The sequence below is a fragment of the Cucumis sativus genome, chromosome 4 (assembly GCF_000004075.3).
Source record: "Cucumis sativus cultivar 9930 chromosome 4, Cucumber_9930_V3, whole genome shotgun sequence".
NCBI lineage: Eukaryota > Viridiplantae > Streptophyta > Magnoliopsida > Cucurbitales > Cucurbitaceae > Cucumis > Cucumis sativus.
In genome coordinates, this window is record NC_026658.2 from 8,693,757 (window position 1) to 8,765,192 (window position 71,436).

Sequence of the window (71,436 nt, forward strand, 5' to 3'; positions counted from 1 at the left end):
GTCTTTTTCTACTCTTTTATTATTCTTGACGTTTTTATGTTACTTGACAGTTTTTATTAGATCATTCAAGTATTTAAATAAAAAACAAAAAAATTGTCTTTTTCTACTCTTTTATTATTCTTGACGTTTTTATGTTACTTGACAGTTTTTATTAGAAGCGTCAAGTATTTCAAATCTACAACCGTCAAGTTTTGCCAATTTTGTAGTAGTCTTAATGGTATGTTTAGTTTCTTTGTTTGTGATAACTAATATACTTTACCAAGTATAAAATAATTAGTTAATTTGTTTTCTTTTAAAAATTTTGATATGATTTTGATGACATGTATATTATATTTTACATGGTATATTGATTGTACAATAGATATATATTCCCAATGAGGGAAAATGTGTCGCAAACCTCTCTTTGCCCAACAAAAATAATCTACAAACTTGAATCCTACTACTACCGTAAAGATATAGCAATAGTGGTAAGTTTGGGGCCGAATCATTAGAAGAAGTTGACAATTATGCTAAATTGAGTTGTTATAGACGTATTTAAATAATATGTATAATTAAAGTGTGGATTATGTATGTGAATTAATAGTTTAGCACGTTAGGTTATTTATTAATTGGGTCTATTATGTGATCTATTTAGTTAATGCACAAGATTCCTAATTGAGTATGTACTAAATGGATAGAAGTTTATTCCTAGATTGATTAGAATTTAGTGAGAATCTTAATTGAACTAGTATATAAAAAGACTTAAGGTTGTTGTTCCCAAAAATATACCAAAACAATAATAAGCACTCAGACTTTCTTGTATCTCATCAAGAGAAAGACTTTCTTGTATCTCATCAAGAGAAAGATTCCACTAGAAAGATCTCACTAAAGGTATTCAAAGTTTTGGTTAAGAAAGACAAATAGTCATTTTATAGTCATCATCAATTACTCAGAGATGGAATCTGGTATATAACTTTATTCTTGACAATTTGATATGAATGATGTTGAGCTAATTTATTATATATTTAAGCTCTATATTTACTATTTATAAGGTCTTTATAAAAAGATCTCAAAAATAGTAAATATGATTTGAAAAAAATTCCCGTAAACAATCTCTACCATAAGGACTATTCATGAGTCTTTTATCAAATTCTAATTATACGTTATAAAAACTAAATTTTAATAACTAGTACGACGACATTTATAATTTAACAAAAGAAATTAATTTATTTTTGTTTAATTAAATGAAAATAAAATAAAAGGTAGATTAACTTAAGCTTTTAATCTTGCTTCATTGATGGAAGAAAATTAGAGTAGGACAAAGGCAAACTACTCCTTCAAACAAATTCATAAATATTATCAAATTTGATCTATTCTTCAAATTCATAGCCTTAAAAGTAATATATATATTCACTCTACTTTAATATATTTTTTAATCGATATAATTGCATGATTGGATTGCATTCATATAATAAAATAGACAGATTGATTGTTCCAAAATGAGGCAATTGAAAAATGGAAGCAAGTAGTGGGTATGGTCCACACTGATTGGGAGTTGAAGTATGAATTAATGACACTCCAAGATTGACCATTTTGGTCATTTTCAATGTTTATTCAACGAAAACCAAAGTACATACATTAAGCATATTTAGAGGGTTTTTTATCTTATCATTTTTCAATTCACTCATTTATTATTTTAATTATTTTCTTAATTTATTCATTTGGGTTCAATCATTTTTTAAAAGAGAGATGATCAATCTACATCTTATCCAGAAACTAGCTTATGTCATAACCTTGTATTTTTCTGTTCATTATCTTTATTTTCTTTATTAAATTACAATTTTCATTTTTATATCAACTTATTTCTTCTTCTAATTTTATATCAACTTATTTCATCTTCTAATCTTATGGCAGATACGTTTTACTCTAACTGCAACTAAACAAATTTAGTAATCAACATGTATAACAATCCTAATTGAAACAAAGATATGGTTAAAAGAAAAACTCACATTTGATGCTTTTCTCTTCTTGTAATCTCCTCACGAAACCGAAGCCGGTACTACCACTAGTGTAGACCCGCTATTCTCCGGACTTGGAATCGAGTTGTGGGACTCGAATGGTGGATGAAAAAAAAGATAGAGATAATACCCTTTCTTTTTGGAGGAATCTAACCTTTTGATTTTTTTTTTCTTTTTGTTGAGAGTAAAAAAATACTTTGATTATTTTGTAATTCACATTTCAAAATAAAAAGTTCTTTCATCTTTGCAAAAAAAATCATTTTACAAGCGAACTACATGCAAGAGCTTCCTTATCTCACCACTTGACATTATTAGTGGGATAGATGTCTTGCATGCAATAAGCGACTTGCATATGATATGGAAGTGATAAACTTGTCAAATCCCAACAAGTGTTATTATTTAAATCAAATTCAAAGTTTTGACTTTTTAAAGTTCAAAGTCAACATTTTGACTTTTTACCACTTTGCCTGTTTTGACTAATTTTGACCTCCCGAGCATGAATATGCATTTATTTTTTTGAAATTCAAATCACATTTGAATATAAATTCGGTCAGAGTTTGACTTTTCAAAGTCAAAAGTCAACATTTTGACTTTTCACAACTTTGATCATTTCCATCAATTACGAGCTTCCAAATATGAATTCATATTCATATTTTTAATATTGAAAATCACATTTAAACATAAAGCTATATCTTAAGCTTATAACTGACGACTACATCAAATATATTTGTTGGTTTCTCTCTTTTTACCTAGTTCGAGCAATTCGATTTGTTCCATCATAATGTTCTAAGTTGATTCCTTGTGAGCTAGTGAGGGAACCTAATAGACCTATAGATCATAGGCTCCAACGATATGAGATTAACTAGCTAAGATCTTTTAGACCGAGTTAATCAACATTCGTTAACTAACGGGTCATTCCACCAAAGTCCCTACTTGCACTCCTCTCACTATAGATATATTTGTGTCCATGTGATATAACCATAATAAGTAAGTTAATCATTCACATGTTGTTTATAACCTTAGTTGGGTCAAAGTATCGTTTTACCCCTAAGACCACATCTTGCTCCTTAAGTCACACTGATCCACTATTGAACAATTTGGTTTAAGATCCAACCTATAAATTGAATCACTCTCAGGCCAATGAGAAGGTGGGGCCCCTTGTTCAAGACTTGGATTCAACCCTTAAGGGAGAAACCTATCTACTATTCCTAAAACGGGTAGAAGTGAATTATGTCTTGCACCCTATGTCTCTACATCAACGATCCAGTCTTATGTAAATTTTTTACATAGGAAGCCCCCACTTCCATGTCTCTACACCAACAATTCAGGATCACATTATTTGTACTAACTATATACTCGAACTTGATCCATGTTTATGTCTCTACATAAAGTTCAAGTTTACTCAATAATAGCCTCATGTCCTTAGTTTATTGGCTTTAAGATTATAATATCAATAACGATTTTATTGAATAGAATATGATTACAAACTATGATTTTTATGACATAAATTCTAACAAAAAATTCATACTTAGAAGATCAAGTTACCTAGTAGTGGGGTTGATGCCCTAAATTTTGTGGTTTTGTAGTTTGTAATTGTATTATACAAACATTTTATTTATCTAATATTTTATTTTATTTGACATTTAGTTGCATTAACCCACAAAACCAATAAACTAGCATTCAAGGTTATCTTCTATAACCTAAACATGTATGAGGAGACATACAAGTGGATCATGTTTAAGTGATAATCAACGTTGGATATCTTATCCTAGTGACACTATGGATATGGCGTGCTTTGTAGTTGTTACAATTGTTCTAAAGTGCTACAAATGATTTGGTCCTAATCATTCATGTCGAGACATTAGAGTCGGGGTATTCTATACAAAGATTTTGTATAAGACTGAACCATGAAATGGATAGTCTCTTTTATTAAAACTACATTTCACCAGGATGACCATAGGCGACTTGACCTGAATCCTGAGTGAGTTGTGAACTCTTACCTATGAAGGCAGTCATTTGATTTGCATGAGTGAGAGTGGCATATGTTGTCGACTTAATATGTTTACCATTTTGAGGTTTCATCTGATTAAGGAGATGGGAACACAACTACACAAGAAGAAATTCACTCCATTCTCCATAAATAGAGTAAGTAGAGAAATTGCTCTTTTAAGGACTAATTCCAGGACTTGAACAATGTGGTGTCACACCCTTTCTTGGCCAGAGAGGATTTCAATTATAGTAGAACTATAACTTATTGTACATTAGAAGAATCAATGGTACTTAAGGAGTTAAATTTAACTACAAGGGCAAAACGGTAATTTTGGCCTAGTTGTACTTACGAGTAATTTGTGAAGGGTCATTGCAGTGTTGATTGATTATCTCTAATGGACAAAAAAATATATTTACAGTAAGAAGAGTGCAACTGTTATTCTTTAGTGGAATGACTAATAGTTAATGAATAGAGATTAATTTAATTAAATATTTTAATATCATTAGAGTTTCAATCTGTAGGTCCATAAAGTCTCATTGTTAGCTCAATAAGGATAAATGAAAATTAAATTTATTTTTGTTTAATTTAAATTGTTCAAGTTAATTAAAGGGAATAAATTGTATATGATACAATTAATATAATGTATTTGATACATTATAATATAAAGTTTTCAGGGGAAGTTAATATTTGAATATGATTCAAATAATAATAATAATAATAATGTGAATAAAATTCATAAGTAAACTATAGATTAAAATTAATATAGATTCAATTCATTTTAGAACTATAAGTCATATGAGAAATCTAAACTATTAGTGATATTATATAGTTTAAATTTATATTAATTTAATTTAATTTTAATTAATAGAATAACAAGAGGGAGTTATTTGATAACTTCCCCCTCCATCTCTCTTAATAAAAATGGTTAAGATACTATCTTCTTCCTCCATCTCTCTTAATAAAAATGGTTAAGATACTATCTTGTTCGTGCATAATTATCACGATCTTTCTATTCTAAAATAAGTTTTCAAAAGTTTTACCTTCATCAAACCAAATCACAGAAGCTCATAACTCTTTGTTGATTTTTACTTGACATTAACGAGGAAGACTTCGTGGTGTTTTTGAGAAATCCTACTAGTGTTCTTTAGATCTTTTACAAATATTAGATTTTTTTTTTCTTTACATTAACGAGGAAGACTTCGTGGTGTTTTTGAGAAATCCTACTAGTGTTCTTTAGATCTTTTACAAATATTAGATTTTTTTTTTCTTTACATTAACGAGGAAGACTTCGTGGTGTTTTTGAGAAATCCTACTAGTGTTCTTTAGATCTTTTACAAATATTAGATTTTTTTTTCTTTTTCTCCTTAGAAGCATTCTAAGTTTTTACTTTTGTTTTCTCTGTTTTTTTTTTCAAATTGAATTTCATTTGCACGATGCTCATTTGCTTCTGCTATGGAAATTTCATTACTTCAATCAGAACAAGGTATAACATAGACAAATTGATTTAATTGTAAGCCAAAGTGAATGTTATGTATGATTTATGTAAATTGAAAATACATTTTCTGTGATTTACTATACAAGTTTAAGAACGATGTTCATTCTTGGTCAAACGTGCAATTAGAATTTAGAAATTTATGTTATCACAAAAATATTATGTAAACTTGTGATGGAATTTATGCATATATATTTAGAATCATTTAGAATTTGGAATTTATGCATATTTATGTTAGTTATGATTTATTTAGAATTTAAAATTTAGTATGTAGAATAATAAAAAATACATATTTATGTATATTTAGAATCACAGCCTCTAACATCGTTTAACATTACGATACTTACTTTCTTTGGAATTTAGCATCACAAAAAAAGAAAAAGGAAGAAGAGGTCCAACATTTCTCATTACAATATCTTTCCTTCAGGTTGAGTCGGTTTTGAAAAAAAACGACTTGACCCGACCCAATTACACCCCTAGTTTCGAAAACTTGGTGCTAGTTAGATTTCGGTAGCGTAACCAGAACACTTGCCATCACAAACGATTCGAAAAGCAAAAGAGCATAAAAGAAAATGTTAAAATAAAAAGAGTACTATTTAAATTATGATTTAGGTTGGTTTTGAAAATGTAGAAGAGGGATGAGGGTGGAATTGAGCATTGATTGTAAGTTGTAACATATGAAATGAGTTGCTTTCTTCTTGAGTGGGGTTGGCCATGCAATTTTGTATGGATTGGAAACTTTGTGTTTGGAAGGCTAAAGCAATTGTGATTGTCCATTCCATAATTCTCAAATATCGACTTTTCATAATGGTGGGACATATGTATATATCCCTATGCCAAGAGGGGTGTCCTTAAAAAAGATAAAGAGTGAGATGTAATAGATTCATCCCTACCTTCTCTTTTCTTTTTGCTTCTTTTTTGTGTGAAAATATTATCTAACGACTAAATTTGATAAATACCTACTTTTTCCAAACGTGCATTACTTACTTTTAAGAACGATGGGTCTATAGAGACTCTAGTACTATTATTAATTTCAGATAATATAAAATTGTTTCACTTCTTAGATATTTATTTTTATTTTTTTTTAAGAAAAATGGGTATTTCACGTATTTTTAAATTGATTGAGTTTAATAAATGTGCCTTTGACGTATTATTGGATTTTTTTGAATTTCTCTGATTAGTTTACGCATTATTAATGCAACAAATTTTATTAAATCTTAAACACTAATTTCTACACTATATACCAAATTGTTATATTTTAAAGTGTATGGACTAAAGTGTTACTCCTACTTAGGGATTAAATTGTTACATAATTGAAAGTATAGTAACTACATTATTACATCTACATCGACAAAATGGTCACTTTTGTAAAAATTCATTGAGTAAGTTTTTAATCAAAATTAATATGTATGTATTATAAATGAAATATTACAAAATAATAATATACTAAAAAGATAACATGTTTATAAACTAATTAATTGATAATTTATAGTCAACTAGTTATAATTATTATTTTTATTTATAAATACAATATATCAAGCACATTCTCTTTCGTAAAAATTGAAAGTAGAATTTGAAAACAAAATCGGTTGATCTTCTATACATATATATGTTAGTTGAACTAAGCTCTTGTCAGAAATATCATATTTAAAATTCGAGTTTAAGTTAGAATCTCACCTACCATTTCTAAATTGCTATATATATATATATTTAAAAAAAGTAGGATACACTTTTTTTCGAAAAAGTTTTGTTTTTAAACTCTTGTTTTTAAAACATACAAGTGCTAATTGAGCTAAATTTTTGTTGTTAGGTGCAACTTGACAAAATTTTTATGTATTTTAGTCCGCACATTAATAACACCCTTCCCTTTTTATAGATCACAATGAATTGATCTAACTATTTTCACCCATTCATACTCCAAATATATGTAAAATAAATGTTGATGCTAAACGCTTTTGCTTTCCTCTTTTAATTAAAAATAATAATTCCTTGCAACTCTTACATTTACTATTTGAATTGAGGAAATCAAACACCTTATATATGAGGGTGAGAGTTGAATTACATATAATTAATCATACAAAATTTTGAATTTTAATATTCACAAATGTACAATTTACATTTATAAAAGATAAATTTTTTGACAACAGTTGTATTTCATGTTATAAAATAAATCATGTTGGATTCTTTCATTTTTTGGATTGCCTTTCTTGTCAAGATTTCATGTTCGTGTTTTTAGGTTAAGTCACTCTTTTGTGTTGTTATGTCCAATTTGACCGTGAACATTGAAGTTAATCATTCAATTCATCATAAGAACATTGAAGTTACGCGAGCCTAATGTGTTTGCATGTGAAAAATTATGTATTCTTCAAATATTATCTAATTAAGAGTGTTTTTGTTTGTACATGTAGAACACTTTTCATATATTAGTAATCATCTCTTTCACCGTAGTTTTTGGAAAGGTAGAACATAAATTTTGGAAATTAGAGGAGTCGAAAACAAATCGAAAATGAAATTGTAGAAGACAAAAACGGTGAAAAAGAGAGTTAAATTATTATTAAAAATTGAACTCGAAATATTCAATCCAATATGAATTTTTGTTGCATTGCAAACTCAATCCATTAAACATTTCCAAATAGTAAAATCCGGACTAAAATATGTTAAGGGGTAAATAGGAAGGGGAAAAAAAAAAAGGAATAAATACAAAATTGTAATTGAAACCTAAGGGAAAACAAAAATTCAAAAAACTTTTTTAATTTTCATCCTCCGTCACACTCGTTTGCTTCTTCAAACTCTTAAGCAATTTGGGCCTAGGATTCATGGGCTTCAAAAACCCAGCTTGTAACCTAACCATTTCCCTCAAAACCCCAATCAATTTCTCCTCAACCGCCGCCCCATCCAACTCCATCACTCTCAAACACCTCGCCACCGCCTCCATCGTACTAACACATCCGCCGTGCGGTTCCTTCCTCAGAATCAACTCCGAATCAAATATGCTTCCGCCTTCAACACTCTCATCGATGTCCAAACAAACTCTCCTCGCAAACCTCGACAGATACTCCTCGCTCGATCGCACCATCTCCTTCGCATGTTTCCACGTTCCGTCGAACGCTATTAGGACCAGATCTTCAGTTATGTTTAGATCCGAGATGTTGATGGGCGGCGAGGAGTGAGGTGTAGGCGGGAAAAGGAAGACAGCGTGAGGGGATTGGTCGAGGAGTTTGGAGAGACCGGGCTTGAGGCGGCGATTGACGATGGTGGTTGCGTTGAGGAGGCATTTGGTGAGGATTGGTGTAGTGGAGAGCTTGTGTTGTGATTCGTGAGGATGTTGTAGTATGATGATTTTTGTTTTTGTTGCGATTGGTGGAGATGGAAGGAATTTGCAGAGGCAGACTGGTTGTGGACGGTTGCAATTAGAGCAAATTGACCGCCGAGGTGGCGTGGACGACGACGAATATCCGGCGGCTAAGTCGTGGTTGTTTCTTGACTCCATGCCTTTGGAGAAAACGATGTCGTTTGAATGATGCTTCCACTAGGATCCTTTTAGGGTAAGGCATGATAGGATCTAAGGGGTGTTTGCTGTTAAGTTCCGTTGAAAAATGAAAAACAATCTAATTTGAAATCTTATTATACAATCAAAACTCTTATATATATATAAATATTATAATTGAAATCCTTTATGAACATTGTACATAAATAATTCTACAAAGTTTTAAACATATATTAAATTAATTCCTATAAAGTTACTAAAATAGAAGTCTTGCAAATAGAGACATAGAAGTTTTAAAATCAATAAAAAATAATTGATACAAACATGGAAGTTTCAAAATCCACCTAACATAAATAAGTCTTATAATTATACAAACTTCTTTAGTGCATTCGTTTTTCTCCTTCTCGTTCATCTCTTTGTTTTTTGTCTATATACTGATTCTCGTTCATCTCCTTGTTTTTTGTCTATATACTCATTCTCGTTCATCTCCTTGTTTTTTGTCTATATACTCGCATTGAAGTCTAAATAATCTTATTACTAACATATTAATGATATCAATATATTTGAATTTTGAAGTATGCAAATTAATTATAAATAATGCTCTACAGATACGAACCTTCTTCAACCGTAATTTTTTAAGATCAACGAATACGTAGCCAATTTTGTGCACATAAAAGTGCCTCAACTGGGGTTGGAGCTAAAGCGGAACGAAACGGATCAATCACTATGCCAACGCAGACTGAGAATTGCTTAAATATTTCTTGCGATTTGACTAAGAACCTTATACCTTGAAGAATTTTCCTTCTACCATTCTAAGATATCAAAGTTCGCCTCACGTGGAATACAATGCTCCAATAAGTAAATATCAACTTCTGTATCCACAGTTAGAACATTCTCTTCATCCATATCTTCAAAAGGGATACGAAGAACGTCTGAAGCAGAAGAAAAAGTTCGAGATGTAGTGGAAGAAGGAGTTCTACTACTACTACAAACTAAAGGTTGACTCATACCTGTACAATCCTTAAACACTTAGTTGAGATGATTCATGTCTATGATACTTTAAAGAATATTCACTAAACAATCTTCTCAAAACAGACTTCACCTTGTTCTCTACTTCTTTTGTTGTATCCATGTCAAATAATTGAGTCAAAGAATACATGATAGATTTCATCTTGTAACGTAGATCCAAAACAAAAGCAACATACAAAAAGAAATTTGTTTTTGCGGTCTTCCCCCCAATACTTATGGTACCTTTCTTGCATTTTCAATGTCATGTCATGCAATAACTCATTATCAGGACCGCTTAAACTTGCATATTTTTTTATGCAATTATGAACTATACCAATCTCATGGAAGATAGTGTTGGAAGTAACATAAAGAGACCCTGAAAGCTTAATAGTTACTTCATAGAAATCAAACAAAAATTTGGTAAACATTCTTGCAATTTTTCAATCTCTAGAAGTTGGTTTACACTCATCATTCATGTAGATCATATCGTAGTCTTCTAACCACTCATATGCCTTTTCAAACTTTTCAGCTGCATCAAGAATTAAGTATGTGGAATTCCATGTAGTTTGAACATCAAGGCACAACATACTCTTGCAAGATATGTTTTCCTCCTCAATGCACTTCTTAAATTTAGCAAGTCTAGCAGGAGAAGATCTAACAAACCTAACAGCATTTCGAATTCGAATCAATGTATCATTCACATCTTTCAAACCATCACACACAATTAAATTCAATATATGTGAACAACACCTAACATACATAAAATCCTCATCCAACACAAATGCATGTTTGAAACGTTTCTTTAGTTAAGCAATAGTTGTATCATTTGATGAAACATTATCAACGGTTACAGTCAAAACCATATCAATACCCTAATATTTCAAACATTTTTTTACTTCTTTTCCTATTGTTTTCGCTTTATGATTTTCAATATGAGAGAAATTAATTATTCTCTTATGAAGCTTCCAATTTCTATCAACAAAGTGTGCAGTCAAAACCATATAATTAACATTTTGAATTGATGTCCAAGTATCAGTCATAAGTGAGACTCTATATCCTTCATTCACAAAAATATCTCTCAACTGTTCTCCCAAGTTAGTATATATTCCTAAAATATCTGTAGCAATTGTAGTTCGAGAATGAATAACAAATATTGGTTCTACTAACATCAAAGTTCCTTCCACAAAACTCCTAAATCCCTCATTCTCCACAAATCTAAAAGACAACTCGTCAATTATGATCATCTCACCAATTAGTCATCGAGCACTTTCAATGGTAAATATCTTATAATTAACTTTTTTATTGTCCCCATCATTGTCTTTATTCTGAAATACTAACTTTATTTGAGTCATATTTACTTTATTGCCTTTAAATCGATAAGGATTATTTTTACAGTAATGTTCAAGATGCATTCTCATAGTTGAATTTCCATTTCTTCTTGGATGGCATGCATACACCGCGTCACAATAATTACATTTAGCATGTGGATCATCATCACTATATTTAGAGCATTTAGTAAAATGATCCCATACCATAAACGTGTTTTTCCTCTTCTTTCGAGATGGTTGGAGTTCTGGTGGTGGCATGATAACCTCAACGACATCATTTTCGTTCACACTAGACCAATTATTGATCTTGCTACTTGTATCTGATTTCGTGTTACCTTCGTTATTGGTCAAACTGGTCGACATTCTGCGTAGTGCCTACTACCTATCATAGCGATAAAAAATGTCTTCAATTAGCATGAAAATGATAATGAACAAACAATACAAGAGTCACATTTTCTTTCGTTTGACATTTACATTTGTGGTAATATATCAAGTTACTTCCAACCAACCAACGCGTCAACTAGAGTTTATGTCGACTACCTAGTGTTTATCAATCATATGGAACTTTGCTAATCGTCAACTTCAACTTCAATCAAGGTTTACGTTCAACTAACGTTTCAAGCCAGAGGAGCGTCTGCATCTTTGTTCAACAACTAATGTTTGTGGCTGGAGGAGCGTTTGTGTTTGCTTTCAAACCGTTGGAGGAGTCAAGCGTGATAGCGTCTTAGTCTGCGTTCACGTCGTCGGAGCCTCGAAGGGATTGCCTCAACTAGCATCGCTGGAGGAATCAGTCGGAGGAGCGTTTTCGTTCGTTCTACGTTTTCGTTCGTTCTTCCTTGCCTTCTGCGTAACTTTGCGTCTCCATTTGCGTCTGTTTGTGTCTCCTTCTGTGTCTATTTGTAGTTCCAACTTCCAAAAACCAAACTTGTGTAACGTAAACGCTAAGTTAACTTATGTGTTATAAATTTATTTATTTATTATATAAATATATTTATTTTATAACTAAAGCGGTTGGATTCAGTTTTAGTTCGATTTTAACATCTTAAACTGAACCGAACCGGATAAAAAATGGTTTTTTAAACATTAAAATCGAATCAAACTGCATGCATTCAGTTTCGGTTCGGTTTTGGTTCGATTATTCATTCCGTTTGGTTTTCAACTTTATTTTGAACACCCCTAATAGGATGTTCGTCGGTTGGGGTCATTTTTTAAACCGTTTTTTCTTTAAAAAGGTGAAAATATATAGCTAATATTTTGTGAATCTCTCTCTCTCTCTCTGTATATTTTGTCAATTTCACTCAAATTTATGTAATTTTCCATTAAATGAAGGTGTGTCCGGGAGTTCTCTTCTCGAGATCATTTTGGGACATAGTATAGATACTTAATATCTAGGATTTGCAGAATCAACGTTGTTTCATGGGTATAATTCAATAAAATTAATTAATTACTCAACTAAACGACAGACATCAATTAAATTTAAGAGGTTTTTTCATATAATATTTACACTATACGAATCAATTTTCACGTGCCTACCATAGAAAATATCAACAAAATTGACAAAATTAATAGACCACACGTGATTAATCGACCATACGTCCCCTCAAATTTAAATGATTATGCACGATCTTTAGTTATTCAAACTGATAAATTTATTTTTCAATATGTGCATGCCTCAAGGTTGTTAACTCATAACATGCATCATGCATGGTAAGTTAACTAATAAATAATATTTGAATATAAATATAAATAATTAAGAATAAAATAGATAAAAAGAGAAAATAACTTTAAAATAGGTCGGAAAAAATAGAAAATAATAAAATATTAAACCCATATGATGTATGTATATAATTTATTGTGAGAAATCAAACATTTAAAGAAAAAAATACTGAGACACGATTCGTCACTTTTTTCTTTTTTCTTTTTTTGCGATTTCTTTATCTCCTCTTTCTAGATTTTTCATCTTCTATTTCTAAACGATTTATTTATGTGTTTAAATCTCCTATTTCATCTTCAATCATTTTTGACAAGATGCTTCTAACTATTTTTCTTTCATTTTTGGCAATACAACCTTGAATATTGCTTTAATTTATGTTTAAAACCCATTTTAGCCAAGATACAAAATTTGAATTCTCAAGATTCTCATGCATGTCTTGCAACATAGCCACGTCATCCTTACTAATTTCAAATGCTTATTATAGTCAAGGTCGTCTCTACAAACCAACACAAGTTCTTTCGACATACTTTTTCCTCACTCATATGCACCTTAGAAAATTCCCAAAACGCTACCTAACATAGAATAGTTTTATATTAAGCATACTTAACTTTGAAGTTCCTATGATCCAACCACCGAAAAGGAAAGTGCACCTTGTTGGAATATGTAGTAACTTTTAATTCTTTTACATCTTTCTTAACCTTACTTCCACGTCCTCAAAACTTCTCTCATTTAGATATGATATCGGTTCATTCACACTCCCATCCTAAACACCGGACGTTATAGCATATTACATTTTTGAATTTGGTAAGTACATTTTTAGGGAACCAACGCATACAAACTTGAGAATCAGCGTGGAAATAATTAAGTCCAACATTGATTTTTGTCTTTGTTACTCAAGTACATTGCTTAGCATGGCACATACTTTTTGGGGCCCCACTCTAAAAGAAAACTTGAAAATGGGGGGTTGTTAAGAGTATACAACCTAGATGGTATACATAGAATCTATGTGCACCATTCATATCTTTCTTTGTTAACTGGATTTACATGCCAAATTTGAGAGTTTATTGGATAAACAAAGGCATAAATCTATCTGTCACCTAAATTGGGAACTCTCTCTGAATTGGAAGGTTAGTATTGGAAGCCCCACTTGTAGAAAATTGCAATAAGCTTCCTACTTTGAACTTTTAATTTTTTCAATAACACTTTTTTTATGACCTGCTAATTATATATATAATTGTATAACCATGAATAATCTTTTTAAAAGAAGTTCGTTCTTGTACGAATGAACAAATGAAAGCGCTCAATTTTACTTAATCATACATATAATCTCGAACATTTTTTGTGAAAAATAATTTAAGGAAACTCTTTTCATCAAAATAACATGACCATCGTTACAACAACTACCCTTTCTCCCGTTTTTCATGGTTATTGTCAACAATCTCATTTTTTTTTTCAACCAAACAGTAAATAGAGAAATTGCATAAAATTTTAAAGTTTATTTTAAAAATGGAATAGAAGAAAAAAATGTAATTAGAAGAATTTATTGTTCAAGATTAAAAACATTATCCAATAGAAATTATGTTCAAATCAGAATTATAATTACGTTAAATTACAATTTTCGTCATCTTTAGTTAAGCTTCAATTTTTTTTATATAGATTTCGAAGGGTCTATTTAGTATCTATTTCTTTCTTTTTCGCTTTTAATTTTTTAAAATTAAACATATTAAATTTTTTCTACATTTTTTTACCATGATTTATATAAAGCTTAAACTTTTAGCCAAATTCCAATTACTACCAATTATATATAATTGCCATGTTATTATTATTATTATTGTTATTTGAAATTTTACAGAAAAGGAAAGTTAATTAGTTTTACTAAATTTGTACTATTTATAATTTCAAACGCCAATAGGAAGTTTACACATTAACCAAAACACTAAAATTCAAACTTTTTATTCTATGACCAAAATCAAAGTCCTTCCAAAACCCCCCTCTCTCATTTCACTATAAAACTGCCCACAAATAATCTATCTCACTCCCAACTCCACACAAACCTAAAACCCAAATCTCTATTCTCCCATCTAACCTTTTGCAAAACCCAATCCTAAAGTGCACTATGAAGTTTCAAAACATTTCTACCCTCCTAATTGTTTGTGTTGTTTTTGGAATTGTCTTTAGCCATACAGGCGTAGTTGATGCAACTCGAGTGCTCTTAGGGTCTGGACCAAGTCCAGGCGGTCCAGGACATGGTACAAAACCTCCAGTTGATCCATATACGTTCAAAGCAAAGGAAAGCGTCAAACCATGGCTTGAAAACTTAGGTTCTGGACCAAGTCCAGGCGGTCCAGGACATGGTACAAAACCTCCAGTTGATCCATATACGTTCAAAGCAAAGGAAAGCGTCAAACCATGGCTTGAAAACTTAGGTTCTGGACCAAGTCCAGGCGGTCCAGGACATGGTACAAAACCTCCAGTTGATCCATATACGTTCAAAGCAAAGGAAAGCGTCAAACCATGGCTTGAAAACTTAGGTTCTGGACCAAGTCCAGGCGGTCCAGGACATGGTACAAAACCTCCAGTTGATCCATATACGTTCAAAGCAAAGGAAAGCGTCAAACCATGGCTTGAAAACTTAGGTTCTGGACCAAGTCCAGGCGGTCCAGGACATGGTACAAAACCTCCAGTTGATCCATATACGTTCAAAGCAAAGGAAAGCGTCAAACCATGGCTTGAAAACTTAGGTTCTGGACCAAGTCCAGGCGGTCCAGGACATGGTACAAAACCTCCAGTTGATCCATATACGTTCAAAGCAAAGGAAAGCATCAAACCATGGCTTGAAAACTTAGGTTCTGGACCAAGTCCAGGCGGTCCAGGACATGGTACAAAACCTCCAGTTGATCCATATACGTTCAAAGCAAAGGAAAGCGTCAAACCATGGCTTGAAAACTTAGGTTCTGGACCAAGTCCAGGCGGTCGCAGGACATGGTACAAAACCTCCAGTTGATCCATATACGTTCAGTAAAGCAAAGAAAAGCGTCAAACCATGGCTTGAAAACTTAGGTTCTGGACCAAGTCCAGGCGGTCCAGGACACGGCACAAAACCTCCAGCACACGTCGCCTAGATGGTGCCATCTCTGGGTTTCGTAGATTAACTATAAGTGAAGTAATTATGAATGAAGTGTAATTATTGAATCAGCTAAGAATGAAGTTAGGATAAAATGTAATACCAAGCTGATTCAATATAATCATAATAAATGAAACCCTTCTTTATTTTTGTTCACCAATACATATTTTAAGTTATCGTTTGTTGTCAAATATTTCTACAACTAACTTTCGACTTAATCACAATAAATCAAATCCTTCGTCAATTTTTATGTGGCCAATTTATATTCGAATTATCTTTTAATATAAAATTTTATTTTATCTTACTAATTTTCAATTTTTTCAATTTTATTAGTTATTAAATGAAGCTAAATCATTTTTTTTTCATTGTCTTACGCATATTCTTGTAAAATTAATTTTATTTATATTCAAACTTTGATAAATGTACTTTTCAATCTGTGCATGCAATATAAATATAAATAATTAATAATATTTGAATATAAATATAAATAATTAAGAATAAAATAGATAAAAACAGGAAACAACTTTAAAATAGATAAGAAAAAATAGAAAATAATAAAATACTAACCCAATATGATGTAATATGCAGATAATGAATTGTGAGAGAAAAAAAATCAAAGAAAAATAAAAACAAAGATTTTTCATTATCGAGTTCCAAGTTAATTGTATTAATACGGCATTTTTGGGAAAAAAAATAGTAAAAAGGACTCATTACTTTTTAAAAATGGATAATTTACGTCAATCTAACAAATTCAAAAAATATTTACTGCTTTCTAACAAAAAAAAAAAAAAAAAAGTTATTAAAGCCACCATTTGTATTAGAGATAATTGGTCATTTCTTTTTCTTTTTATTTTTCTTCTTGATGATTTATTTATCTCCTCTTTTCATATTTTTCAATAACACTTTTTTTCAACGTTTTTTTAAGAGTTGTCTACAAAAGTACATGCATGCTAATTATATATATAATTGTATAATGATGAATAATTTTTTAAAATAGAAATTCTTTGTTCCAATAGGAATATACAAATGAAAGCCCTCCATTTGATTATTGATACATATAATCTCAACCATCTTTCAGTGAATAATTTAAGAAAACTCTTTTCACGAGAATCAAACAACCGTTATTACAACTACATATTCTTCCCTTTTTCATGGTTACTGTCAACCATCTCGTTGTTATTTCAAATTTTAAAAAATCAACTAGAGAAATGGTTGTAAAGGATAGAATTTATGTAGATATTTTCATATATAGCAAAATGACAAAAGTACTCTAAAGTGAAAACATCTTAGTAGTATTTTACGATATTCACTACTACAAAACTGACAATACTTGACAGTTGCAGTTTGATATTCTCAATAGTTTTAATAAAAACTGTCAAGAAAAACAAAAAGTCAAAAATAACCTACAGTAAAAAAATGCATTATATATTTTTTATTTTAAATACTTTGATTGATTAAGAGGGTGATGACTAATTTTATTTACTTGTTGCTTGCGTGAAAGCTCTCATTGTTGCTTGCGTGAAAGCCCTCGTGTCCCTTGAATCTACGTCGTCATCGGCCTCTGCGTGAAAACCCTCTGATGAACATTTGACTGCTTGATTTCCAACGCTGCCCACTGATTTGACGTCTACAACTCCATTTGAAAAACCATTATGTGAGTTACCTGCCGTCGTTGGCTCATATACGTGAAAACCCTCCGACGAATTGAAGCTTCAATTCTCTTTCTCCCTTCGATGAATGGAACTCGCTCTATTCGATCTTGTATATGGGGATAAGGTTAGCAATGGAAATCCCTTAGTTACAGAAGTTAGCTTTACAAAAGATGAATTCTATTTGTTTTCTCTTGCTACTTTGGGTTGCAGTCAACAAATATGTAGTTGGAAGAACATTTGCCTTTTCTCTAATGGTTTTTTTTCTTTTCTTTTCATTGTTCTTGAATTAATTTGTTACATCGAATTGTTCTTTATGGCCTTCCCGTTGTAAAACTCACATCTGAATTCCAAGTTGAGAAAAATATGTTTGTCATATTTTATTATGGAGACAGCAAAGGAAAAAATTCAGAAAATATGTGAAGCTTTGGGTGCAAATCATTACCCATTCACCGATGACTTGGGCAAACAATTTCAGATGATCACAGTCCACAGAGGTAATCGTGTTTGTTACTGTATTTTATTCCCTTTATAATTTCTTTTATCTCTTTCTCTCTATCCCCACTCTCAGGTTGGTAGTGCTAGTAGGTCGATTTTGAAGTGGTGGATGATGTATAAAATTGAGGGTGCAAGATGGTGTATTTTCTGGAACATCGAGATGAAGAGGCTATAACTTTACTCGTTTTTTAGGACTTTTCGCAGTCTATTTTGTGGAACATTAAACTCAAACCCATTGTAGATTTTAGTTGCTTCTATCATTAGTGCACTAGAGTTATCGTCCAAATTTGAGCTACCCTTAGGCCACACCTGATACCTAGCTACTTAGAGTATTACAAATCTAACAACGCCACATTTAACAATTGATGTGCATAGTTAGAATTTAGTTAAAAAAAGAAATTTGTGAGAACTAATGAATGTTAATTAATCAAGAACTAATGTTTGTTACTCGTCTTTGGTGTTTCATGTTTATGTTATCATTAGCTTTTTAAAGCTATTTGTGGTGCTTTTGCATTTGTAACTGTTGTGGATTTTATTTTAATAGATTATTTTTGTTGCAAACAATAAGAATCATCAAACTGGAAGGACGAATGAGACATTATTTGCTTAATACCCATTTTAATAATGGAATTGATTTTTTAGGTTTAACTAAATTTACATGCATATGTATGTAACTAAATTTACATACATATATATGTTACATATGTACTTAGGTTGCAGGTCTTGAAGAAATAATATATGGCTTAGAATCGGGTTACTGTTCTTGTTTGTACTCTTTTACTTGATGGATTACATTTCCAGGTCCAATAATATATAAATTTTACTTGATGGATTACATTTCCAGGTCCAATGCACGTTAGCAAAATTTATGCTTCTATCAATTTTTAGTTTAACTGTTAATCACCATTCCTTATTTCATTCACTTTTCTTGTATGTGGTTTTCTAATATATCAAGTGTATGTAAAGATGATATTATTCCTCAATGGTAACTTAGGAGAGTCAAATTTCTTGATGGTCTTCAACTAGTTTCTAAAAGTTTAATGAGAAAAACTTTAACAACAATTTAGTAAACAATGTATTGTGAAGTGAATTGTTGATATATGTGTTTACTAAAAGTTGCTTGGAGTTGATTGTGTGACTTTATGTTTGTATATTGGTGTAATTTATGCAAACATAAATGTTAGTAATGCTATAAAGTTATCACATTTTGAAGTGAAAGATTTATGTGAGATTAAATGTGATGCACTGAGTATTATTCATAATGTTTTGATTTATGTCAATCACACGTTGAATGCTATTAAAAAGATTTTATATTTTAATGATGCTCTATAAGAACATCTTATGATGCTAGTATGAGCCTTAAGGAAAATAAACGAGATAGTGTTTCTCAATCTGAATATGCAAAGATTATAAAAAGTACTATGTTTTGATAAACTGTACAAGATGTGTTATTGCATATGTTGTAAGAAGATTGAGTACATGTATACACACAATCCTGATTAAGATCATTTTACTGCTCTTCGTCATTTATTAAGATATCTTAAGGTTTTACAGTAGATTTTGGTTTGCATTTTAATTATTGTCTACCATACTTATAGAGGTAATGTATGCAAACCAGGTAACTTAGAAAGACGAAGTAAGCCTTACTAATGGATACGTGTTCTTAATGAAAAATGTACCATTGTATGGGGACATGAGTATGAATGATATATAGAAGTCTAATGAGAGATGTCTCATTGTGGGGGGCTTTATACTAGTATTATTTTATTGAGATTCATACCCTATTATAAAGATTGCTAAGAATAATATGTTATGGCAATAAAAGACGTATTCCTTTGAATATGAAGTTGTGAAATTATAGTTGAATGGAAGAATTATCTTCTCGAACTATGTAAGGTATAAGGAACTTTGTATATCATCTCTCCAAAGGCCTAACAAGAAGAGTAATTCTAGGATTTTGAACAAGTATGAAATTCAAACATTTGATGGTCCATAGCCCGTTATTTGGGTGGTCTATTGCGATAGACTTGATGGTCTATAGCCCCTTATTTGGGTGGTCTACTGTGGTAAGCTTGATGATCCATAGACCTTTTGTGGGTGGTCTACTACGATAGACTTGATGGTCCATAGCCACGTGTGGGCAATCCTTAAATGGATTTGATTGATGAAATTAAAACCTTTAAAAATTCCATAGCCCTTCTTTGGGTGGTTCTAGTATGGACTTGATGGATAATTGAAAAATCTTCATAGCTCAGTTTTAAATGGTTTGTCTTTGACAGATTTGATGAAGCTCAGTTTTAAATGGTTTGTCTTTGACAGATTTGATGAAGTTGGTCTTGATATGGATTAGATCTAAAGCCTTCATAACTCATTTTTGAGTGGTCTATTGTGATAGACTTGATGGAGCAATAAATGTGATTGTGAAGGTGTGGTTACATTCTATGAAAAAGTTAAGGACTTTTTTTTCTAGAGATTTCACATTGACCCGAGGTTCTATGTGCATGACCTTAAATAGCACAATTTTGAGTGGTGTATTGTGATAGATTTTATTGCGGAATCAATGAAAATTTAAGAAGTAAAACGTGTTGTGGGGGTCTCAACCATTGTTATTGAAAGTTCAAAAGACAATTAATTTACTTTCGATGATTTGGATTATTGCCCCACCTCACTACGCATCAATTCAAATAAAAAGATATTGATGTTTAAGTTTATATTACTTCTTTCTTTGCTCAAAGGAACTTTTTTTCTTACTTAACTAGAATGCAATAATAGTCATTCGTGGGGGATTATTGGAAATGACTATCATTGTACTGTTTTCTAATGAATATTTCAATTAGAAATTGATAATTATTATGTTTTATTTTATTTTATAATTATAATTATTATATATATATATATATTAAGAAAATAATTTTTGATAGGGTTGATTTATTCTTTTTGGAAAACCCTCTCCTGTGAGCCATCCTTTCTTTTTTATTCCCTTCTCAACTCAAGCAAGTGCATGCATAAGTTGGAAATTTTTTGAACGATTTAGCACCGACACAACTAAGATGAACATTTGTTTTTCCTACGAAACATACTAATGAAAACTTAAACACAGTTGTAAATACAAATGAGAAAAAATTAAGAAATAAGAAGTAACGAGAACTGTAAAGAAGGATAAAAAGAAGGAAAGAAGAAGTGAATGCATGATCACCGATGATATTGAACAAATTATTGCCGGTGATGAAAACGCCGATGATGTACAAAGTAGCTGTCAAGAAGCGTAAAGAAAAATGAGAAAAAGAAGGGAAAATAAAGGAATACATGATTGCCGATGGTGAAGAAGAAGTTGTCGCCGGTGATGAAAATGCGGATGATCTAGCAGTATTACCGCCAGTGATTAAAACATCAATGGTTATTGATGAAGAAGACGGCCGGGGGATGAACTATGAAGAAATAGCCGAAGAAGGTAAGTAAGGAGCGGGTGAAGATTTGAATGTATTCAAGAAGAGTATTTTTGGAAAATTGAAAAATGAAAAAGAGGCGTGTCCTAAGCCCTCCCTATGTTTCTTTTTCAGATTTATGTAAATGATCCTGAAATTAAGGCAGTTAATTGAGTAATTCTAGGTTAAGTGTGAGTGGTAAAAGAAAAATTGTGAATCTTCAGTTTTGCTACACGAACGCTGCGGGAATACATCCCCCACCTCGCCACTCCCTCTCTCTCACGCCAACTCTCCCTCCTCGCCTTCCGCTGCTCGCAGCCACTCTTCCTCCGCCCCTCGCCACCGAAGCCCCGCCGCCTCCACCCGCTGTCGACCGCCGGTGAGAGAGCTTCTCTATCGTCTCTCTCTCAGAACTTTTCTTTGCACAGTTTCGCCAACGTTGCATCGCCAACAGCCGAGCGCCACCGCTCCGACCTATATGGAATGACCTTTTTTTCCCTTTTTCAAATCATAACTGGTTTGCAATTTATGTAAACAGATAACAGTACAAACAATGGGACTGCCAAATGCTGCTTCTGGGGACTTGTCGTCGCAAATGGAAGTCGATGCTTTTAGACGACTCTTTCCAATTCAGTTTTATGAGCGCCATCTTACTGAATCAATACGTCCTGATGGAAGATCACTGGGAAAAGCTAGAGACACAACCATTGCTCTTGGTTAGTTCAGGTTTTGATTTTCAATGATTTGTCATTTCTTACCATTTCCAGCTTTTGTTTATCATTTCGGGTTTGCTTCATCGATTTTGACACTTTAAACTGAATTTGGATATCGACTATTCATCCAGGACCAGTATCTTCTGCAAACGGGTCAGCCCTGGCTAAGATTGGTTCGACGGTGAGTACCTCCACACTTGACCTTATCATATGTGCTAGGGTTTTGTGACGGTTTGTTCTTAATTTGATATAGTGCAGACAATGTTGGCTGCTATCAAAATGGAAGTAATGACACCTTCTGTTGAGTCACCCGATGAGGGTTGCATAGGTTGGCCACTGTCAATTGCTAAAGATTTTTCGTCATTGTTCATCATAATCTTTATGATAACATCCTATACATCTTGGTGATTTGGAGTCTATCTTTTCCAGCTCTTGATTTCCACATGCCTCCAGTATGCTCTCCAATTGTTAGGCCTGGGAGACCGGCGGAAGCAGCACCTGTGATTTCAAAGCAGTTATCTGACACTATTTCGAGGTACCATTTCACATTTTTTTGCAATTTTGCTTTGACATATTGCAATTTGCAGCTGATATTCTTCGAGCAAATGTGGATGCCAATCAAGCGTTAAACAATATTTTGAATGCCAGTGAAGTGTTTGAGATGGCTTTCTCATAGAGAAAAGAGAGTTTTCATATGAACCCTCACAATAATCACTTTTAAACACTTGCAAATGATAACTAAATAAGAGGTTGCCACCTACCTGGGAGTTTATTTTCTATGTGTTTCCTCGACACCCAAATGTTCTAATGTCGGGTGGGTTGTCCTATGAGACTAATCGAGGTGCGTGCAAGCTGGCCTGGACACTCACTGTTATTAAAAAAGGAGATAAACATGCTAGGCCCCTATTACGTTTTACATATAGTAGGAGAAATAAAAATATTAATGCCACACGTGGGAATGTTGGAGGAAACGGAAAAATAAAAATATTGATGCCACACGTGGGAGTGATGGAGGAAACGGAAGAGAAGAGGACCACGCTGGTGGGGCCCATTAGTTTGTTAGAAAAACAGAATAAAAAGAAAAGAAAGAGGAGTGAGGAGGCATTGAATATTTTGGGAAGAAGAAGAAGTGAGGCTGCATTCCCTCTTCACAGAGAAGGAGTAGATGGTCCAGGTTCCTTATTGTTCTTGTTTTCTTTAATCTCGAATTAGTGTTGGAGTTGACTGTGAAGTCTGTTCTTAGTTGATAGTGAATATTATTAGATCGTAATTCTGTTGAGTTTGTATTCGTGATTCCATTGTCTTAGAATCACGATTGTTATTTCTTCTATATTTGATCTCTTATAATATAATACACAAGATACTCCTGTGGTATCTTTACCGAAAACCTACAATTTGTGGATGATAATCAGTTTGTGCCACCCTTTGGGTGTTGTGAGATGAGAGGAATCAAAGGGTTTTTAGGGGTGTGGAGCGGGAGAGCGGTGAAATCTGGTCTGTTATTCATTTTCACGTTTCTCATTGGGCTTCAATTTTGAAGAGTTTTTGTAATTATCCTTTTGACATGATTTTGTGTAGTTAGATTCCCCTTGTCTTTTGTTGGTTTGGTTTTTTTATTTTTTGTATGCCCAAGTATTCCTTCATTTTTCTCAATGAAAGTTATTATTGTCAAAGTAAGAAAACATAATCACTTTTAAACACAACAACAAGGTTTATATCCAAAGAATCTTGGCAAATCTTGAGGGAACTTCGAACATGATCTGCACTACAAGATTCATGTGAGTGGGCAGATTATAACAGAACAACTAACCCTAATAACCCAGAAAATTATTAAATAATTAAATAAATATAAAGCACAAAGCTGGGGGATGAAACACTGTTGTTATAGTTGATTGAATGATGCCATCTGATGGCATGATGTTTGATCTAATGAAGCTAGTGTAACATGACCATTTGAGGGTAAGATTCTAACATTCTCTATGAAGTGGGCTCTCTTGGCCCAAACTTGGAAATAACTTGGGGCAAATCCTACTTTTAATGGGTGTTTAGGGTAAGGAGTGGAATAATGAGGACTAAGGAGTTATGAAGTCTAGGAAGCAGTGAACTTTTGGGAACCACAATCTAGTGAGTTGTTAAGATATAAAATTGATGTTTCTAGTAGTGGGACCTACCAACTCCTTGGGCCAAACCAAGATTGGAGTTCACAACTAATTCTACTCCACGACTCCTTTGGGGCTGTTTGGAGAGATGGAATGTATCAGGATTTATGGGAATTGAGGAGTGTTGGAAATCAAGAGTAAAAAAAGACGAAAAGGAAATGAGATCGTGGAGTATGAAAACAATGAGAAAGAGTATTGAATTGAAAATTGTTGGAACATAGAATCCAATCATACATCAATTTATGTGAAATACTTCAAAATGGACGAATTTACCTCTTGGTGTGAAATATGATCTCTTGTTCAATCGATAACTTTGTTTTGTGAATTATTCCCTACACATCATGTGTCTTTTCATAATGCCTTCCAATATTGCTAATATTCTATAAAAAATCATTACTTTATTTGGACAGTGATGATTGGGAAAAGGCAACCATTTGTCAAATTGGAAAGTAACTTGCCTCCCTTTTGCCCTTGGTGGCCCGTGGATTTGAAGCTGGAGAAGCTGAAATGTTTACCGCATGACTAAGTATCTAGAGGGAGGCTCTTTGTGACAAATTGTGGTGAGCAAGCATGACCTTCATAATTGGGGTTGAAAGAAATGTGATTGTGTTAGGTACCTAGATAAGAATATTAGTATGTTAGTATTAAGGGATATTAGTATGTTAGTATTAAGGGGTATAGTGGTCATTAGATGGAAGTATCCTAACAAATTGGTATCAGAGCAACAACCTGGGAAAGAATTGGAAAAATGGTGCAAAAGTGGATGAAAGAACAATAAATGGGATCGATCTAGAACTTCTTGGAACTAACAATGCACAACAAAGGAAATTTGAAAGTTACCGATCGATCCTCACACCTTTGGATCAACATTAAGGGGACAAGTGGAGTGAAGGAAAGAAGGATGACGAAGCATCGCGACAAACTCCAATATTGGTTGAAGAAGTGTGGAAAACACAAACAAATAATGTTGGACACACTCAAAGCAAGTTTTCAAAGATAGATAAGAACAAGATAAAAGGAAGGTAGGTGAAATCATAAAAGAATTGAGGAAAGAAAAATATCCACAAAGAAGATCAAATTCAGTTAGAGGGAGATCAAGATCATATTGAAGTTGAAGGGATGAAGTTAAAGCCGTTTAGAAACATACTTAAGGTGCTTTTGAAATGAACCCCCCAAATTATGGAGTAGGTGGATACAGCAGAGTATTTGTATTAATATCAGATTTCACATATCCATCAACTTCATGGGATGGCTTCCATCAGCCATAATCTCATATGGTGAAAGAAGAACAACGAATGATACAGTGGAACAATAACTTACGGAAAGAGATGAAACTTCGTAGCTCTTAAAGAGCTTTCATCAATGGCACATAACAGAATGAAGAAGATGGTCAATCAATATCAAAGAGAGCTGAGTTTTGTGGTGGGGAAGGAAGTTTTTATGAAACTTTGACCTTACAAGTAGAAAACATTGGCTCGGAAAAGGTATGAGAAACTCGCCTCTCGTTTTTATGGGCCATATCGCATCATTGAGAAGATAGGGGAAGTGGCCTATTAGCTTCAATTACCAGCAGAAGCGACCAGCACACAATGTGTCTTATATATCTCAGTTGAAGCTAGTTGGGGAGAACACAAACGGTTGATACATCCTCTTGAATTAACTGATCTTCTGAGTTGCAAGTTAGGAATAAAGCAGCGTATGGGATTAGATGGAATCCAAAGTCGAGTCGAAATGAATGTTTGATTAAATGACAACAACCAGATAGTGAAACAACTTGACGATTGGTTGACTTTATGAGAAAATAATTCCCCTCTTTTCACTTTGAGACAAGGTGAAATTTAAATCAAAGGGTATTGTGAAACTCATGATTGTGTATATATACGTGAGAAGGGGCAAGAAGGAATTCTCGATAATAAGGCTGAGGGAGCAAACGGTTACTGGAATGAAGAAAAGGTGGTACGGGTGTAGGGACCAGAGGAGATAGCTATGCAAGGGCTGGAGGCTTCGATGAAGAATGTGTGAAGTTTTTTTGGACAGAGACTCCTTGTGGAGAGAATTAGCTGGAATCCTATCCTTTTCAGTTTTTCTTGTTTTTTTATTGTCTGGGTTTATCCCTATGTTTAGACCTTTTATTCTATTTTTCTGTGTTGAGACTCTTGGAATTTTATTTTAATCTACTGTCTCACTTTTATTCTGTGGCTTGACAATCTTTTTGTTTGGTTTAATTGCCTGCAAGTGAATCTTGAATAGAACCCTAAAACTTACTTTACCGGTGCTTAGGAGATATGGTGGTTGGCGTTGAAAGAGTTTGGGCTGTTCTGGTATTTTCTATAGCGTCTCCCACTTTTTGTCAACTGCTTTATAAAGCTCCTTTTAAGATGCAAGGCAAACTTTTCATGGAGGTGGTGAAAGCTTGTAGAAAAATAGTCTTGAAAGAGAGAAGAGGCTTTCTGAAGGCACAAGAGAAAAAATAAGTGATCTGTGGGAGATTTTGCAGGCAAAGACGAAATCCTTGGGAGGATTGCTGGATGGGGAGGAGCCTCTTTGCATCTTGTTTCTGCTGATGCATTGCCTCTCGTATAAGAAATTACACCCTGTAGTCTCTATGTTGCCATACTCCATCTCTTTTGGTTTCCGAAGACCTTGGACAAATTGAGGGGTGATGGACATGACAAATCTTCTTTCCCTTCAAGATAAAGTTTATAGTCCCTGGGAGACGGGATGTTAGGTTTTGGGCCTAGGGGCTTCTCATGTCATTCCCTCTTTCATCTTTTTTCTTTCCTTTCTCTTCTTATTAACCTTTCTCCTATTATTGTCGACCCTATATTTTACTCTCTATGGAAGATTAAAATCCCAAAGAAGGTTATGATTTTTGTGTGGCAGATTTTACATGGAGAATCAATAGACTCAATACCATTTTTTTTACGAAACAATTTACATTGAGAAGAAAAATGAAAGAATGCGAAGGAATTAAAAAAAACCAGCCCAACAATCGATACCATGGATTGCATTCAAAGACACTCTTCTCTAGCTTTGTTACTGCAATAGTGCATTTTTGGTAGCAGTCACAAGGACCTTGACCATCTTTTTTGGGGTTATCAGTTTGCTCACTTTCTTTGGAGTCACTGCTTGAGATCTTTAGGGCCCTGTAAGGTTTGTTGGGTGTGGCATAGAGACAGCAGTACTTAGAAGAGGAAGTGCTCTCGAAGGAGAAGGTTTCTGAATTGTGACAGGGCACCTTTTTACCATCACGTGGGAGGATTTGGAGGGAGAATAATAATAGAATTTACAGAGAGAGATAGAAAGATTGTGTGACGATGTTTGACAGTTGGCTTGGTTTAACACAATTATGGGCATCTGTTACTAAATGTTTTTATAATTATGAACTTGTACTTTTCAATTGGAATTCGTTTTGGTAGCGTGCATTGTGGGCCCCTTCCTTTATGTTGGGCTTCTTTCTTTTGTATGATCTTGTATATTCTTTCATTGTTTGAATGAAAGCGTGGTTTCATTTCTTCAAAAAATTTTTTTGGGTGATTTTCAATGTTGATTTTTCTGGTATTCTGAATTAAAACTCTCTGATTGTTATCCTCCTTTTGGGTAAAACTACTGGAAGGATTTTCTGTAACCTTCTTTATTGTAGTTTGGGAAATGTCTAAGTTCTCTATTTTGAATTTTCTTAGAAAATTAAACTATTGCAAAACTATTCTGCTTGCGATGTTGTGTTTCTCGTTACTTCATAAGTGAAGTAAAATCTGGTAGAAGGAATTCAATACACTTTTTTTGGTTTCTGATCTCTTATCCTTGGTCAATTTTCTTTGAATCTAACTGACTAATCAAGATGCTGATGTGAATTCTTCAGTTCTGGGATGATTGATCTGAGAGAACTATCTCTTGTTAAAGGAAAAGCTGCTTGGATGGCTTACTTGGTATGTGCTTTAAATTCATGCATTGTCAATATATATATTTTTATTCTAGCAGTATCTTGGAGTTTGAAGTGAGGTTCCTTCACCAATATATCGTTATACTTTGTTTCTAAATTTTTTTCTTGCATCATCCTCACTTGTATTGGACATTTTCTCTCTATAGCTTGATTTTTAGACAGAATGCCAGTTTATTATTGCAGTTAATTGTTTTAGATGAGATAGCAACTTGACATGTGTTCCACAGGATATTTACTGTTTGGACGCTGATGGTTCTCTTTTTGATGCTGCACTTCTTTCTGCAGCAGCTGCATTTTCTCACTGTGAGGTTTCAGGCTCTCAACTTGTTCCCAACATGATATATTTCTGTGTAATTTGGTACATGTTATGCTTATGGCAGTAATGTCAATTATGGTGGGATAGGACATTTTGTCCTCCGTTAACACTAAGAATAGTTTTTCAGATTATAGATTGTTACTTTATGCTTTTAATCTTTTACATTTCTGATTTTTTTCCCTCTTTAGATTCCTTTTGTTATCAAAATTTATAGGGACACTTATGGCCCGTAACAACCAACTTTGGCAACCATACCCCATTTTAACCGATTTCAAATATACAAAAAATAAAAAAATTCATAACTAAAATAATATATAAACATGCATATTGCAAAATTTGAAATTTAAACTTAAGAAAAAATAATAATTGCAGAAATATTAATTAAAAACTAAAATATAAGAATACATATTAAAAAGCAAAAAAAAAAAAAAAAAAAAAAAAAAAAAAAAAAAGAAAAAGAAAAAAGAAAAAATTGCAAATTGTTAGACTTGAACCTATGACCTGTGATATTACAATAAAGCTAAATGAATATATTGGTAAACAAATATTATACTGTAAAATTTTTAATAGTTTCAAATGTACTAAAAAGATAGAAAATTAAAACAATATATTAACATGTCTATTTGTAAAATTTAAATTTCAAAATTTTAAAAAACATATTTATATACCAATAGAAATTGAAATAATATATAAATCTAAATATTGAAAATTTAAAGTTAAACCAATATATAAATATTGCAAAATTATGAAATAAAAGAAGGGGCTTTTGCAAAAAAAAAAAAAAAAAAACGATAATAGAGCCCATGTCACGCTATTTTCTAAATTTGCAAAAGTTGCAAATTTAAAAGTGATTGACCCTCCAATGGCCCTATGATTACCGTCTGATAGCCTATGATTACCATGTGATTACCGTCTCATAGTCGTATGATATCACTAGTTTTGTCATATTCGCAATATGCAAAAAATTAGTGCCATGAGTTTTTTTCTAAACGATTTTGTCATTTGATGCAATTTCCCATAAAAAAAATTTCAAAAAAAAAAAAAGAAACAATTAACTGTTACAAAAGAAAAAGAAAAAAGAACAATCAGGAAAAAATTAATAATAATAATAAAAAAACACTATTAAAGAAAAACAGGGAAAAAAACGTAACTGGGACTCAATTCTACAAGGGAGAAAGGGGATTCAAATGTGCCTAAACCAGCCTGGCCGAAGCCCGATTTTGATACTGTTTCAGATACACACACTTATATAGTAGAAACGAAACAAAGAGAAACTAATTTCCATAATTCCTCAAATTTGGCCTAAATTTTAGAAGTGTTCTTTAAAATTTGGAAATAAGAAACAGGAATGGTTTTCAAACAAGTCAATTTCTTAAAAAAATGTGAAACAGAAACAGGAAATAGAAAATGAAAATGTTATCAAATGGGCGTTTTAGTAATCATGTTCTGAAGTAAACTGCCATAATATCAAAAAGAGGCCATTTAATGCTCTTTGTAATTGGGTGCTTTCTTGCATTTCATTATATTATATTCCTCGTTTCCTTTTGCTTTCATGAGTGGGCTAGGATTTGGAATGTATGATGGGAAACTTTTTTGGGAAGGGTTTGAGATTTGTAAAATCAATCATTTGGTTAGATGGAACTTTCTGTCACTAAATCTCAAGAAAATATTAGAGAGATTTAGGCATTTGGAGCTTTATAACAAAGAAATATCACAACTCTTGTCAAGTGGGGTCACCTAGGATCCCTTGTTCACTATTGTTTAGTTTGTACGGACTTATCGTATTTTGAGATTTACTGTCTTTTCATTATATGTTTCTGTTTTAAAAAAAGAGAACTCTTGGTTAGTGGGTTGGAGATTATAAATGAGCCTCACTCCAGAGAAAGGGGAGTGTTAGTAATGGGTCAAATTCGTTTGGTTGGCCTACGGCTGAAAGAAATTGGATGAGTCTTTAGAGCCCTTGGATTGGTATTTCTAGACTTTCGAAGCCAGTGGATTCTTTTGCTACTTACAAATTGAAACATGTTATGTGCATTTTCTTTTTTCATGATCATTGGGTTGGTGTTTCTCCTTTAATGCTTAGCATTCCTTGATTAGTTGCTGCTATTAATTCACTTAATGGTTTGGGTTTTGAATTTTGGGATGTTTCCCACCATTCTTGGAGCATTGTTTCAGAAGGTTGTGGAAGGATGATGAAATTATAGATTTTCAAAACCTTTTGAAGCGCCTTTCAAGTTGGTTTTCATGACTATAGGATTTGGAGCTTAAATCCATCTGGTATCTTATCTGTGAAATCTCTGTCTGCTTTTAGCGACCTTTTCTCCTTCAAAAAGTAGATTTTTGTGGTTTTATGGAAATCCAAATATCCCAAGGGAATAAATATCCTCATATGGATTATGCTATTTGGCAATCTTCTTCATTGCTTCATCAAAAGAAGCTTCCCAAATCATCTCTCATGCTTTTGATTTGTCCTATATGTTGTGTGGCCTGTGGAGGGCAATTTTCTTAACCATGTGTTTGTAGCTACTCCTGGTTTTTTTGGTCCAAGCGAGTTACTTTATTCAAGGTTATGTTCTCCAATTCTTGGCTTCGAAGTCAAAATTATTATTAATGCTTTGAAGGCTCTCCTATCTGATTAAGACTGGAAAAAAAATTAGAGAATTCTTTTAAAGCAAACATCTTCCTTTTGGTCTGATTACTGGATTGGAAATGATGCCCTCAAATGAAAATTTCCCTAATTGTTTGCCATTGCCAAATCTACAGATGCTTCAATTGCAAAGGTTTGGAGTCATGAAAACAATTCTTGGTCTTGGCTTTTGTGCTTCAGAAGTCACGTTAAAGATAAGAAATCACTGAAGGGACTTCCTTCATTCAGCTCATTCCTAGTATACAGCTAACACCATGGAATAATTCATGGATTTTGAATCTTGATAACAGTGGCAAATTCACTGTTTAATCATTGATAGCTCAGTTGTCAAATGGTTTCCTTTCAATTGAAGGATATCTTTAATCGATTGTATAATCTGACCGCTCCAACATTTTGATAGATCTGGTGGTGATTAAGGAGGAAGTAGAGAAGGATGATCGCTCAAGAAAAATAATGGCTGAATTAGAGAAGAATGAAGGAGTGGGTAACTACTTTATGCAACACAGAATGCTAAGATACAAAGGAAGACTGGTAATTTCGAAAAATTCAACTATAATACCTACTATACTACACATATCACGATTTTGTATTTGGAGGACATTCAGGGTTCTTGAGAACTTACAAAAGACTGATTGGAGAGTTGTACTGGGAAGGGATGAAGCAGGATGTCTAGAAATATTGTGAAGAATGTCTAGTGTGTCAACGCAACAAGTCATTGGCATTATCTCCTGCAGGTTTGTTACTACCACAGGAGATTCCTAATAACATATGGAGTGACATCTCGATGAATTTCATTGAAGGGTTACCTAAGACTACTGGTTTTGAAGTAATATTAGTTGTGGTAGATCGGTTGAGTAAATACGCTCATTTCCTGGCCTTAGAACATCCATATACATCTATGAGAATGGCTGACTTGTTTGTAAAAGAGATTTGAGACTACATGGCCACCCCAACTCTATCGTTTCTGACAGAGACAAGGTGTTTCTGAGTAATTTTTTGAATGAAATGTTCAGGCTGGCTGAAACAAAATTGAACCAAAGCTCTGCATATTATCCACAGACAGATGGACAGATGGAAGTGGTAAACAGTGGAGTGGAGATATATTTGTGTTGTTTATGTGGAGAAAGACCAAAGGAATGGGTGAAGTGGCTACACTGGGCAGAATACTGGTATAATACCACGTATTAGAGATCATTAGGAGTCACTCCTTCTCAGCTTGTCTTTTGTCGCTTGCCAACTCCACTGATCTATTATGGAGACAAGGAAACACCCAATTCTATGCTTGATGGACAAATGAAAGAGAGGGATGTAGATGGTGTGAACCAAAGAGTTGGTTACATAGTAACTAACTAGGTAGTTAACTAACAATGAATTAAAGCATAACAACAAAATATAACAGAAGAGAACTAATAGTGAATTAAAGCAGAAGCTAAAGACAGTTTACATCATTCCACCCCCTAACATCAAACTGGTCCTGAGTTTATTATGAAAGGTGGAATTCATCTGGTGCATTGTAGCTTCTAAGGTCTGCTACATTGAAGATTGGATTGATGTTAAACCCGTGAGGCAGTTCAATTTTGTAAGCATTTGGCTTATATTTATCAAGTATTCGACATGGGCCAATCTGTTTGTCTTTCAGCTTTCCACAAGTTCCAATGGGGAACCTCTTCTTCAAATGTGCCATCAAGATCTCCAACTTGAAAATGTACTTCCCTTCTCTTCTTATTCTTCTCTTCTTTGTAAGACTCGGTAGTCTTAGTGATATGGTCACTTCTGTGTGAAGTTTCTGTTTTCTTTCAGCAAACTGTTCACAGCTTCTTGGATTTCTACTTCTTTAGGAAGGCTAGTTAGGTTGAATGTCAACCTTGGTGCCTTGGTGTACACAATCTCAAAGGGGCATTTGCCCGTAGTTCTATTCATCATATTGTTAAAAGCAAATTCAGCTTGTGGTAGAACCATGTCACATTGTCTAGGGTGGTTTCCACTAAGGTAGCAAATTAGATTTCCCAAGGATCGGTTAGTTACCTCAGTTTGTCCATCTGTTTGTGGATGTGCAGTGGTACTAAACTTCAAGGTGGTGTCAAACTTCTTCCATAATGTCTTCCAAAAATGGCTAAGGAAGTTAGTTTCTCGATCAAAAACTATTGTTTTTGGAATGCCATGTAGTCTAACAATCTCTCTAAAGAAAGGAGTGGCAATGTGCACCGCGTCTATGATTTTTTTACAAGGCAAGAAATGAGACATCTTGCTGAATCTATCCACCACAACCATGACCGAGTCGAATCCCCTTTGAGTCTTAGGTAGACCCACTACGAATTCAATTGGCAAACCCTCCCATATGTTCTTAGGAATCGATAGAGGACTGTAGAGGCTGGCATTAGATGAAGATCCTTTTTCTTTTTGGCAAATAGGACATCTTTTCACAAATTTATTGTCTCTTTTAGCTTGAGGCCAACAAAACCTCTTGATGACAATTTGAAAAGTCTTTTCTTGACCGAAGTGTCCAGCTAGACCTCTCAAATGAGCTTCTTTTATTAGGGCTTCCCTTAAGAAGTATGGGGAATGCATAATTGATCTCCTTTGAGAGAAAACCTTCCACCAAATGATAATCTATATCATGGATATGTGCAGTACAATAACTCCAAATCTCACCAAAGTCTTTATCATTCTCATATAGCTTTGGAAGATGGTTAAAGGCTGTAATTTCAGCTGAGAGCACAGTTAGGAGAGTCCCTTTTCTGCTGAAGGCATCAGCAACTATGTATTCTTTGCCCGCTTGATACTTGATTAAGAAATCAAATCTTTGGATATAAGATATCCATCTAGATGCATCTTGTTAATGTTTTTTTGGGCTTGGAGATACTTCAAGGATAAATGATCAGTGAGCAGCACAAACTCCTTGGATAATAAGTGCTCCCACTGTTTTAAGGCCCTAACAAGTGCATAAAGTTCCTACCCATATGTGCTCCAGTTTTGCCTAGAAGGACTACTCAAATTTTCACTAAAGGATTCTACTGGATGACCTCCTTGGAAAGGACAGCACCAATTCCCACTCCATTGGTGGCGTCTACAAGGGCTGTCAGACTCCGGTAATTTGAGGACTGGTTGGCTGGCAAGCTTTCTTTTTAGGGAGTCAAAACTGTGTTGCTGTTTTTCTTCCCAATAAAAGGCTCCCTTCTTCAAACAATCAGTCATAGGAGCTGTTATAGAACTAAAGTTCTTGATAAACTTTTTGTAAAAAGAAGCCAGCCCCATAAAAGCTTGAATCTCCTTTACTGATTTAGGAATAGGCTATTTAGTTGCAGCTTCGACCTTGCTTTCATCCCTCTTCACTTGATTTTCAGATATAATAAAGCCTAGGAAAGATATTTCTTCGGTGCAGAAAATACATTTATTCAAATTAATGAACAACTTACTCCTTTGAAGGGCTTCAAAAACTAGCTTTAGGTGCTGCATATGGTCATGTTTAGATTAAGATATCATCAAAGTAGACTGCCACGAATTTGTTCAAGAATAAATGTAGCACATGGTGTATCAACCACATAAAGGTACTTGGGGCATTTGACAAGCCAAAGGGCATCAGTAACCATTTGAATAACCCCTCATAAGTCTTGAAGGCTGTCTTCCACTCATCTCCTGACCTTAATTCTAATTTGACGATATCCACTGCTTAGGTCTACCTTTGAAAAAACAAGAGCTCCTCCAAGTTGATCAAGGAGAGCATTAATTCTTGGAATAGGGAAGCGATACTTGACAGTGATTTTATTGATAGCTCGGCTATCTGCACACATCCTCCAGCTACCATCCTTCTTTGGAGTTAATAGAGCTGGTACAGCACAAGAGTTGATAATCGGCTGAATATGTCCTTTTTTCAACAAATCTTCAATGTGTTGGTGTAAGAACTCATACTATTCTGTAATGAGGAAGGTTGGGAAGAGATGAGTCGGGTATCAAATCAATAATGTGCTGAATGTCACGAAGAGGAGGCAATTCAGAGGGTCCTCCATTATAGGTTGAAATTGGCTTAATAGGTCTTGCACCTTTGGTGGAATCAAGCTAGAAATTTCTGTAGTATGAGGGTTTGCAATAAAATATCAGATTCTTTGTTTTGTAGAAATTTCATTCCACTTACAGTGATGAAAAAATGACTTTCAGCTTTCTTTTGATTGACTCCTTCCTCATTCTTCTTTCTTAGGGGCATCGATACAATCTTCTTGTTCATCCATTGGGACTCAGGTGTTTTCTCTCCCCTTATGAATAGCTTGAATATCGTATTGCCACGGTCTCCCTAGCAAAATACGACAAACGTCCATGTTTAGAACGTCGCACACAATCTGATCTTTGTAAGTCCCTCCAATGGATGAAGGAACCGAGCAAATCTCGTTGATTGACATCTCCACCTTTCTTGTCCACCTAAACTTAAATGAGGTTCCGTTTTCAGCTAACTGTAGCCACAAGCTTCTTGGATACAAAATTTTCACTGCTGCCACTGTCAATGATCACACTTCACACTTTGCCTTTGGTACATTGGGTATTGAAAAGGCTATGCCTTTGTTGGTGAGAGATGCCACTTTTTGGAGTAATTAAGACTCTTTGCAGCACAAAAGATAGCCTCTTTCCATCATCGGGTTCTAATACTTATTCTTCTTGAGAGAAATCCTCTTCTTGCTCTTCAATATAATCTTCATCTTCCTCAAGAATAGCCACTATCTTTCTTTTACGGTAAGCACTTGAGAGATGGCCAGTTTGACCACCGCGGAAACACTTGCTTAAATTCGGCCTTTGATAGACATTTTCTGCTTGTTACTTGGTGACTACATGAGCCTTCTTCCCATTTGTCTCATTAATTTTATCCTTCTCTTGATCTTTATTATAATGAGTCATAGAGGATTGTGTTGCAGCCGGTTTGGAATTAATGTTCCATGGACCCCTCCTTGTATTCTTCTTCAAATTCAACTCAATAATTTCTTCAACGGACTCTGCATAGGTTAGCATCAGCAAGATTTAACAAATGTTGTAGCTTTACCTTTTCTTTGATGTCAAACCTTAATCCTCCTACAAACCGGGCAATGAGTTGTTGCTCATTCTCCATTAGATTGGTTCTTACGTCCAACAGGTGAAATTTCTCTATATAATCAGCAACTGTTCTTGCTCCTTGTCGGCAATTATGGTACTGGTTATAAAGAGTTTCCTCATAATTGGGAGGAATGAAACAAGGAAACGTGTCTTAATTAATTTCTTCATTTTCTCTCAAGGTCTCTTCCCATTCTTTTGCCTATTAACCTTGAGTTGCTCCCACCAAGCCGATGCTCCAGTCTTCAGCTTTAATGCTACTGACTGTTCTTTCTTCACCTCGGGAGTATTCATATAAGTGAATTTTTTTTTCAGTATTCTTCAACCAGTTAAGAAAAATCTTAATCTTATCATCATAGCTCGGAAGATCAATTTTCATCTTGTATTCTACTGGTTCTCTCCTTTCATCAAACTGAGGTTGAAATCTTCTATTCTTGTTAAAAAATGGTCTTTCTTGCAGCTCATCATCGGTAGAACTCCAATCTTGAAGTTCTTGATAATAATCTTGGTTTCTTGGACTAGGTTCTTGATATTCTTGGACTCGTCTCCTTCTTTCTTGGGCCCCAAATCTTCTTTCTTGATGTTTTCGTTCAGCCTATAAATTTCAGCACCACGGATGCCATGATGCCCCTAGTCACGAACAAGTTCTTGATCTTCTCGATGAACATTTTGAGGTGCCAATATCTCTAGTCTTTGCAAGACTTCTTGAAGTGTAACTTCGATTCTTTCCACAGAAGCTTCCACAGACAGCAAGCGTCTCGAGGTAGTTCTTGGAGAGAGGACGGGTGTTTCATTCGCCTCTTGGTTTTGAGCAGGTTGCTCAGCCGCCGCCGGTTGATTTTGCCAGAGAGCTTATGGTGCTTTGATACTAAATGGTGTGAGCCAAAGAGTTTTGTTTTTTGTATGAATATTCTGCCTCTCAATTTAAGAGGAGGTACTTTATTTATAGGGAAAATAGTTGGTTACATAGTAACTAACTTAGTTAACTCACAATGAAGTAAAACATAACGGTAAAAGATAAGAAAAGCTAACTAATAGTGAATTAAGGCCGAAGCTAAAGACAGGTTACATTAGTAGAACTAGGTGCTTTGAAAGAGCAGCTCAAAATCGCCCAAGAGAAAATGAAAAAGTATGCCGGTTTGAAAAGAAGATAAGTCGAGTTTCAAGGAGAAATGGTCTTTCTGAAAATCCGTCCTAGCCTTCTAGTTAACCTTGTATTTGTATCTGTATATATATATACATACACATGTATTAACGATTTTCCCTCTTATAGTGTTCCGATGTTTAGAGTGTGACTTCCACCCAACTGGATGGGACGTAATGGAATGAACCGGGCTCCATGATTTACATTGGAATATTATACGAGCATATGCATAATCCGTATGGCGTTAGCCCAATTGGAGTTTTTAGTTAACTCCCTTGGTTTTGTATGAATATTTTATCCTCCCTTCAGTAAATTTTCTTTGGTTAATCAAGGAGAAGAAAAAATTTAAACTCAGAAGTCGTAAGGTATTATCTTCTGTTGATCCTATGTTTTATGAAACATGCCAATGATCAATGGTTATTTTATTATTTGAAAAATTTAATAATTTCTCTTTATAAGCTGAAAAATGTTAATGAGATTTTTTTTCCATCTTGTTTGGTAATTTGGTAGGTTGAACTACTTTAAAACGATTAGTACCCTTTTTCTTTGTTGAGCCGTATTTTAAACTCCTTCCTGGTTTATATTTTTAGTGCAAATCCCTGTTGTTGCTCTAAATGATGATGGAAAAGTAGTATTTGTCTGTGAGGAAGAAGGGGGAGAAAACTTTGAGAAGGAACCTGTCAATAAAGAGAACAGGAAACTGAAATTGAACTCTATTCCTTTCTCATTAACGTGCCTACTCCACAAGAAGTACATCTTGGCCGATCCTACTGCAGAGGAGGAGTCCGTCATGGAAACTATTGTAACTGTGGTTTTGGATTCATCTGGTCAACTTGTTTCCTTCTACAAGCCGGGTGGATCCGTTCTTGCTTATACATCAGCTGTTCAGGTTGGTCTTTCCTTTCTCCCACAACTTTATTGATGGATTGGTTCCGGATTTTGTCATTCTTCACACTTTCCCCGTCTCTTAAGTTTGGATTTTCATGAACAATCATTTAGGGCTCGTTTAGTAATTAATTGGTTTTGAAAATTAAACCTATTTTGTATCAATTTCTTACCATGGTTTCATATTTCTTGAGTAAAAGAGTGAATTTTGAACCAAATTTAAAAAGCAAGTACAAATTTTTAAATATTTTTTATTAGTTTTTAAAACTTAATTTGGCTTTTGGAAACATTGGCAGAAAATAGATAAAAAAGCAACCGGTAGAAAGTAGATAAAAGAGCAAGAAATTTAGAACTGAAAGGGGTGTTTATAAGGTTAATATTTATAAACTAAAAACTAGGGTATTAAAGAGGACATTTTTAAGTGTTTAATTTTTTAAAAGTATCCTAGAAGATTTACAAAATGCTTGAGTCCATCTCTAATTTGTACTTGTCAGTTTACTCAGCAAAGGAACTCCAAAAATAAGAATTGACTTGATAATTATATTGTTATTATAATCATCATTAATTTTCCAATATATAACTTTTCTTTAATATAAAAAATACCATCCATAAGCAAAAATTTCTCTTTTGCTTGTCTTGCTTTAGGATCCACTTCTTTAATTCTTATAAACTAATGTTTGAATTTGGTTAAGGATGCCTTTGAGAGTGATTTTGATATGAGACTTTTGTCGAGTTTTCAGTCATTCAAGTTTGTTTGTTATTTTTTTATATATAAAATGCATAAAATCAAACATGAAATTGATTACTAATAATGAAAAAGTTATGTTTGTGAGTGATTTTGAACCCATCAAAAATCATTTTAACAATTTAAAAGGCTATCAAACATGCTCTATCTAATAACTAGAATATCATAGTTGTGATTTACTTGTCAAAGTTACGGTTTAAACGACAAGTCATTCCATATGCTCTAATCTTTGTCCGATGGCGTGGTTGCAGGATTGCATTGCATTGACCAGACAAAGATCGAAAGAACTACAGATAATTTTAGATGAAGCAATTTCTGGTATGGAAATCGACTAAGTTTGCAGTATCTCTCTTCTACCGGTTTTAATGAATTGAATGGTGGATGGTTTGTAGGCTTCCAATTAATACTTGTTTGGTTGCCTCCAGAATTTTGGTGATGATATTTGTTTACCCCTAGAGATTGTTTTTTTTTTAGAATTTGATCTCAAGCTATCAATTTTTGTGCAGGGGTGTAATTTCTATTGGCCAGATATTTCTTTATTATTATTATTAATTCAAGCTAATTTCCCACTTTTTATTTGCATCTACTTGATAACATCAACATTGAAACTTAACTGATATGGTGCATGTGGCTGTTATGGTTCTACATTGGTTCAAATGTACCCATTGTTTTTTTAAGGTCCAAAAAGAATGCAAGGAATGTTGTGATAAGGCTAATAGTTGAAATGGTTTGATTATCAGTTCAATTACTTGAGTCCTAATTTCTTCAAATAAGAGCAGGTAAATTGGTTCAAAACGAGACTGAATGCTTGCTAAGATTGATTGTGTGATACATAAACAAGCTAGTGAGATTAGTCAACTTAATTTTGATTGTTTGTTTGGTGTTTTTTCTGTATAATTGCTTGCTCTCCTAAAATTTCCCATGGTAAAATGATGAACCATCACAATTGATGTCTTGACTCGATAAATAAATGTGTATTCAGTTGTATATTTTTTCATGATGGTGTATGCACATGTATAAATATAAACAAACTTTTTTGGTAAAAATTTAAGTATATAATTTGAGACTACAGCCAATTTCTCTTTGATCACAATCAGGTTGAATTTATAAATTCATCTTTAAGACTAAGATATGATAATTAATGTTAGAATCATGCTTGTGCTTCTATTTCACATGCACTTATTAATCAACATGATCGGCGATTGATGGACTACATTCAAAGTTAGTATTGATTAAGCTAAGTACTAATATTATACTAATTTTAATAATAATTGGAATAGGTTGATATCATGTGGATTTAGGCTCAAATATCAAATATTAAATTGATAAGAACACATTCTGATCTTAGGGAAATGACCCATAAAGAAGTTGCATTGTTGTTTAGGATACCAACAAAATGAAGTTGGTGATTTGAATGAGATTGTGTATATCAGCTGGGAATTATTAAAATAGCAATATCATTATGTTGGCTCTCCATGACATACGAAGACGATTTTGTGGCATTTGTTCTTCATTTGCTCCAAATATGGCTGTGTTTGGTGCTGATGTGGACGTTTACTTGGTCCAAGTGCTCAAGGTATGAATAGATGTAGTGTAATGCATTTTGTTTTTGTGCACATATAGCTGAATTTAGATCTCGACAATGAAATCTATCAGGAATAGATTTTATCATATTTGCAATTCTTAAACAATATTTTAAATACTTCGTTATTGTTACAGTTAACCTAAAAAGAAAACTAACATATAGGACCTACCTAATAACAGGCTTATATTCTATTCAAGTCGTCCCAAGTTCTTTTTTGGTTTTTTTCATCAATGTTCTAGTAGTCAGTCCATCATTATTCAGTTATTAAACAAAAATAAAGAAAGAAAACTCAAAATAAAGAAATTGAGAAGTTCCATTCACTTCACACTCATATATTTTTAAAAATTCGAAATTTTGAAAGCATCTGCAACATAATTTCTAATAGTTTGTAATTCACATAATTTATTCATTTCATCTAAATGTTTCGTCACATACAAATGCCACAGCGACCAAAGCTAAGTTAGGTATGCATTCAATATTACATGCTCTATGTATAGATCACATTACTCATATAATTCAAACACAGAGTGGCATATATCAAACAAATGAAATGTCTACACTATGCTACACCTTAAATTTCACACATATATATGGATTTTATACAAATACATAATTTAGCACACATATATATTGTCTTATATATTCAATTGATGGTAAATAGAAATACATATAATACAAACCCCTAGTTTATATCAATTTAATATGTGGTTGAGTAGTATTTTGTACATCATGACCCATTTATTTACAGCTAAAAATGATAGACAAAAGTTGATATCACGATTGACATGAATGGTTGGACTTGAAAAGAAGGTTAACATGCTCATGAAGGTCGTTGAAGAAAGGGATGACGTGATTGCATCGATGAAGAATCACATCAAGAGTCATGCCATTGCTTGATCAAACCACACACATACCATCAAGAAACAAAAATTCAACTTCAATTGCATCTCTGTTTGTCCAGCCATTGCAAGAGATGATTGCAAACTTCATCAAAGCTTAATATGGTGGACCTATTCAAACTTTCTCTTTTATTCCACGCCATATACAAAGAGAATCAATAATCTCAAAATTCTGAATGGATACCGACCAACCAACTTCTAACATTTTGATGGAAATAGCAACCCAAAACAACACGTTGCTCATTTCATTTAAACGTGTGAAACTACTGATACGTGAGAGAATTTGTTGGCAAAACAGTTCGATCGAATTCTCAAAGGAAACACATTTGATTGGTACATCGACCTTGAGTCTGAATCCATTGATAGTTGAGAGCAGCTTGAGGGAGACTTTCTTAATCGCTTCTACAACACTCGATGTATCGTCAACATGATGGAGTTGACAAACACCAAACAACAGAAGGGAGAGTCAGTCATCGACTATATAAATCGATGGAGAGCTCTAAGCCTGGATTGCAAAGAAAAGCTCATAGAATTGTTTGCAGTGGAGATGTCCACCCAAGGCATGCATTGAGAACTCCTCTATAGTATGCATGGAATAAAACCTTGCACATTTGAAGAGTTGGTAACTCGTGCCCACGATATGAAGTTGAGTATCGTCAATAGAGGAGCAAAAATTTCTTGGTTCCAAAAATGACGAGTGGAAAGAATGAAATTGATGACACTAAAAAGATCGCAAATAGTGTCATAAAAGAGTCTATGGTTGTTCATGCAATTTTTTAGAAATCTTTCTCTAAAAGAAAAGAAACAAAAATTGAAGGAAAGCATGATGGAGACGAAAAACAATGCCCAACTCTTAGAGAAGGACAGTAAAAAGGTTATCCATTTGTTGATTATGATGTTGCAGACATGTTAGAGCAACTGCAAAAGAAGCAACTTATTCAATTTCTAGAATGCAAATGACCGAAATAAGCAAGAAAAGTAGATGATCCTAAATATATAAGTACCATCAGGTCATTAGTCACTCTGTTGAAAAGTGTTTCGTGTTGAAGGAGTTGATTCTAAAGTTGGCTCGTAAAAATAAGATTAAACTAGATATTGATGAAGTAGCTCAAACGAATCATGTTGCCATCAATATGACTTCAAATGTTCCACCATCAACACAACTTTATGATCAAAGGAAAAACTTAATTCAGTTTGGGACTTTCAAATGTATAGTTGTCCAATTCCATCAAAGGATCGTGACGACAAACTTCCTAAACAAAGAAAAGCATGTTGAAGATGATGGTGAAATATGGATAGTTGTGACTCGTTGAAAAGGAAGACAAGCAAATTTCATTTAAAAGAAGTTGCACCTTCATCAAAAGCATGGAAAAAGAAGCAACCCTCTTAAAAAGAAGGGGAAAAGAAACAAGGAGACGTGAAAGCCTAAGTATGTGTAAGAGAAGGAAGATGATCTTCTCTAACCTCAAAGACCAGTAACTTTATTAGAATTCCTCCCAAGAAGCTTCCTCGATCATCATCTAGAAGAAGTATTAAAAGTCACTCTATGTCATGCTGTTAGCATAGTAGAAGTCGACAATAATTATGCATATTCTCATGAATCGTAGCTAGAGCTTGGTGGCTGCTTGGGCGATAGCATGAGTGTTTAGTTGTCTACCCTCTTAAGGTGAACATTTAAATATTCTTCAAGGAGGACATGTCGTTTGCACGGATCTTCCCAATTCTCGAAAGCATCATTGTTATTTATGGTTCAAGTCTTGGGATATTCAAATTCCAAGGCTTCATCTTCCTCAAGACTCCAAGGGCTCCATCGATGTTTCCTCATATTCATACTAGAAGGCTTTTTCTTTCTTAAGCTCAAAAGCTTTATTGTTATTCCTTCAAGGTCAAGTTTTAAAGACTTTAGGCTTCATTGAGGGAGCAAGTTTTGCCTCCTCTCCAAATGTGTGGGTCATCATCTTCAATGCGTTGCAACCAAGAGGGACATCATCTTCAATGCGTTGCAGCCAAGAGGGTCTTGATCTTCAATGCGTTGTAGCCAAGAGGGTCTTCATCTTCAATGCGTTGTAGCCAAGAGGGTCTTCATCTCCAATGCGTTGCTGCAAAGAGGGTCTTCATCTTCAATGTGTTGCTGCCAAGAGGATCATCATCTTTTCTCATGCATTGCTTTTCATCTTCTTTCATGTGTTGCAGTCAAGAGGGCAAAAATAATTTTAATCTTTTCTCATGAGTTGCAGCCGAGAGGATCATCATTTTCGTCTTCTTCCATGTGTTGCAATCGAGAGGATTTCATTGCCGTAAAGAGGATTTTATCTTCATCTTCTCCCATGTGTTATTGCTAGAATCATCATCTTCCATGTGTTACCGTCAAAATCATCATCTTTCATGTGCCATCTTCAAGCTCACTCAATGCTCCACCTTCAAGCTCATACCTATGGAAAAAAAAAAGGACTAGTTATGGTTTTAGAAAGAAAAAAAAAAAGAAAAGAAACGAATTTGGTGAGTAAAAAACAAAAAATGGGATAAAAGAATTACAAAAGAAAAAATAATATTGAAAAAAAGTTAGGTTGAAAGGAAAGGTGGAAACAAAATGGTTAAAAAAAAAGAGTGAAAAAGGAAAAGAAAAGAAAGAAAAGAAAAAATGTAAAAAGAAAAAGGGAAGAAAAATGAAAAAAAGAAGTCTCATCAGAATATTTTAAGAAATATATATTTTCAAATTTGAATAATGAGAGAGAGAGAGAGAGGCGATCTGAGTGGGTGCTGCCGTAAACAACGGAGGAAAGAAGTAGGTCCGTTTTCATGTTTCTAAAATAAGTAGCACATAAGTTTACAATGTTATTTATAATGTGAGGGTAACGATAACCCACGCCAGTTTCGGACGGATTTTGTGGCATGCTCACGTGCATGCCACCGACTCTCACACCAAAAATGAGAAAGCAACATCCTCACTCATCCCTTTGTATACCCATTTCATGTTTCGCCACCAAATGTCACACTGCTCTCTACAATCATTTCTATTCTATAACTAATTATTATAGTAATTATACTAAATGCCTATTTACAATCTTTTGTGTTCATGTCTATTCAAATGTCAGGCTAAGTGCACAAGGTGGGTCACTTGCCCACATCCTGCTTATTGTCCAATTAACCATGAGTTAGCTTATTGTGTACCAACCAACATCCTTCAACATCCTGTTGGCTAACCTCCAAGTAACCCATGACTGTGTGCTATGTGCCTACTCCATCTGGTCCATTGCCCATAATATCATATGCTTTAACTTTCAGGGGGTTCTCATACCTCCCTCCATACAATAATTTATATGTTTTTATTTGTGTACTTTACGAAGAATTTGGTCCTAATTATAGGTCAACTACTCTTCCTTTAATCGGCACAATATAATAGAGTTGAAGTAAAGATATATGTTATGGAAAAGAGGACAACAAACCTTTCTTTATTGCACTTTTGACTGATGGAACTTTTCGAAGGTACCAAATATATATTTTAATTAAAAGAGAGAGAAATACATAAATATAGAGAGATCTAAAGAGAGAGCACTATAGAATTAAATATATTATTTCAATGAAGGCAATAAGTCTCAAAAGTCTCTCTTATGGCCATATAATTAAAGGTCATGTGGGGTCTGCGCACTTATATGGGAAGAAACCAATACTCAAAACTTTAGTAGAAATATATGTTGATATGGAGGATTAGTGTGAAGAATGGGGTTTTGATTTTCCAAGAAATTTTATCATTAAAGGAGATTGAAATATAATGTCGATCATAATTTTATGGTAGTTGGATGTATCCTACAATTATATTAACAACCTTCACATTTTATGCTTCTTACACTCTCTTTCCTTCCACAAATCTTTAACATCACACCTTAAATTTTTAACTCTACAAACAAAAATTGAAGAATGAAACATGAACTTAGTTTTCGAGAGGACTAGAAGATATTATTACCATTAGGTTAATTTTTGAAGTTGGTTTTACTTTACCTATATATATATATATATATGATATAAAGAGCATTAAGTTGATGGGAATCTGAGCCCTCCCTCTAAATCATTGTTATAAAATAGATAACAAAAAGAAATAGTGTGAATACACACCGTTTTTAAAAATAATAATAAAATGGTTATCCAACTATGAATTGTGTGGAATTCTAATAGCCTATTACAATAAAGTGATAAAAACATTGAGTTTGAGAGAAGGAAACAAGTTTTTCTAATAAATTATCAACATAGAATTTAATACTCTATCAACTTATTTGATATATAAGTTGTTTTATGAAATTAGTGGAAATAGGCCAAAATTGGTATAATAATATATAAATATATATAGGAAATTTCTTGGAGGGTATGAACGGAAAAGAGAAACAGATCAAACGGCAGATTAAGTGGCAAAAAAGCTTAGAAAATGGTGCATTGGAATTTGGGGATTTTCCTTTTCTTTTCCTTTTTTTTTTTTTTTTTCTTTTGACGTCTACGTTAAATTATCAATCAACCATTTATTTAAATGTAGACGTGTATATATAATGGAGAGAGTTGAGAGAAAAGCATCTTTCAAATCTCAATGCCCAAACACAATATTTGGAGAATGGGAAGTAATTTGGGCAATTTTGTTCTAATTTCTTCATTCATTTTCACACTCTTTGCTTTCTCTGCTTCTTCAGCTCCTCCTCCTTATCACTATCTTGATGGTAAAGCTCAAAATCACTCTCTTCTTCCTCCATTTCTATTATGAATTAAATATTATTCTATTCTTATTTCTTATTTCTTATTCTTCATCATAAAAACACAGAGATTCTGTTTATATTGTTTTCTCTTATTGAGATTTGTGCAGTTATTGAAGTTATGACTTCGTCTAACATTTCAGATTTTAAACCCTGTTGAAGATGAAAATAGGCACAATATTTTGATGGGTACAGTTTTATGTGTGTTTTGGTTTGATTCTGGTAGTGAAAGAAATTGTTTTTGTTTTGTGTTTGTATTTTGATCAGGTCTTGTCCCAAATGGTGACTTTGAAACTCCACCGCAAAAATCAAACTTAAGAAAAACAGTGATATTAGGGAAATACTCCCTCCCAAAATGGGAAATCAATGGGCTGGTTGAATACGTGTCAGGTGGGCCACAGCCAGGTGGGTTCTACTTCCCAATCCCCGTCGGGGCCCACGCTGTTAGGTTAGGGAACGAGGCTTCCATCTCCCAGACGGTGAGGTTAAGATGGCGTTCCATTTATACGCTCTCGTTCGGAACCACCAGGACCTGTGCTCAAGATGAAGTGTTGAGAATTGAAGCTGCTGGTCAATCAGCTAATGTTTCTATTCAAACTCTATACAGCAATGGTGGCGATACCTATGCCTTCACTTTTAGGGCTAATAGGAACAACGTGAAGCTCACTTTTCATAACCCTGGTGTTCAAGAAGACCCCACTTGTGGACCTCTCTTGGATCAAATCTTCATCAAGCAGATGCCACCTGTGCGTCGCCTTCCTGGTAAACATATTTTCATATCCCTCCTCCCCAGTGTTCAAATCTTCATTTTATTTTGGACCCATTTGATTTCTACTCTACCACACATCCCTTTCCTACTAATCTAATTCTTTTTCTGTGTTTGGCAGGTAACCTTTTATTGAATGGAAACTTCGAAGTTGGCCCTCATGTGATTAAGAGCTTCAACAATGGAATACTCCTTCCTCCATTGCAAACCGATCACATTTCTCCACTCCCAGGTTGGATCATTGAATCTCTCAAGCCTGTTAAATACATCGACAGGCCCCATTTCTTTGTTCCTTCGGGGAATGCAGCCATTGAATTGGTTGCTGGAAGAGAAAGTGCCATTTCCCAAATAATCCCAACTCTTCCTAATAAGTTTTATAATCTGACCTTCACCATTGGCGATGCTAGAAATGGTTGTCATGGCTCCATGGATGTCCAAGCTTTTGCTGCTCAGCAAACCATCAAAGTTCCTTTCATTTCTAGAGGCCTTGGAAGCTCCAAAACTGCAAGTTTGAAGTTTCAAGCAGTTTCTGTTAGCACAAGGATTACGTTTTACAGTGCTTATTATCACACCAAGCTTCATGACTTTGGCCATTTGTGTGGCCCTGTCTTGGATAATGTTATAGTTGTTCCAGCCTAGATATTGGCCTCCCAAATAATACTCATATATTTCCAAGAGTTGCTTTTTGAATTTTTTTCATTGTTCCGAACCACAATCAATAATTCTTCTCTTAACAAGTGATAATAAAATCTTGGACAATGTTATAGTTGTTTTGTTTTGTTCCACAACATAATATAAAATCTTGAAACCAATCTATAAGAATAAGACTAACCCATAATCACAAGGAGCGGGTAGTCAATCAGTGGCATATTCCCAGGCTTATTTTACAACATTATTATAGCTATCTTTCACAAATTTGAATTCATCAATGATTCTTCCCCTAACAGGAAATATTAACGGGGAGATTCCAAAATGGGGAAACAATCTAAGATCTATACTTCAAAGCTCTGTACGATTCGTATGAAGCTTGGATCACCAATTCTAGCATCCTTTTGTGTTATCCTACGATATTTAATTTGTTTACAACGCAGGCATAATCAAAACGGATTTTCCTGAGACTCTCGATGGCTGAGTTAAGAGTTTGTCGAAGCAATAAATGAACGGATCATTAACTCAGAGTTTGTCAAGCAATCTGCAAAAAAGGGAAAATGGAAAGAAAAGCAAACATGTTCAATTTTCTATGCAAACTAATGGGTTTTGTTGGACTTGGTTGCTTTATAAAGCCGTGAATTACGTTTGAGAGCGTGTTTTACCTTGTACATATAGGGATCCTGACGCCCACCTGTTCCAGATCTTTTGATCTCTTCCAATTTCAACAGTCTGCACAAGAAGGGAAAAACAGAGCCCAAAATCATTTGCATTAACATAAGACTGATCTGATCTTAACCAATCCTTAAGCTTGAAAAGAAGTATGGATCTACATGTGAACGAATTAAATTCATTCCCAATTTCTATGTTTAAACCTTTATCGTATAAAATTATGATGATGAGAGTAATGCAAAGGCGTAGACGATCCTACCGTGAAAGAGTAAATGTGTGAGAATTGGAGGCATTGGATAAAAGCATGAGTTTAGAGGGAAGGTGGTGATGAGTTTGGGAGAGAGAAGACTGAATTAGTAATTACATTCTGAGAGCTTTGCTTGTGTCAGGACTGTCACCAATCACTTTCCGTATCTTCACCTCTGACGAACAGCCATCGGAGAGGTAACTCAGAATGGCTTCCGCACGCCGCCGCATGTGCGCCGATGCGATCTGCTTTTTCCTCCATGCATGACGAATCATTTCTAATTTCTTCTCTGCTCTCGTAACCAGGCGATGGATCGGCGTGCTTGTGACCACGCTTGAACTGCTTGACAAACAAGAAGTCGTCTCCGAGGACGCCGAACCTGAAGACAAGGTCACTTCGTCTGTAGAACTTAGATTCCGGTTCTCGGAAATCCTTACTAACTTCGAACGACTCTTTCTCACGACCTGTGTGGAATTCATTAGACTTTAAAGAGTTACGCACTCAAAATCAACGAAGTATTTCCTAAATTAGCCACTAAAAGCTTCATCGATCGAATTATTGGGAGTTGAAATTCAAGCAATTGAAGAACAGTGACAGATAGGTAAGTAATCATGAGAAGGAAATAGAGTTTTCTAGATTCGGATCAGATTGAAGTTCATATTGAAAAAGAAACAACAAGAAGGATCCGATAGCCATACATCGGCAGTAAAAGTAAATAATAAACCAAACATTATCGAACACATACTAAATTCGGGTACCAGCAGTACGTTTCCCAGTCTTAGCAACAGAATACGATTAAATTCAACTCATCCAGAAATTAATGCAAATAATAAAAAAAAATTGGTAATCGCACAGATCGCACATACCAAATCAAGTGTTCATATACTCAAACTAAGGCACCCATCGCACACATATGGAAACCCGCACACACAAAAACAGAGCATAAAACAGCTAGTGAAAACAAACAACATAGAAGAAGCAGAAACAAGCAACATAGAAGAAGCAGAAATTAAGTAAGAGATGTAAGAATGTGAAGCATTACATTAAGCTTTAGCTGGTGGCGACAAGGAGAAGTAGAGAACAGTAAGCGTTCCAGCGGTGGAGTATGGGAGGATGCATCTGATGTAGTGAGTATGGAAGAGGAAGAGTTGGAATGCTCACAAAACGCCGACATCTCTCTGGAGCATTTTCCTTCAATATTTTTCTCCTCAAACAGCCATTCATCTTCAGAAATGGGTCTGCACAGCCAACAAACACAGAAGAAACAGAGATTGAAAGAACAATCATAGAAGAGAAGAGAAGAGAAGAGAAGAGAATTGAAAATCATACGTAGATGGAGGAGATGGTGAAATGGAGAGAAGGAGCAGAGCAGAAGCAACGGTGCGTTCTAAAGGGGAAGGGAATTCCGCCATTCCTTCTGCTTCTGAATAACGACTTTGTGGCGGGACCTTCCTCAATTTTTTTGAATTTTTTCACTCTCTCTCTCCTCTTCCCTTTTCTATTTCACGTTTAGGCTTCATTTTATATGCTTTCCTTTTTCTTTTTTCGTCATTTAAAACATTGTTTCAATAATAATGAATAATAAATAAATAATGACATATTTTTTAATTATAACTAAATAAACTAAAATATTTATAACTAATCTCCCAATAATCCAAATTTTCAATATTCATCTCATCTCATTGAGTGTTGAAGGCCAAAACCTATTAACCTTAACCCAACCACGAGCAGCTTGACTACTACATAGTGATTGTATGAGGCGCTAACTGATTGTTTCTTTTACTTTCACAAACTATTGTTAATGTTTTTTTATGATTCTAATTGTTAACTATTTTTTCTTTTTTATGTTTGTAATGATATTGCACGTCATGTTTTTTGTTCCAATTATTTATATTCGTATTAATGCGACATATTTTATTTGTTATATATATATATATATATATATATATATATTACACTTCTTTTTTTGCTTTTACATGCTGCGTTACAAAAAATAATTGAAATTGTGAATGTAATTAAACGTCACATGTTCAATATGGACGCTACCAATCCACAAATTAAGTCAATTGTTTCAGACAACGTCAATCAATTTAGTAAATAAAAAGTATTCACTTTAACTATTGGATTTTAAATATGAATTTAATAAAAATAAATCTATCACATCGTTACCAACATAACTATTTTCCTAAAGACATTTTTATCATAACACTATTTAAATAACCCTTCTCTCAAACAATCTTATCATAATACTATCATAACACTACTGAGATAACCCTTCCGACAAATACATTTTATCATAACACATCATAACCCTACTCACAAAACTCTTCTCCAAAACACCTCTTATCATAAAAACTAGTTTACCTTTCCCCACAATCACACCCTTACAAAGGAAAAGAATTACATATACATCAAATGAGATTTGCAATTAAGACTTTTTGAGAAGAGTACAAAAAAAAGTCTCAAATAATTTCACATTACAAAAATTACATCCATCCATCCTAAAAAGAGAACATGATGGTTAAATAAATGGGGAAAGTAATTTACATTCTTGTTGTTCTGGTTTTACAAATTTTAGCTGTTCATGATGAATATCCTTCATCGATCGATCCCTTCAATCTTGTCTTCAACCTCAGAGTACAATTGGCGCAGTTTTTCGATATTTTCCTCAGAAGTTTCCCAATATCCGCGCCCGTTCGCCTCCAAAAATGTTTGCACCAACTTCCTGAAAGAGTTTGGATTGGTTTTCATCAGCCTGTTCAGCATCTCCTCATCTTGAATGAATGTGGTGTTTGCTTCTTCGTAAACCCAGTTGTCGACTTGCCCAGAAGTTGCACTCCATCCAACCGTGTTGGTTAGCCTCTTCTCGATTTCTCGGACACCCTCATAACCGCTCGACATCATTCCCTCATACCACTTGGGATTCAATAACTTGGTTCTTGCATCCAGTCTCACCGTCTCAGAAAGCGTGCGAACCTGTATTTTCAAAAAGATCGATCAGTTTATATAGAGCTTTAGAGTATGATGAGAATCGTATATGCGTGTGAGAACATTTGTTGAACATTTCTCACTTGAGCATTTGCTGTAGTGGTATCAGCAATGTAGGCATTTGGCTTCTTCCCATCCTTTCTCAAACCTTGAACCAAATTAGTTGGATCAGAATCAAAGTAATGGCTGACATCGGTCAGTGAGATCTCGGACGAGTCGAGGTTTTGGAATGTGGCATCAGCTGTGCTCAGAGCCATCTCGAAAACTTTTCTCTTCTCCATCATGCCAGCTCCAGGAGCATCACAGTCAAATGCAAAGGACTTCCTACTCAAATACATGTCTTGGAGTTGCTTCTCATCATTCCATGAAGAATTCTCAACAGCAAGATTTATGTTGGATGAGTAAGATCCAGACGCATTCGAAAAAATTCGAGTTGCAGCTTCTCGAACACCGATACCTAGGGATTGGGCTTGTTCCATTGCATGTTTCCTGACAAAGTTTTGCTCCTCAGGTTCATCCAATTCTGCAACCATCTTCACTGCTCGATCCAAAAGGTTCATCTGCAAAACAAATTTTAAGCTCGCGTAAAAAAAGAAACTGAAAGGCTGCATATTGTAAATTATTGAGAAATGTAGTAGCATCTACCTGATTGATGAACAAATCTCTAAAAACACCAGAACAGTTGACAACAACATCGATCCTAGGCCTTCCGAGCTCTTCAAGACTCACAGCTTCTACACGATTGACGCGACCAAATGTATCAGCCACGGGCATTACGCCGATCATCCATAGAACTTGAGCCAAAGATTCACCGTAGGTCTTAATGTTATCAGTTCCCCACAATACGAGAGCAATTGTCTCAGGATATTTTCCTCCATTCTCAACCTTTTGCCTCTCTATCAACCTATCCACCACAATTTTTGCACTTTGCATTGCTGCTGTTGTGGGAATTGATTGTGGATCAAGAGCATGGATGTTCTTTCCTGTTGGTAAAACCTTTGGATTTCTAATCGGGTCACCACCAGGGCCTGGCTCGACGTATTTTCCCTCCAAAGCCTGTTTCAAACTCCCCAATTCGTTATCAGTAACAACAAGCTTCAAACACTCGGCTAAGAACTCAAATAGTTTCCTAAGCTTCTCCCTGTCTGCCCTGTAAAATTTGGTGTTTGACAAGTACTGAATCCATGGTTCATTTATGCCGAATCCTAAGATTGAAGTGAGCTTATCACCAACATCGACGACTTGACCCTTACTGTTAGTTGATCTTTCCACAAAGGCAGAAATGGCCCCACGTGATGCCTCGGTAATTTGCCGAAGAAGCTCAACATCCTTCAATATTCCTTTGTCATTCCCTCGGTACACATCTTCTATGTTTCTACCAACTGTGTTCGCTAGTATCGAAGGAAGAGATGAAATGCCATCTTCAGGACGGTCGAGTGCAGCAATGTTAACCAACGTTGCTACGGCTTCCATGGCGGACGGTGGTTCACCAATGACATGAAGTCCACAAGGCAAAAGGCGGGATTCAATCTCCATGATCTTTGAATATACCCTTCCGACAACAAGGTCGCGATCTTTTGCAGGGATTTCCTCTCCCTCCTCAGGTAGTTCAACATCCTTATCGAGATTACATTGTCTAGCAGTACTGACAATCGAGCTAACAATTTGTGCCCCACGACCAGTATCTTTAAGTGATTGGTACGAGGAAATAAGCTCACTCAACTGCTTAAGGCCCTTATAAAGCCCTGCATTTTCGGCTGGAGGTGTCAAATAGCTTATGGTATTAGCATAGCTACGACGTTTAGCAACTGTAGCTTCAGACGGGTTGTTAGCTGCATAATAGTAGACATTCGGAATGTTTCCAATCAAACTATCAGGATAACAAACATCACTCATTCCAACTTGCTTTCCGGGCATAAATTCGAGCGAACCATGAGTTCCAAAGTGAAGAACTGCATCAGCCTTAAAGATATTCTCAACATAAGAGTAATATGCTGCAAAACCATGATGGGGGCTAGCAGATTTAGAGAAGAGAAGTCTCATCGGGTCGCCCTCATATCCAAATGTCGGTTGAACACCGATGAAGATGTTTCCATATTGCTTTCCATATACCAGTAGATTCTCTCCATCAGAGTTCAGATTGCCAGGAGGTTTTCCCCAATTCTCTTCCAATGCTGTGGAGTAAGGTGTTAATTGTTGGTATTCACGAACATTCATTTTATAAGCAATGTTGAGATTCGGACTGTTGAATTGTGCCTCTTTGTCATGAATAACATCTTCAATCAAAGCTTCAGAAGTTTCAGGAAGGCCTTCGACGTTATATCCATCCTTCTTGAGGTCTTTTAAGACAGAGAAGATGGATGAGAAGACATTCAAATATGCAGCAGTTCCAACGTTCCCCTTATCAGGAGGGAAACTAAAGACAGTTATAGCCAACTTCTTATCAACCTGCAAAAATGCAAATAATTATCATGAGATGGAGAAATTTTTGAACCGTTACCTAGCAATAGCATAATATGTCCATAATAGTAGAAAGTTACAAGTACATCAATATCACACATGGTCACGAGGATATTCCTTTCTTCCGATACCACGATTTTCATTGAGAAAAAACTAAAAGAAAGGCATGCGAAAAAGTAAGTCCCTAAAAAGTAACCCAACTACAAAAATTGGCTCCAACAAAAGAAATGGTTCCTATAGAATAATGGTAAAAGATAGTCGAAACCAAAGGCCGAAGGGAAATATAGTTACGAGCATAACAATATCAAGAAGTTGGATTAAAGTTTGATGTCCTTAAATCTATTTTGGGCTGCATCTGTTTTTATGGCCCACTAGTTGCCCAATTAGAAATTGTCAAAAGGCAAGAAATTTTGGTTTCTTTTAAAAAAAAAGTTTGAAGGCTAATTTATAAATATAGCAAAATAAATCAAAATATTTACGAAATTTAACCAATGAGAATTTGCATAATGGTAAAGAAAGAAAGAAATGTGCTAACTAACTACTGATTATGGAAAATGTAAGCTGTTGCGCTGAGTTATAGAAGTGAATACCTTAGATTTTCTCTTCAGTTCAGCCCATTTGATTGCCCTGGTGCAGAGCTGTTCCACCCTTTTGTGAAGTGCATGAGATTTCCCTACAATACATTATCGAGAATGTTCATATTGCTCAAGTCCTAAACAACTAACAGGCTGCAAAAATTTGACTCTTCATGAATAAACCAACAAAATCAATGATCTACCAACCATTTCGAAATCAAGAGGACAACAGAAATCACTATCTATTTGAATTATGAATCACTTGCATAGTGTAGGAAACGATAGGCTGTTGAGACATGAATACAACAACTTTTACATACCTGTACGAGGATCTCGACCTGAGAAAACGATAGGCTCCATGCCACCATCAAGCTCGGGTAGAGCCACCTGAAGCGCCACCTGAATAGGGTGCAAACCCAAAGTACTATTAAGCCATTCCTCAGTAGTTTGAAACACCAAAGGCAAAGCAACAATGTAAGGAACATCAAGCTTAGTGAGTGCTTCAACAGCCCTTGGATGGTCCTGTCTAGCAGGCCCTCCAACAAGAGCAAAGCCAGTAAGCGACACAACCGAATGCACAAAAGGTTTCTTCGTCACTGGGTCAACAAGATACTTCTCGACCGGTCCTGAAAAGTCAAGGCCACCAGCAAAAATGGGAATCACTTTAGCCCCTCTAGCCTCCAACTCCATAATCACTGCCACATAATGACTCTCATCACCAGTAACAATATGACTCCTCTGCAAAATGAGCCCAATAACAGGAGAATTACGATCCTTCAACTTCTCATTAGCATCTTTTCTTGTTCCATACCAATTCAAATACTCCTTCACATCATCATACATACAAGGAGCCAAAGGATGCCAAATCCCAGAGTCCAAATACAAAACAGGCTCAGAATACTCAATCTTAACCCCTTTCAAAGCAGGAACATAAGACCCAGATATCATTTTCAAGAAATTTTGAAGATTATCAGGTGACCCACCAAGCCAAAACTGCAAACTCAAAATATATAGTCTAGCGTCTTGAGCCTTATCACTAGGCAAATACTTCAATACCTTAGGCAATGTTCTCACAAGCTTCAACATACTATCAGCAAAACCAGCAGATTGTTTCTTCTTCTTAAACAACTGAAAGAATGGACTCTTAGATTGTCCCAATTGTGACATACTGAATGACCCAAGTTTGTTTAATCTCATCACTTCAGGCATTGAAGGGAACACCAAAACGGCGTCAAGTCGATCCCTTTCCTTCTCAACAGCAGCTTTCACTTTCAAAGCAAGCTCCTCAACGAAAATCAAAGACCCAATGAACACATTGGCATCTTCCAAGTCTTTACAGAAAGTTTGGTAAGTCGATTCATCACGTAGCTCTTCAACTAAATAACCCACAACTTCGAAATTGGCGTGGATTTTGTTGCTGTTGAGAGCTTGTACGGCGGCTGTGAGTGATGATTGGTACTGAGCTTCAAGAACAACATAGACGATTTTGACTGTCGGAAGGCCGTTGGTGTTATCAGGAACTACACGACGAACTTCGGGACTGGTTTGAGTGAAAAGGCCATTGCCAACTGCGGCACATTTCACTTTAATGGAGGTTTTAGAAGAAATGGTGATATGGGATTTTTTGGGAATGAGGGAATGAAGAAAGAAATGTTTCTGGGAGAATGAAAATAATTGAAGCTCAGATTTTGAAGCCGCTAGAAATGGCGATGACACCAAGGACGACATTGGTGACCTTGAAAAAAAAAAAACAATTCAATCAAAAAATCAAACCTCTGGTAAGATGAAGAGGGTTAATACAGGTTTAATCTTTGAATTATGCTTCAAAAATGAGAAATCCCTCTAGGGAATTTTGTTTCGTTTTCTTTCTGTTACATTCGAAGTTGCAGAGGGATGGGCTTGGGAATTTAATGGAGAAGAAGAGGAAGAGGAAGAGAAAGAGTTGTTTTGTGTGGGTAGTGGTGAATGGAAGGGACACGTGGCGAATTGGGTCATCAAGGAATTTTGAAAATGAAATGTATTTTTGAGGTTGAGGTTCAATTTCAGCCATGGAAGAAGAGAGGCAGAAGAAGACATCCATAATTATCTGATGGGGCATTTTTGATGGAATTTGGTGCAATCTGATTGGTGGAAACAGATTTCATCAAATTGTAGTGAAGTTCAGAGTGGAAAGGGTGGATAATGAGATAGAAAATTGGAGATTTTTTTTAAAAAGAAAAATTGCATTAAATTCCTAATTCTTGTGAAAGATTCTTTCTACTTTGGGTTTGTGTCCCTAAAGAGAAAAGAGACTGATATTTTCTTTGTGGCCTTCAATGGGACCAATGGAAGATAACGAGTCCTTTAGCTCTTCATGTACTTTAGGCTACTCGTCTCAATTCCTCACCATCCATTTCAACTTACCATTCTTTTCTTTTACTCATTTGGTCAAAGTTCGCTTTTTACCCTATAAATTGTTGGTAAAAAATTCACTAATTCTTTGGTAATTATTGTTGAGTATTAGTTTTAATAATTGATTTGGTTACTAATTCTGCTGTAATCAGCTACTATCTTCTCTCTAAATTCCGTTATAATAGCTACCTATACTCTATTATTGTAAATTCATGAGAAAATGAGAGATTATCTTTTCACAATTTGCTCGAGATCACATGGTATCACAACATATCAAAGACCTACGTCTACCCTTCCTCTCTATTTTTTGTTCTCTCCATCAATGGCTTCCTACCAGTCTTCTTAAACAAAAGAAATTTCTGATCTTCCTCCTCACAAATATATGTAACCTCCTATTTATCACACTAGAATCAACAAATTATGTTTATTTGGAATTCCAATTCTCCAACATTTTGAGAGCACACAAGCTATACCGATTTGTTGATAACACAAGTACAAATCGATTTCAATTTCTTCAAACGCTACAAAATCTAGTTCATCTATAGTAGAAAATCAATCAACCACTTTGTCAAATCCTTTATATATGAAGATTAGATTGCTAAAGATCAAGTTCTTAGGACCTTGATCAATGTTACTTTATATGTAGAAGCCTTAGCCTACATTATTGGTTGTACTTCATCAAAGGAAGTCTCGTCTACACTTGAAAATCACTACTCAAATTTACGATCAAATCTTGCTAATCTCAAAACTAATCTTCAATTGATTTTAAAGAAGTATTTGATTCATACAAGAGGAGGTTCAAAACTTGCAAATGTGTTTCGGTAGTAAACGATGAAGATTTGTTGATCTACACTCTAAATGGACTTCTAGATGAATACATTATTTTTGCACACTTATCCACAATCAGTAACCTTTGATAAACTTCATACTCTCTTGAAATCTAAAGAATTTATTCTTGTGAAACATAGTAAATGAGAGGATCTTTCTCTTTAACCTACTACGATGGTTGCTACTCAATTAGGTATTAGTGTGAATATGAATAACTCCGATCTAATTAGTCTTCCAACTTTAATCCTTCCTTCTGAGAAAGAGGTTGTGGAAAAAATTCTGGAAGAGGATGTGGCTTTTTCCTCACAATAATATGAATAATGTCGGAAGAGGAAGTGGTTTCCAGCCACAAAATAATAATTGAGTCTACTGCCAAACATGTACTCATCTTGGTTACACTGCTTTCAATTTCTACAACAGAATGAATTGCCATTATCAAGGTCGTCATCCTACTCTGTAGTTGGCAGCAATGTTTGCTTTTCAAAACCAGCAATATCTTGATTTTCAAAATCAACAGCATTGACTCACAAGCTTGAGTTGCAATGCATATGTTACCTTCTAATTTAAACAATCTAACTATCTCAAATGAGTCCAATGGAGAAGATAACATCATTTTTGCCATGGTCACACACTCCCAATTTCTCATATAGGTTGTAGTACACTCTCATCTTCCCTTACTACTTCCTTTCAACTTAACAATCTCTTATATGTTCTCAATGCCTCTTGCCAATTTTTTTTTTTTTCATTTATAAATTAGGTGATGGTAGTAAATGTACTTATCTCCTTGGTAAAAAAAATCACTATCTAGCGTAATCTTATGAGTTAATCTTGCACTAAGGACCTAGTGCAAATAAACTTAGTCCATTTACACCTCACTCTTCCACTATGAAAAAATTATATGTTGCTCATGTTGGAATCAAGTCCTCTTCATACTCCTTTTCTCTATAGCATAATTGCTTTGGTGATCCACATCTACATGTATTAAATTCTATTATATAGTTTTTTCATTTACAAACTTGTAAAAAACCATATTTCCTTTGTGAATTATGATTGAGTGAAAAAATTGTCACACCTGCTCTAGTTTTTCCCTCTAACCTAGATTGTGGTGTGAATCTACTTTTTAAAACATTTATTTCCATTAAAAACATATTTACATAAATACTTTTCAAAAAAAATTATAAAGATTTCGACAGCACCTCCCCAAAAATATGGGGTAGCCAAACCTGGAAAGATAGATAATTTCACGTCGCATATAACTGAACTTCAGATACTCCAATACATCCAAACAATTCCAAAGCTTCAAGTAGAGGTTAAAGTTTAAACTAACTATTATATACAAAAGATTTCAGTCTAATGAGGGATCTTTCAAAACGCAAGTTTCTCAGTGTCTCTTTGGATACGGCGAACCACCTCATGAAGCACTACAAAAATTTAACTATATACATACAAAAATGAAGGCTTACAATAGTGATGGGTTCAATCGATGCTTAGTCCTGGATCGCTACCTCGGGGGGGGGGGGGGGGGGGGGGGGGAAAAACATTAAAAACGTAAGACGATAACTTAGTGAGTGATAAGTAATTAGATGTAAAACTCGTAAAACATGCTCAACAAGATGTGTAAATATGCATCGATAATGAAATTGGAGGAATGGAATTCCCATAGTGGAAGCGTGTGAACGCCGTGCTAAAGAAAATCAACTTGAAACATAGAGAAAACACCTAAACATGCTTCTATAGAGGGAAAAAAAAAAAAAGAAAACTAACCTTTGTAGAACCTCCCAAAGAACACCACGAAGTCTTCCTTATTATCCTCAAGATAAAAAAGAAGACACAGAGAGGGGTTTTTTTTTTTTTTGAAGCAATAATCATAAAAAATCCATGCAGAAAAGATTGCCTCATCTCTTCTATATCTTAACCAAAAGATATGAAGAGAGATGGAGGGAAAGTTATCAAAATAACTTCCTCCCTCTCCCATTTGGTACAATAACTCCCTTTGGAGTTATTCTTTTATTTAAATTAATATTAATATTAATTTAAATATAAATTCAAATTATATTATATCTTATATAATATTAATTTTATATTATATCATATATAATATAACCAATGGTTTAGATCTTCTCATATGATCTATAGTTCTAATATGAATCGAATTCATATTAATTTTTAATCTATAGTTTATTTATGAATCTTATTCATATTATTATTATTTGAATCATATTCAAATATTAACTTCTCTCATATAAACTTTATATTATAATGTATCAAATACATTATATTAATTGTATCATATACAATTTATCCCTTTAATCAATTTGAACGATTCAAATTAAACCAAAATAAATTTGATTCTCATTTATCTTTATTGAGCTAACAAGGGAACCTTATGGACCTACATTAAAGACCAATAGTTGCACTCTTCTTACTGTAGATATATTTTTATGTCCATTAGATATAACCAATCAACAGTGCAATGACCCTTCACAAATTGCTCATAAGTACACCTAAGCCAAAAATTACCATTTTGCCCCTGTAGTTACATCTAATGACTTAAGTACCACAAATCTCTCTAATGAACAATAGTTATAGTCCCACTATAACTAAACTCCTCTCGAGCCAAGAGAGGGTGTGGCGCCACATTGTTCAAGCCTTGAAATCAGTCCTTAAGAGAGCAATTTCTCTATTTACTCTATCTATAGAGAAGAAGTGAATTTCTTCTTGTATAGTATTCCCAGTTGAATTCCTTCTTGTATAGCGTTCTCAACTCTCTAATCAAATGAATCCCCAAAATGGTAGGACTATTGAGTCGGCGATATAGGTCACTCTCACCCATGCAAATCAAAGGACTGCCTTCAAAGGCAGGAGTTCACAACTCTCTCAGGATTCAGGTCAAGTCACTTATGATCATCTTGATGAAATGTAGTCTCAACTAGTAACAATGTTAATAAGAGAGACTATTCATTTCATGGTCTGATCTTATACAAACTCTTTGTATAGAATACCCCTACTCTAATGTCTCGACATGGATGATTAGGATCAAATCATTTGTAGCACTTTAGAACAATTGTAACAACTACAAAGCAGACCGTATTCGCAGTGTCACCAGGATAAGGTATCCAACCTTATCCATCTACTACAGATCATTTAGGTTATCATTTAAATATGATCCACTTGTATGTCTCCACATACATGTTTAAGTTACATTGATAACCTTGAGTGTTAGTTTATTGGTTTTGTGGGTTAATGCAACCAAATGTCAAATAAAATAACACACTTTATTTTATTAGATAAATAAAATGTTTGTATAATATATACAATTACAAACTACAATACCACAAGATTTAGGGCATCAATCCCAACAATATTAACTAAAGACGTTGTCACATAATTCACAAGTCAACCAACAAACCTGTAACCGATCCAACCATGACAGTGCGCCTAGATATAAGACCAAGAATAGATCGCACATAATCAAAGAATCATGCGGTCAAAACTAGCTCACGCGTATTTAGTGTCCACCATGATAACAACCTCCATCCAATCCAACCATGATAGCATACTAAATGCACAGTCCAGAATAGCTCACACGTGATCCATATTCATAAGAAAACATGCAGCTAAACGGAGCTCACACATACTTAGCACCTACCACGGTAACATCATCCCTCAAATCTAACCATGACAGCATACTAAATACATGACCCAGAGTAGCTCACACGTGATCCATATCCACAAGAAAACATGCAGTCAAATGGAGCTCACACACACTTAGCATCTACCACGGTATCCACCTCCATCTCCGCTCTTATGTGCACTTAGAGCCACCCATCATGGGTTAAAGGCCCAAAGCCATATCACACTCCTCCATCTACATTATCATCTAGGCTCACATTCTCGAATCTCTGGCCATGGCCTCTTTCAGCCCCAAAACCCTATAACGATCGTAGGTGGTGCTACGGAAACACATTTGCGTAGCAAATGGGTAAATCATCATCATTCATAAATCACATATTTTATGCATAAAAGTCAAAGATGATCAGAAAACTCATTTTCATAAAGTAGTTCTAAACATACATATTCTTGAAATCATTGTGAGTAAACGTATCGTTTAAGTATAAATGAAAATGTAAAATTATAAAAAGTTTAAACAATGGTAATTTTCAAGAAATCTCGTAAAACAACATTTATACGTATAAAGAAAACTTGAAACGAGTCACTCATAGACAATAACTCGATCCCCAAAATTGCATGCTTTTCCCACTTCAATTTGGCCTAAAATAATGATCAAGGTCACATCAATGTCTTTATATGATATGAGGCTACAACTATTTGCAAAAATACTTCGTAAGGCCGCTAAAATCTATTTGATGTTTCTAAGGTCCTTAAATTTACAAAGCGCCTAGGATTAGACTAAAATTTTTACATACGAACCATTGGACTAAAATTCTCGATAATTAACCCCATGAGCATACAACTTAGTTAACTATCGTGCGATGACCGAAGGATATGGTTCTATCGTGCAAGAAATGTTAGCATTTTTGAAAATTTCTATCGTGCAAAGTTAGCATTTTTCTGATGCAAGAAATGTTTTTAAAGTCAGTAAACTCTCATTTTTCACCATTTTAAGGATATGGTAGAAAGAAGAGGTAGAGAAAATTTGAGTTGCATTCGAGAGTTGAAGCCAAAGGAATAGGTAGTTAGACGCCAAGTTTTAGTCAAGAGGAGATCAAGCATATTTATATATATATATATATATATAAAAGATATGAAGCTTGTATTTGTAGGTGAAAATGAATTTATTAAGTAATTTTAAAGCCTGTTCTTAAAGCTAATGTTTGAAGTAATGTTTAAATTAAATGTTTGAGTTATCTATTTAATGAATGATTTTCAAAACATGATTTTCATCAATGTATTTATTCAAGCATGTTTATTGAAATGATTAATGCTTATTAGAATATGAGTTTATCAAGGTATTATTGTGTCTAAAGGTTACTTTATGCAAGAGGATTCTTAAATGGTTTGAAGCATATGATTTTAATCCAAGATGTCTCAAATAGCCATTTGGGGTAGGTATTGGGGTGCCAAGGAATTTGAGATAAGGACACTTATCTCTAGGATCAGAGCTAGGGATGCCTATCTCCCAGGAATAGGAATTAAGGATTCACATCTCTGAAATTTGGAGCAAGTGTTGTAAGGCCCTAATTTGGAAAAAGGTAGTCATGTTGAAGAGAGTCTTGTTGGGTAGTTGCCTCGGATAAGTGTAAGTATGGGACATCTTGTGAAAAAAGATGCGAGAAGAGAAAAGGTGACACGAAAAGAAATGTTTGAGTCTAAGTTATATAGACTTGAGGTAGGCGACGTGATAAGAATAATTATTGAGAAAGAAGCATATGTTGGATTTCAAGAGCTAAGTGTTTAACGTAGTAATGGGAGAAGAAGTACCTACGCCTAAAGGAGTGTGGCGAGTAAGTAGGTGTCATGTTGACAAGACTAGATGACTCTCTGAGGAAAGTAAATATCTGTTGCTTCCTGAGAAGATAGGAAGAGTCAAGGGATAAATGGTTTGGCTTTCCAAGGATATAAGGATGACATTTCAAGGGAACGTCCAATCGCCACTAAAATTTTAGCCTACGTGTAGGGTTCTTGTTGATTGCATGGCGCGACGAATTAGTAAGGAGACATGTGTAAAGTGTGGAGGTGACCTTTGGATGATGCACTATAAATAGGGCTAAAAGGCTAAAGGAAAAAGAAATTTTTTCAAAGATAATAGATTTCCTGGTGAAAATGAGGATATTTTGGATGCTGAATGGCCGATTGAGAGGACCGTTTGGCAAGAGGAGAAAGTTAAAAGCAGAGAAGGAAGGAGTTGAGGCTAAGTATTTTCGTGTGTGATTCTTTCGATGATCAAATGTTGTGATGACAAAATAGATTTCAAAAGCGATTTCTAAACTGTTACCTATGTTTAAATATTTTCTTTGCTTTAATACAAGTTTATGAATGAACATTGCGAATGATTCTATCTAAAATAAAACAAACATTTTTGTATGAATGAATAGTTATTTGTAACAGAAACATTTGTAGTTATGATCGTCGTTTTAGAAAGAAGTGTTTTACAAATGCTATGTACAAGTATTATTTGTAATCTTATGTTGTGCTTATTAAATGACTTTGTTATTTTTAGGATGATCTGTGTTAGGAGTAGGTGTTCGGCTAATACTTCTTTATTATTAATTATGTAGATTGTCCGTTATACTATGGTATTATCTATTACAAGATGTCGGTAACTCGCGTGATGCTGGTCAAGTGTGAATCCTAGGTCTCGACGAGGGGAGAATTCCAGGTTAGGGCGACTTGTGATGAATTCTTGGCTCTAGACACTAGTTGAATGTGAATCATAGATCTGTGAAAAGATTGAGAATATGATGAGACGCTAGTTGAATGTGAATTATAGGTCTGTGAAAAGATTGAATGTGACGAGAAGCTGGTAGAAATTCAAGGTAACTTGTGTGACGTTGGTTGAATGTGAACCTCAAGTTCAGGCTAAGGGAGAATCCCAAGTCCCGATGATGAGTTGGAACACATGTTGGCTTGAGCACGTGGAACTTATTTGTGCTTGTGGTGATGGTTGTTGTGGTTTGATGTGATGAGAATTATTTGTTTGTGATATGATCTTATTATTATTTATTATCTGAATCTTGTTGTTTTCCCCAGAAAAAAGGTTTTTCTCAAATTGATCACTTGCTAAGTCCTTTTGAATTACGTTTTAAGTTTTCCACTCCCCGAGTCGACAGACTTTGAAGCTAAGTAAAGGATGGTTCTTAGGCGTGAAATTCAAGTTAAAGAGGGAAGGAAGGGCTATAACGTAAGCTTATATGACATGCTAGTCATGTCATCTTATCTCATGTCTTAGAAGTCAGTTGGAAAGCGCATTGCTTCTTGGTGCAGATGGCCCAAATCATAAGGAAGGCGAGTGCTGCTCTTAAGTTGGTGAGGTCAAGGTAGAGAGCAAAATATTAGAAGAGTTGAGCTAGGGATAGGAAGCCCTAATGCTTGTCCTTGAGTTAGATTGGTTGGGCGACTGAGGAGAAGGATGAAAGAAAGGTCTTACACCTCTAAGTACTCTGTCTCAAGAAGTAGCATTAGGTGGTGGACGAGGAAAGGTGGAAGAAAAAGGACACGAAGATCAACTTGGGTTTTATTTTATACAAGAAAGAAAAGGAACGTATCTGTAATTTGAGAACTCTATGTAAAGTGTTAAGTTAATAAAGAAAGGAAATTATTCTTTATATTTCGTTGTATCTTAACTTTTGTGTTTTTCACCTAGAAGCTAAAGTTGTTTAGAGCCAAATGTTAAGTACTAGGCAAATGAGCTAAGTTTAAGAGTTGTTTTTCCACTGCAAAGAAGTTGCGAAGGTCTTTAAGGTTCAAGTAAGGCACGCTCCCACCTGGTCGCATGGAGTGACAGTGGGGGTGGGGTGTGACAAGTATTGTGTAACCTCTACCTTCTCCCAAGAGTAGATACTTGGGACATGAATAGGAAAAATAAGGATTTGACTTACTATTTCTCAAATGTTTATAATGTTAAAGTATTTATGTTATCGTTCTTTGTTTACTGTTTTAAAAGGTTTATGAAATATTATTTAAAAACTTATCACTCACGAGGCTTGTTTAGCTCATACTCTTCAAAATGTTTTCTATTTTTTGGATACAAATTTTGCTGCTCGGGGTGCTAGACTTACTGTGTCAGGCCAATTTGATTTTAGTTGTTAAATGGTTAGAGTTAAAGTTTGTTTTGATGTATTTTTTTGTTTTTGTTAAATATTTGTGTAAAACTTATTTAAAGTTTGTAAAATGGAAAGATTTGATTTCAATTGTGTTTAAGTTATGCCCCTTAACTTTCACTTGCATTTGATTTAAGGTTAAGGGTTAAGGGTTAGTCGGTGTCATTCAAAAGGAAAGTGTATCACTTGACTTCAAGTCGTCTCCTGGGTTGAGTGTAGGTGATCCGAAAGAGGGTGTGACAATTGGACATGGAGTCATCATTACAACTTAATACAAGTAAATTACAAAATGAGATACAAAGGAATGAGGCAAACCGCGGAGTATGATTTCTCATACTCCTTGGCTCCGATTTTTTCCTTTTGCACTGAGGGGAAGCGGTAAAGGGGTCTCTCTCTCTCTCTCTGTTCTAAACTCTCACCTAATTAGACAAAGGAAATGATGGAAGAATGAGCTTGCTCTCCATTGGTCAAATTTTGCACACTTAAGAATGAAGAAGACTCGACTATTTATAAGCAAGGTATGATGTGAAAGGACATTATGGGCTTATTCTCTAATAAAGCTGTTTATGTGTCACATATGTCCTTTTCGTCCTTTCCGACATTCGAGCCAACCACTTTTTTTTGCTACTACTTCGAAATGCCTAGCTTTGCTCTGCATTTCACCTTGTTGGTTGTGTTTGTCACTTTGCCTAACATTTCGTCTAAGCTATACTTCTTTTCACCTGAAATCTTGGATATGAAACATGCAAAACGTGGTAAACAGGAAGAAAGCTCTTTTGTAACTTGTGACGCGCAACTTAATCAATTTCTCTATTTCTCTAATTGTTTTTTCCAAACTTATGCCTTAAGGCTTCATTATTTTACCTAAAAGGCTACAATAACTTGTATCTCTACAAGTTATCAATAACTTGTTGTTTTCTCTTACTTCTCGTTTCTTTTTTACTTATCATTATTTCCTTTTATTTTTTCTCTCTAAACCCTTACCATTTTTATTCTCTAAAAAAATAGAGATAAAAGAAAGAGCCATAAGGAAAACATTATGTCTTATTTACTTATTTACCATTATTATCATTACTTTTTTAGTCTCAACTCTTTATTGTTATTTCTTTCTTTAAAACATAGAGAGAAAGAACGAGGGATAAAGAAAATTTTATTGTTTTTATTATTACTATTGTTATTATTATTTATGTTAATATTATCATTTATATTATTCTTTTTGTTGGATTTTATGTCCTAAAACTTGTAATTTGTAATCATATTATATTCAATAAAGTCATTATTGAGAATTTATTAGTTAAATTGAATACTCTAATATTAAATCCACTCAACTAAGGTCCCAATGCTATTTTAAGTAAACTTGAACTTTATGTATAGACATAAACATGGATCAAGTTTGAGTATATAGCCTAAAATGGTCTATAGTACACTAAACAAAGGTTGGGCGCCTTATTTTTGTAACACTATAGATGCAACTCGCTTTGTAGTTAGTACAAACAATGTAATCTTGAATCGTTTATGTAGAGACATGAAAGTGGAGGCATCCAATGTAAAGAGTTCACATAAAACTGAACCAAAAAATAGTCACTTTTACGTTATAATGAAGTTTACTGTTTAAAACTGACTATTTCGATTTCTTATAACATAGGTAACTTAATCTTAATCCTAAGCTAACTATAAACTCTTGTTCATATGAGATTATCCTTAGATCTGCATAGGTGAGGGCAGCTCATGAACGTTGGTCCAATAAGCCTCACATTTCATGGGTAAGATTGAGTAGATAGCTAGGGACATATGGTGCAAGAGAAAATTCACTTCTACCCGCTTTAGAGTTAGTAGATAGGTTGTTACCTTAAGGACTGAATCCAAGTCTTGAATAAGAGGCCTCACCCTTTCATTGGCATGAGAAGGATTCGATTTATAGGTTGGACCTTAAACCAATTGTTTAATAGTGGATTAGTAGTACTTAAGGGGCAAGATGTAGTCTCGGAGGTAAAACGATAATTTTACCTAGCCGAGGTTACGAACAACCTGTGAAGAATTAACTTACTGATCATGGTTATATCAGATGGACACAAATATATCTATAGAAAAGGAAGGGCAACTACGACGCTTTAGTGGAATAACTCGTTAGTTAACACATGTTGAGTAACTTGGTCTAAAAGATTCTAGTCAGTTAATCTCAAATCATTGGAGCCCATGATTGATCGGTCCATTAGGTTCCCCTGTTGTCACAAACGTCCTCGATGTGTGCCACACAAAAGGCAACTTCGTCTTCGTCTTGGCTGGCTGGGAAGGGTCCGCAGCTGATTCGCGCATTCTTCGAGATACTATGCACGACCAAACGACCTGCATGTTCCTAATGGTAATCAAAAGTTCTATGCCTCGAACATATACTACCTACAACGTTAATCAAATTAGTTAGATCTGATGCATTCATAACTGGTTATTACTATATATACGATGCAGAATATCCCAAGGCAGAGGGATTTCTAATTCCCTATAGAGTACAAAGATACCACTTGCAAGAGTGGCGAGGAGCGGGAAATGCCCCTACCACCACGAAAGAGTACTTCAACATGAAACATTCCTCCGTTAAGAATGTTATTGAACGAGCATTCGGTGTGTTGAATGATCGATAGGCAATCCTTCGCGACAAGTCATATTATCCCGTCCAAATTCAATGTCGAACCATTATAACATGTTGTCTACTAAACACAATCTCATCAACCGCTAGATGACGAATGTCAATTTCGTTAACGATGTTGATGAGGGAGACTCCACCTATGCGATGACCGAAGGTGATGACTTTCAATTCATTGAGAACTCAAACAAATGGACGCAGTGGAGGGATGATTTAACTGTCGAGATGTTCAATCAATGGCAGTTGCATAATGAATAGACTATACGTGTCGATTTCATATTCCTGTATTTATTTTTAGTTAGTATTGGGCGTGTCCTCCTGTATAGTTCAATGTATGCATGCATGACCAAAACAAATGGAATTGTCTTCCTTCATGTAATAGAAGTTTTAATTGCCATTTTAACAATTTTTCCTTTCTGTATATTCAAGTTATTGATTTCTATGCGTTATTGTATGATTGTCAGTATGGCAAGTTCGCCACGTGCACCTAAGCATGTGTGGACGAAGGAAGAGGAGGCAAGATCGTCTCCTCGTTCGCTACGTGCACCTAAGCATCTCTCTCTCCATTCACACACAGGTGAAGTCGAGCCACTTAGCCATCTCGTCTCCTCGTTCGCGGCCATAGATCTTTGTCTGTCACATCAAAGTCGTGCAAAGCCCGCCTTCCTCCGTTAGTTGCTATAGATCTTCCTCCGTCAATCGCCACGATACGCCAAATCCAAAGCCAAAGCCTCCGTCAAAGCCAATTCGTGCGCCCATGCCTTTCAGTCCGAGCCGTATGCGAGCCACACACCTCTCCCCTTAGCCGCGAGCACCGAGCCCTCCAATGAAGCCATTTTGAGCTCTTTCTTTGTTAGCTAAGCCACCAGTGTGACCTAGTTGTGGTTGTGGTAAGTTTTGTTAGGTTTGGTACGCCCAAATAATTATTGATTTTGGATCTTAAATGAGTTTGCATTTTGAATGAGTTGATTTATGTTTGCTTGAAGGTTCAAGTGTAATTTGAGGAATTGAGGCTGTGAATTTTTTTCATTTAAGGTTGTGTTGGATTCAACCTTAATCTTGTTGTAAGTTTGGATAAGGTTAGTTGCCTAATTAAATAGTAGGTTGATAGTTGACAAATTATTAATTTTAATTTTGTTCATGTTTAAGACAGAGTAGTGAGAGGATTGGACTGTCAACCAGTGAATTACTTTTAGCAAATCTCCAGTTAAGAGATTTTCCCATTAGACCCTCATATTGAAAGCTGCATGTATGTTCTTTATTATACAGTAAAGTATTAACAGGCGTAATATGATTGTTAGAGGTGGCCATAAGTATGACAAAAATATGTATGAGTAGATACATTTTGACCAAGCTACTTATTAAATGAGAAATGATATGATTAAAATGTGCCGTAATTGAATTATGTGTGATTGAGCTATGATATTCATGATATGGTATAGGTATATAAGCTATGATATTCTGTTAAGATTTACTATTAAAGTCGTATCTTATGGGTGTTCCACGGGATCACCACCTATATATGTTTGTGTGGCCAGTTTTATATGTAATTTGACGAGATCACTTACAGCCCGACTCTCCTTGAGGGTGTTCCCTTCGAGGTCACTGAAAGTTCAGATCTGTCCCTAGAGGATCACTGGATAGCATGCATTCGGGAGCATAATAGTTAGAAGGTACTTTTTACAGGAATCTAACAAAAACTTAATAGACAAGTAGCAGATCTAATGGTGAGTCTCTTACTCAGTATAAATTTATACTCATTCTTTTAAATGTCTAACTTTTTTAGGTAAAGGTAGAGAAAAAGGAATGACCGTGAAGCACCAAAGGGAGATAATTTAGGTTTTATTCCACAATTATGCTTTCACTAATAAGTTTTCACAAATTTAGTTTAGAACTCATGTTTTTTTATATATATAAATATTTATTCTATTTTTATGGGCCAAATTAGTATTTTAATTAATTATTTAATTTAATTTACTCCTTCTTTACATACTTTACTATTTAATTGAACGAAATATTTTTAAAAATTCCTTTAATTTTTGTATTTTCTTGTATTTAAAAATAAAAAATATATATTTATTTAAATGGTAATGACTTCAACTTAGTAGAAAATTTAGGTGTTATAGTTATCTTATTTTCCTTTTCCGTATGCTTTTTTTTTTTCTTTTTTATTATCTATTGATCCTTCATTTTGTTCACTTGTCTCTTTCGTTTATGAACTGGATTCTTCATTTACTGTCGTTTCACTTGAGATAACCGTGTAAATAGAAAAATATTAAATAAACTGAAAAATAGAAAATTGCGAAAATAATATTAAGATTTATAGTAAAACCGCCGACTACAGACTTTTTTATACCACTCTATATATGACAATTCACTTCGTATTTGAATAGTTCAAAGAATGATTCAAATATCATAAAAACACGAACACAGTGTATTTGTAAACAACATTCAACTTTTGTAAATCTTAACTAAATATGATATTTTATTGCTGGAGAAGATTGCACCAACATCCCAAAAAATATATGGGTAATTTTTATCTGATTTTCAGATTCTTAGAACTTAAATCAATTAGTTAACGATTTATTTTTATAATTCATAATAGATATGTTTATTTCTATAATAAATATGTTAAATTTCTACGAGAATTTTAGATTGTTAGTATATAAATCAATTTGAATTCAAATCTGATATAGCTAAATTCTTAATAACAATTTAAATTTAAAATTTAAAATTCAAATTATTATCATTTAAAATTAACAACTTATATTTCAAAATATTTATAAAAGATTTATTAAATAATACATATTTACTTTTCCCTACACATAATGAAGAAAAAATTAAAAAGAAAAAAGAAATGCGAGGAAGAAAAGAAAAAAAAA

The 71,436-nt window shown here is 34.4% G+C and overlaps 6 protein-coding genes and 1 long non-coding RNA gene across 10 annotated transcripts; 3 read left to right on the forward strand and 4 right to left on the reverse strand.

The window, feature by feature from the left end:
* Positions 1-8,052: 8,052 nt before the first annotated feature.
* On the reverse strand, positions 8,053-9,135 carry LOC101214345 (DTW domain-containing protein 2). Its single transcript, XM_004149352.3, has one exon. It carries the CDS (start codon positions 8,967-8,969, stop codon positions 8,229-8,231), a length of 741 nt encoding a protein of 246 aa, XP_004149400.1. The 5' UTR covers positions 8,970-9,135; the 3' UTR covers positions 8,053-8,228.
* Positions 9,136-11,369: 2,234 nt separating this feature from the next.
* LOC116403532 lies at positions 11,370-12,154 on the reverse strand. The gene is made up of 2 exons (XR_004216311.1): positions 11,843-12,154; positions 11,370-11,684 (listed from the first exon to the last, which is right to left on the reverse strand). It is a non-coding gene; the product is annotated as an uncharacterized LOC116403532 (long non-coding RNA).
* A 2,891-nt stretch (positions 12,155-15,045) lies between these two features.
* Positions 15,046-16,300, forward strand: LOC116403274 (basic proline-rich protein-like). Its single transcript, XM_031883885.1, has 2 exons — positions 15,046-15,985; positions 16,095-16,300. The coding sequence occupies exons 1-2, from the start codon at positions 15,133-15,135 to the stop codon at positions 16,136-16,138; spliced, it is 897 nt and encodes a 298-aa protein (XP_031739745.1). The 5' UTR covers positions 15,046-15,132; the 3' UTR covers positions 16,139-16,300.
* Positions 16,301-21,209: 4,909 nt separating this feature from the next.
* On the forward strand, positions 21,210-39,919 carry LOC101214102 (exosome complex component RRP43). 3 transcript variants are annotated; one of them, XM_031883805.1, is made up of 10 exons: positions 21,210-21,738; positions 21,848-22,091; positions 22,251-22,428; positions 22,557-22,606; positions 22,684-22,753; positions 22,855-22,960; positions 28,447-28,513; positions 28,755-28,830; positions 38,298-38,596; positions 39,589-39,919. In XM_031883805.1, exons 3-10 carry the CDS (start codon positions 22,266-22,268, stop codon positions 39,670-39,672), a joined length of 915 nt encoding a protein of 304 aa, XP_031739665.1. In that variant the 5' UTR covers positions 21,210-21,738; positions 21,848-22,091; positions 22,251-22,265; the 3' UTR covers positions 39,673-39,919. The 3 variants fall into 3 exon arrangements, with proteins under 3 accessions (XP_031739665.1, XP_004149399.1, XP_031739666.1); XM_004149351.3 differs by having other exon boundaries at positions 21,210-22,091; XM_031883806.1 differs by lacking the exons at positions 21,210-21,738; positions 21,848-22,091 and having other exon boundaries at positions 22,306-22,438.
* Positions 39,920-46,359: 6,440 nt separating this feature from the next.
* Positions 46,360-48,093, forward strand: LOC101213859. The gene is made up of 3 exons (XM_004149350.3): positions 46,360-46,524; positions 46,825-47,319; positions 47,445-48,093. Exons 1-3 carry the CDS (start codon positions 46,398-46,400, stop codon positions 47,960-47,962), a joined length of 1,140 nt encoding a protein of 379 aa, XP_004149398.1. The 5' UTR covers positions 46,360-46,397; the 3' UTR covers positions 47,963-48,093.
* Positions 48,094-48,137: 44 nt separating this feature from the next.
* LOC101216264 (hypothetical protein) lies at positions 48,138-50,430 on the reverse strand. 2 transcript variants are annotated; one of them, XR_004216375.1, is made up of 5 exons: positions 50,220-50,430; positions 49,933-50,128; positions 48,903-49,354; positions 48,637-48,703; positions 48,138-48,515 (listed from the first exon to the last, which is right to left on the reverse strand). XR_004216375.1 is itself a non-coding variant. In XM_004149357.3 (5 exons), exons 1-5 carry the CDS (start codon positions 50,300-50,302, stop codon positions 48,507-48,509), a joined length of 702 nt encoding a protein of 233 aa, XP_004149405.1. In that variant the 5' UTR covers positions 50,303-50,428; the 3' UTR covers positions 48,138-48,506. The 2 variants fall into 2 exon arrangements, 1 of the variants encoding a protein (XP_004149405.1); XM_004149357.3 differs by having other exon boundaries at positions 49,008-49,354; positions 50,220-50,428.
* Positions 50,431-51,165: 735 nt separating this feature from the next.
* On the reverse strand, positions 51,166-56,641 carry LOC101213619 (magnesium-chelatase subunit ChlH, chloroplastic). Its single transcript, XM_004149349.3, has 5 exons — positions 55,234-56,641; positions 54,929-55,011; positions 52,524-54,326; positions 51,962-52,438; positions 51,166-51,866 (listed from the first exon to the last, which is right to left on the reverse strand). The coding sequence occupies exons 1-5, from the start codon at positions 56,639-56,641 to the stop codon at positions 51,489-51,491; spliced, it is 4,149 nt and encodes a 1,382-aa protein (XP_004149397.1). The 3' UTR covers positions 51,166-51,488.
* Between the last annotated feature and the right edge of the window lie 14,795 nt (positions 56,642-71,436).

Excerpts from the sequence above, each read along its gene's own strand:
- LOC101214102 (XM_004149351.3), top strand. The coding sequence starts at position 22,266 with ATGGGACTGCCAAATGCTGCTTCTGGGGACTTGTCGTCGCAAATGGAA. Across the intron at positions 22,607-22,683 it reads TGGCTAAGATTGGTTCGACG|ACAATGTTGGCTGCTATCAA; the intron begins GTGAGTACCTCC and ends GATATAGTGCAG. Across the intron at positions 28,831-38,297 it reads AGCAGCTGCATTTTCTCACT|TGCAAATCCCTGTTGTTGCT; the intron begins GTGAGGTTTCAG and ends TTATATTTTTAG.
- LOC101214345 (XM_004149352.3), bottom strand. The coding sequence starts at position 8,969 with ATGGAGTCAAGAAACAACCACGACTTAGCCGCCGGATATTCGTCGTCG.
- LOC101213859 (XM_004149350.3), top strand. The coding sequence starts at position 46,398 with ATGCCCAAACACAATATTTGGAGAATGGGAAGTAATTTGGGCAATTTT. Across the intron at positions 46,525-46,824 it reads TCCTTATCACTATCTTGATG|GTCTTGTCCCAAATGGTGAC; the intron begins GTAAAGCTCAAA and ends TATTTTGATCAG. Across the intron at positions 47,320-47,444 it reads ACCTGTGCGTCGCCTTCCTG|GTAACCTTTTATTGAATGGA; the intron begins GTAAACATATTT and ends TGTGTTTGGCAG.
- LOC116403274 (XM_031883885.1), top strand. The coding sequence starts at position 15,133 with ATGAAGTTTCAAAACATTTCTACCCTCCTAATTGTTTGTGTTGTTTTT. Across the intron at positions 15,986-16,094 it reads AGGTTCTGGACCAAGTCCAG|GCGGTCCAGGACACGGCACA; the intron begins GCGGTCGCAGGA and ends GACCAAGTCCAG.
- LOC101213619 (XM_004149349.3), bottom strand. The coding sequence starts at position 56,641 with ATGTCGTCCTTGGTGTCATCGCCATTTCTAGCGGCTTCAAAATCTGAG. Across the intron at positions 54,327-54,928 it reads AACTGAAGAGAAAATCTAAG|GTTGATAAGAAGTTGGCTAT; the intron begins GTATTCACTTCT and ends GCATTTTTGCAG. Across the intron at positions 52,439-52,523 it reads GAGATTTGTTCATCAATCAG|ATGAACCTTTTGGATCGAGC; the intron begins GTAGATGCTACT and ends TTTGTTTTGCAG.
- LOC101216264 (XM_004149357.3), bottom strand. The coding sequence starts at position 50,302 with ATGGCGGAATTCCCTTCCCCTTTAGAACGCACCGTTGCTTCTGCTCTG. Across the intron at positions 50,129-50,219 it reads TCACCATCTCCTCCATCTAC|ACCCATTTCTGAAGATGAAT; the intron begins GTATGATTTTCA and ends TTGGCTGTGCAG. Across the intron at positions 48,704-49,007 it reads ACAAGCAAAGCTCTCAGAAT|ACTGTTGAAATTGGAAGAGA; the intron begins GTAATTACTAAT and ends CTTCTTGTGCAG.